Source organism: Papaver somniferum, chromosome 9 (genome assembly GCF_003573695.1).
Source record: "Papaver somniferum cultivar HN1 chromosome 9, ASM357369v1, whole genome shotgun sequence".
Lineage (NCBI taxonomy): Eukaryota > Viridiplantae > Streptophyta > Magnoliopsida > Ranunculales > Papaveraceae > Papaver > Papaver somniferum.
This window is the reverse complement of record NC_039366.1, coordinates 55,908,276-55,980,364: the sequence shown is the minus strand read 5'-3', so window position 1 is coordinate 55,980,364 and position 72,089 is coordinate 55,908,276. Positions and strand designations below refer to the sequence as shown.

General features: G+C 37.0%; 1 protein-coding gene and 1 long non-coding RNA gene across 5 annotated transcripts; both read left to right on the top strand.

The window, feature by feature from the left end:
• The first annotated feature begins 41,161 nt into the window (after window positions 1-41,161).
• On the top strand, window positions 41,162-46,905 carry LOC113314172 (DNA replication complex GINS protein PSF2-like). Of its 4 annotated transcripts, XM_026562934.1 has the most exons (11): window positions 41,162-41,382; window positions 41,487-41,538; window positions 42,319-42,374; window positions 43,994-44,117; window positions 44,254-44,328; window positions 44,423-44,537; window positions 45,554-45,653; window positions 45,771-45,801; window positions 45,885-45,977; window positions 46,162-46,311; window positions 46,507-46,905. In XM_026562934.1, exons 4-11 carry the CDS (start codon window positions 44,070-44,072, stop codon window positions 46,525-46,527), a joined length of 633 nt encoding a protein of 210 aa, XP_026418719.1. In that variant the 5' UTR covers window positions 41,162-41,382; window positions 41,487-41,538; window positions 42,319-42,374; window positions 43,994-44,069; the 3' UTR covers window positions 46,528-46,905. The 4 variants fall into 4 exon arrangements, with proteins under 4 accessions (XP_026418719.1, XP_026418718.1, XP_026418717.1 ...); XM_026562933.1 differs by lacking the exon at window positions 41,487-41,538; XM_026562932.1 differs by having other exon boundaries at window positions 41,162-41,538.
• A 9,692-nt stretch (window positions 46,906-56,597) lies between these two features.
• LOC113308711 lies at window positions 56,598-57,203 on the top strand. The gene is made up of 2 exons (XR_003339996.1): window positions 56,598-56,766; window positions 56,872-57,203. It is a non-coding gene; the product is annotated as an uncharacterized LOC113308711 (long non-coding RNA).
• The last annotated feature ends 14,886 nt before the right edge of the window (window positions 57,204-72,089 follow it).

The window sequence follows — 72,089 nt, the reverse complement described above, 5'->3', positions numbered from 1 at the left end:
GGCGACCACAGTGGAAGATCATTATCTCGGTTGCAATCTCACAATTCCACAAGATGGTTGATCTCAGGTCAGGTTCCGTTACGAATCCTAACACAAACCGTGCTAGAACTAGCAACAACAATAATCAGAATATCCCGGAGACAATTCCGACCTCCAACACTGATGGTGGTGACATTACTCCTCCTCACGTCGAAGGTCATCCACTGTCCGGACGACACCCTGAAGAAGTTAGAGGAGATCCACCACCTACCATTGCTGATCTTATCAAAGCGCAGGAGACTCTTGCAAATAATCAGACTGACATGGCTGCTGCACATAAGGAGATGTGTAATTATCTCAAAAATCTTATTGACAAGATGTCAGAGAAAAATCAAGAGAAGGGAAAGGAGAAGGAGAAATCCTCAGACGACGATCCTGAAGTAATTCCAATCCATACAGTAGAGGACGACGAAGTCCGCAAAACTGATGCAGACAACTCATCAGCGAAGGGATCATTGAACTTCATTACTTGCGAGGATCTGGAGCACCTCTTCGAGAACCGTGGAAAAGACAATACATCGCATGACCATCGTCATCAACCTCCTTATCCTGCCACTACGCAGAGGATTCCACTCCCTAAAGGTTACGTTTCTCCAACTTTTACCTTGTACGATGGAACTGGCAATGCTCTGGAACATGTCTCTTGTTTTCTCGAAACCCTGGGAGAACATGAACATAATCATGTCGTTCATCTCAAGTAATTCTCAAAGTCTCTGAAAGGCAGAGCATACACCTGATATAAAAACATCGCACCCGGGACTATCAACAATTGGGGAGAAATGGTTAACGCATTCTACAGGAAATACTTCTTCGTTTCAGAACAAGTCACCCTCTCCGACCTTGGAAGAATGTTTCATAGGGTCAGTAAAAACCCCAATGATTATGTGAAAAGGTTCAGAGTCCAAGCCATGGATTGTCATGGCCCAAACGTCACGGAGCAACAACTGGTGGACTTGTGCATCAATGGTATGCTCCCGGTCTACAGGGCCTTGCTGGAGAACCTTCGATTCCAGACTTTCTCAGAGCTTCACGAAGCTGCAAAAAGGTCGGAAACCACTGCACCCGCTCTTTTGGAAAGAGCAAAGTCGACAAAGACTGAGGATTCAAAAGACACTCGAGGAAGCAGGCGTTTGATCAACAAGCAGTACAACCTGCAACCTTCAACAAATGCTGTCGCAGAAGGGAGTAAGCAAAAAGCAGAACCACAACACAAGCAGACTTCCTCCACCCCTTCAAAGGCACACAAGAAGGAGAATTCGAAAGTCCCTCCTCAGCATACGGAAGATCCAGAAGCACCTGATTTTCCATGTTCAATGGAAGAAGTTAATGAACTACTCGATGCCTGGATCCAAGATGGTGCAATCAAATTGCCTTATGTCAAGAAGGAACCAACTGAAGAAGCCATGGAAAATCCTCGGTAATGCCGCTTCCATAGATACGTCAGCCATCCCACAAGTGATTGCAAAATTTTGAAGCGCATATTCAAAGAAAAGGTCGAATCAGGAGAGCTCAACCTGGGGACTGAGGGAGTACACAAAAAACCCCTCCCAGTCCGAACTTTTACCATCTCTGAACCTCCTGTCAAGGAAGCGGTCCAATCTCTGATCGAACATGTCTGCGAGTTGTTGTATCTTTCGAAAGCTCAAAGGAAAGACATGTTTTCTGCACTGAACCACATCGTGTCCGGAAAACGCCTGCTGATCCAAGAGACCACCATCGGACCTTCAGCCACCGACACAGAAATGTATGACTGGGGACTGCTCACCAAAGTGCACATTAAAGGAAATGAGTTCAAGAGGGCGTTCATAGATGTCGGTACCGCCGTCAACATCATCCCTTTGAAAACTCTCACAGCTGCTGGTATTACTCGACAGGAAGCCACCCACGCTCCCACAACAATCAGAGACCACGAAGGAATCTCCAGAGACGCATACAGCTTCATCACTCTCAAAGTTACGGAAAGATTGATCTGCACTGAGGCCAAGTTTTTCATAATCCAGGAAGACCCTGGATATGACATGGTCCTTGTAAGAACTTGGATTCATGCTGGAAGGATAACGATGCCTTCAACACATCCTGTCATCGACAAGGATTCCGAGTCAGAAGACGAAGCATAGAACGCACCACCGTTTGAGCATCTGGAAGAAGTAAAAACTCTGATGGGACTTACGCAGGAACTTGGAGATGATCCGTATACCTTTGTCAGAAGGGTTCGAGCTCAGGCAAGTCTTATTCCTCCTCATGCTCCAATATTACCAATATTCAGATATGTTACTATGGTCTAGAGACTTCTCCCCATGAACAATTTAGCAGTCATCAAAAGCTACGAGTGGGTAACTTTACCGCAACAATATTACACCCAATGGTTGGGTTCAAAACTTCTTCAAATCGGTCACTCCATCGAGAGGTTTATTGTTGAAGATCTGGCTAAGCATGATCAACACTATGATGGATAATCGCTTCCGCGCGAGTGTCCATATGTGCCACAATCGTGGAATTCCCTCAAACAGGGAATTCCGAATCAGCGGAAGATATTCAAGGCACGATCGACCAAGCCTAACAAGTTTCATGAAGGAGACCTGGTTCTCAAAGCAGTTCAGCGCGGTCTTCATTCTACAAGGAACTCCAATTGGGAAGGACCATTCATGGTTTCTAAGTCCGTGGTCGGAGGATACTACAAGTTGATCAACACAGATGACAGAACCCTGCCAGTAATTCACGAAAATTGGCTCAAGGCGTTTATCTTAAATTATTGGACATTTGAGGTATTGGGTGTTCAAAGCATTCATGGCGTTTGGATTTAACATTTAGGATTTTCTTTCATTTGTATTTCAATTCCTCCAAAACGTTTGCAATACTTGCAATTAGTATTTGAATTCAGCAATTTATCAAAATTCAGTTCATATTTCTTAAAAGAAAATCTTTATCAAATCTATAAGAAAATCCTTAACCATCAATCAATCCAAAACCATCTAAATATCAAAACCCAAGTATAAACCTCACATCTCTCAGAAGTTCAGAAGTTCAAGAGATAATCAAAGGAAATCAGCAAGAAAAGGCTTTCGCTCATCAACATCCTTCAAGATTTGCAAAGTCGCCCTCTCCTTGTTCAACTCCTCGGCCAGCTTGGAAATCTTGTGCTCCTTCTCCTTCACAGCATCATTGGGAAAGGGTATGTTCTTCTCACATGAATCCTTGATAACGTTTATTTGCTTGCGAAGCCATTTCACGTTGAGGCCAAGTCTCTCTGAATTCTCTAAGTTAAACTCCCAATCAAAGAGTATATCTGGAGTCACAGTATTCCTAGGTCTGGCACACATATCACTCACGACACGCAAGATAACGCCTACTTGCATGGTTAAAGCATAATCACGCCCAGGATTCCTGTCAACGATCATGTGGCCAAACTTCTTCCATATTGTCTCGTACAAGCGTGCATATCCAATGGGAACGTTGAATCCACCGATCAGTTCATGATGTGGGAGTGAAGTGCCAAATGGAGGATCGAAAGCAACTCCTGCAGTTGGATATTCATACACTATTATATCGTTCTCGGTCACTGGAGCGGCTTCCACAACCAAAGCAATAATTCCTTCGGTATTCTCCCCTGCTGTCTCGGTTTCTTCTATCACTGAGGCAACAACCATCTAGGTTTCCATAGCATCAATAGCTACCTTCTCATGGCCTTTAAGTGCAAGTATGGTTGTCTCTTCATCAATAACTCCAGAATGGTTAGATTTATCATCGTTGGCTCCAGTATCCTCAACTTCGGTATTTAGCACCTAATACGAAGATTACATGAGGTTAGAGTCACGAATCCAAAGGAGATTATGAAACACAGTATACCAGCAAGGAAACATCATCAAGGTTCATCATAATACATTCAAGGCACGAGCAAATAACATAAAAGTCATGAAAACACGTTTTACGATGAGTCCGTCTGAAGAAACTGAACTCTGCTCTGTACTAAGAGACGAACTGGGAGACATCTACAAGGAATTTGAGGATTGTACATATACCATTCTATTTGTATGGATGTCCTCTACGACATGTCAAAATTTCATGACAATCCGATGAACGAGCAATTAGATGTGGCAAAAATATCAAGTGATGCGCAATCTGAAAAGTCCTGGAAGTCTCATGGAAGTTTACTATTTCGCCTTTTCAGGCTCTGAACGTGCTCAAAACTTAAAAATCTTCTGTGTTAAAGCTTGGAAATTTTCCGGGCTTGAATTTGCACATGCAGATCATCAAAATCCGATTCCGGAAGAAGATTCTACGGCATTTTTACTAAAAAGCTGGGTTCCGAATTTTCTGACGACGGAATTTGACTAAGTTTTCATATACGCACATGGATTCACATTCATTCATTCAAAAATCAGAACTTTTATACTTCTATGGAGAAGGTACAGGGTATATGCTTACTTGAGAGGTATCCAAAGCGTTCAAGGAGTTGGGATTGTCCGTGTCAACGATGGGAGGATCATTACTTTCATTCGGATCCAAATCCTTGGCACTGCCTGTGTCTCTATTATCAAACGACGGTCGAGTAGCAGTACTCTCCATTTACATAACGACATCCTCCTGGACATATTCTCAAACAATTAGCGTTTCATCAATAAAGCATCATAATCGAACATGTGAAGAGATACTTACAGCTTCTTCTTCATCGCTCAAGTCAGGAATTGCTTGCTCAAAGGCGGAGAACCGAAGACCATCAATACTTGATGGAGCAAAACTCTGCAACGGAATAACAATATTGGTTTCAGGATCCTAATAATAGGGGCGAGAAAGAGTCACAACAAATAAAATACTGGAAACTCACCAAAGCACCAACTGGGGACTTTACGGTATTGGGTAACAACTTATAACCTTTATGCATGCCTTCTCCGCCATGAATAACCGCCTCAGTCTCTGAGAAATCTACATCGATTCGAGGTCGTATATTACGACCGTCCTGTGGTGAAATCCAGTAATATAATCAGAATACAGTTTTTATAATTTCGTGAAGATTATATGAAGAAACATACCTGAGAGCATCCTGGAGACGACTTTCGTTTATCACCAGAAAGATACTTCAATCTTGGTCGACTGGAAATCATCTCAGCCGAAGGAAGATCCTTGAATGGAGGTCTGGGAAATATTAAAAAGCCACACAAACGCCCAAGTTGTTGATCCCAGAATTCTACATAACCTGGGGTTACATAGGCGAATCTATCAGAACCAGGAAACCAGTAGCTACTCCCTTCCACGTGAGTATGATCCAAATGAGTCCTGAGTTTCTCAACTGATGGCTTCCTTCTCCGTATGGTTGGAACACACTAATCCATACCCATTTGTCGAGCTGCTCTATCAATATTATACTCCTCCACTGAAAGCTCTCCAAACGTGGATGATAGCAAATGACCAGGGGTGCAACTCAACATGAAAGATCTTTCGCCATCACTCAGATGCGCACCAGACGTCAAACTCGTGCTTTCTCCAGTATTGAAAGTCATCGGCTGAGAAACATAATCAGGGACTGACACCCACAGGCGAAAATTGAACCAGATTATTCATCTAACACATCAATAAAGCGTATTTTAGAACGAGGCTGATTTGTGGACCAACGCATGATCCTAGCATTATCTTTCTCAGGGAAAGTATGGCTCGCATCAGTATTCGGTCCTTGCAGAACATTACGTGGAGTAGGTGCATAATTCTTAAAGTGCTCCCACATCAAAGCTTGAAAAAACATCGTGTTGGCATAACACTCAATCTTCATGGATCCGTTCGACATACTGGAGTCTATAATCAAGGAGTCCGGGTTGTAATACAAGAAGCCTAAGAATAGACTACCTATCGGAAGTTGCTCACATTGAGCCATCTTAATAGCAAAGGGAATCACAAAAGGCTTCAACAAGTTTCCACTGTCTTCAAAAACGTCTCTGGACAACCATAAACATAAGAAAGCAGCAATGGGTAACATACCGTCGATGGGATTATCAGAAACATCGTCTTTGGGCCACCAGTGTGTCAACCAGGAAGCATAGAATCCTTTACTACCAACCTTATTCGCTTTATCCATTGCAGCTGTCAAGACATGAGAAACGACGGTCTCCTCATCTGAAAGATCCCCAGGAAGATTTCCCGTGATTGGGAGATGCATCAGAGCCGCCACGTCCTCCAAGGTAATGGTAAACTCTCCCCATATAAATATAAAAGTGTGAGTGGGAATGCACCAGCGAGAAAACAGAGCCACAATACCACTTGCGTCATGATAAATTAACAACTCTCCAGAAGCTTGAATAGCTCTCGTCACCTGCGCCTGGTCGAGCATAGTCCTCACATGAGGAAAACCCAACATATGCCTCGCCCAACCGGAAAATTTCTCCAAAGGTCGTCGAGAAAGCTTAAACTCTATGATTGATGAGGTGAAGATCCCTCGTTCAAGACAAAATCGAATCACTGTCTTAGGATTCACCAATTTCTTCTGAGTAACAGTTCTGAGATTTATCAAAAGACGATACACTGGGGATTTCAAATGTTGCTCAGCTCCTGGAATATCTTTTTCAAAGAATGCATCATCTATGTTCGGGACATTCTTAATCCCAGGGATTTCTTCTTCGTCTCCCCCAACGGAAGTTTCATCCATGCATGTCTCATCTCTGGAGATACCATCATCAACGCACATCTCTTCCCTCGAGGCGTCGTCAGCTTGGGAATTGGTCATCTTTGCTGAGTAGCTGAAAAGGTTCACACTACATTCTACTTCAGTATGTCGTCCAGATATAAACCAAGGAAATACAAGCAAAAATGGTAACTCTGAACTCTTACCTCTTTACAATTCTACTAATGGTAGTAGTTATGCCGTAAGAGTTAACACCTCAAAATCGTTCGCCTCTTCGAAAACTGCAAAAACGAACGAAACTTTATTTAATTTCCGAGACTGATTTTCATGAAATCGCGAACACAATTTTCATAATGTGAACATTCACACAACTGACCTATGAAGTTTATAACAATAAAATGTTTCATCGTAAATATATTGTCTATCTTTGAAGGTTCCTCAAAACACACGTTTTGATTCTTTTTCAAAAAACAGCAATTAATGCAACTTGCATATATAAATTCTCAAGGATTTTTATCTAATGAAACAAATTCATGAAAATAAAATATACCATCATATTATGCACAATATATGTCACGGCTGCATATATAAAAAAAAACTATTTTTTCTTCGTATCGTCGTTATTTGTCTATAAAATGAAGGTTTATTTCAAAATACTGTAAAATCTCACATCTCATACATATGATAAAGTTTTGTATTTACATGAAATCTCATAAGCAATTTTTATCACTGGACACAAGTTCATCATATGAATTTCCCTTCGAGTCGTCGTAATTTTGCCTTTAAAACGAAGGATTATTTCGATTTCGTGAAAAATTACTCCTTTTATGATAAAACCGTGGTACACATGAAAGCTCATACACTAAGTTTTATCACTGTACCTAGGTTCATATACTAAAAAAAAATCTCTCTCCTAAATCAGGGATTATAGTTAGTTTTCAAAACTAACGATCGAACGAACATACGTTTTCAAAAACAAGGGTTTTTTCATAAAACTCACACTAATATACACACATGTATATGGTTCCATCATGATGAAAACATGAACAACTCATGAAGGTCACAACATCAGCACAAAAAAAAAAAAAAACTCACGCACCTGGCGGCGACGATCAGGTGGCGGCGGAACTTCAAGCTGCTGGCGTGAAGGAGGAGAGGTGATGGAGAGCTGGACGTGAAAAAATTTTAAAAAAAAGTATTAATTCCTTTTATACAATTTTTTATTTCTAAAACCTAATTTTCCAAGGATTTCCTTATTGGGCCCGACCTGCAAATCCTAAACGACCAAGGTTCCATCGTCCAAACCAGCGGTTCACACCAATTTATGCTCATCAAATGATGCTCTAATCATGACACTGAAGCCTTCATCAAGTCATGGTTTGCTCATATTCTCGAAATTCGGTAATGTCCTAACTTACGACTAAGTTCAATTACTTGTATAATTTATGGACGGAAAATCACCATTTAATGCTGACTGGGGAACATGGCTTTCCTCAGTAAGCAGGGTACTTAATATAGATGGTGGATTTTCGACAAGGGATAAAATCGTGAACTCATAATTATACGAAGCTTTGATCCAGCAATCAGACGTGAGTATTGAGACATGGGTCTCTCATCGAATTCTCAATGGAGAGTACTTTCTCTCAGAGTACATGTAGATATGTAGTCTCATGACTGGAAAACGGCATATCTCATGAACACTGAACACTTTCAGTGATTATTTCTATATAGTATCAGGAGATGGACGGCTCCTAGACAGCTTGCTCTTCTAGTGTAGAGCGATAACGTCTTCAGGAACAAACAATGAGTTTACCCTGACTATATAAAGGATATGACTTACCAACAAGCTCATATCGGGATAATTAATGCTCCTAAACAGCTTGCTCTGCTAGTATAGAGCCACAAAGTTAATTATTCCTAATTAAGATTAATTCTGTCGTGACATTCACTACTGAATTCCCAGAATAATCTATTATTGCTCCTATTCCATGGTCGAATCCACGACTGATCCCATGGAATGGCAATAATAATTGCTCCTATTCCATGGTTGAATCTACGACTGGTCCCATGGAATGGCAATAAACAATTGTTCTGATTCTATGATCGAATCCACGACTTGATCTCATAGAATAGAAATAACTATATTATCTCATTACTCCAATTTCATGATCGAATCCACAACTGGTCTCATAAATAGTAATAGATAAAACTTAATTACTCTGATTCTATGGTCGAATTTACGATCCCATGGAATGATAATGCTCACTTTATTATTCTGAATTCGCAGTCGAATCCTCGGCTGATCCTATGAATTAATATTAAACATCTTATTACTCAATTTTGTGAATTATTCTCCACTGAATTCCACAATTAGTAATAAATAATCAACAACCGGGCGTCTGAGCTACCTCTAATTAAGCCCCGGTTTATATGGTGAAACTGTATTCAACGACAATGCACTGACAGTCACCGCACGAATGAGTATTTCAAAATACAACGAAACGATGAACCTATGAAAAATAGGGAAGAAAATAATAAATAATTAAAAATATTGATCAGGGTGCTGGGAGCACGGACACACGACCAACCGACCATGTCGTGGTCATTCCCACGCCAGTTTTATATTTTTAATGCATTTTTATTATTTTCCGTGATTTTATGAAAATTCTCTCGTTTTATCAAATCTCCTTCGTCTCGAGGAAACTCCTCGGCTTCATGGTGTTTTCATAAACCCATGAAAATAACATAAAATTAAGGAAAAATAGTGTGGGGCGTGACCATTGACCAACTGGCCATGCCTTGGTCCCAGCCGGCCCCACACCTCATGGTTACTCATTATTTTATTATTATTATTATTTCTCTAATTTCATGAAAAAACTTCTTGATTTCATGGTATTTTGCAAAAATTAGGAAATAAATAATATAAAATTATGAAAAACTTGTGGGATCAGGCCCTAGCCGGCCCGCCATGCCCTAGCCGGTCCCACACGCCCCTTTATTTTATTATTATTTATTTTATCTTCCTTGAATTTATCAAATTCCTTGATTTCATGGTACTTCTCTCAAATTAGGAAAATTTCCCTCAAATCATGAAAAATACATTAACAAAATATATAAAATTATGAAAACTTGTGGGACCGGGCCCTAGCCAGCCGCCATGCCTCCCACGGCCCCACACACCCTTGTTTTTATTATTTTAATATTTTTGCTTCCTTGAACTCATGAAAACTCCTTAACTTCAGGGAAACTCCCTAAATTCATCAAAACTCTTTAAATTCATGATTTTTTCATAAAATCATCAAAATATTATAAAATTAAGGAAAATGCACCACGGGACCGTGGCCACGGCCGACCGACCATGCCTTAGCCTCGGCGGTCCCACGCCTCTTTATTCCTTATTTTATAATTATTTTCCATCATCTCATGGTGTTTTCCTCAGTTTCGTCGAAACCCTAATTTTGGCATATTTTCTCGAATGGATGCTCAATTGCACGCCAGAAAATACCAAAATTCTCATGACTAAGACACGAATGCCTAAGGGACACGAGCACGCTATCTTGACCGACCAAGATTGGCTCTTTGGCTTACAGAAGCCGGTCCCATCAAGTTTCACAGTTTTGACCTAATTTGCACAATTGCATGTATTAGGTCCAAGACTCTTCCAAACACTTTGGATTTTCATGAAGTGATCATCAGGCGGTCACGTGACTACCCAGGGCCAGTTTCATGACCCCATGTTCGGTCCCTCAGTCCGTCATAATTAATTAGATTTTCTCACCTAAGGCTCAAACGAGCATTTTCGAATAAATGATTAAACCAGCATTTGATCATTCTTTCACCAACAAATCGTCAACTCTTCAGGAGTTCTTTGTATTTGTTCACGTGAGCATATGGACACTACATGGTTGATCCACGGTCCCATGTAGTCGCTCCCTCCTTCTTCCCATGGTTAAACTTCTGACGAACCATGAATTGATCATCAATTGATCAAATTAGGGTTTCTGAATCCAAGGATCATCATTCCAGATCCCAACCTTAATAATTTTACGACGACCTCATGGTCATTAATTTTATTAATTATGCTCGATTCAAGGACCAATATTCAAATTAATATTTTTGGTACGCTGCCAATAATCCATCAGATGAGCAACACATGCTCAGACGATAAAATATTTAACAATTCATCACATGAGAAACACTTGCTTAGATGATAAATATTTGCTCAAACCAAGGAATATTGGTTTAACAATCAATATTCAACGATCCACCAAATGAGCCATACTTGCTCACTTCGTCGTAAGAACTATACCTCTGTCTCATGACATGTTCAATTCATGAGTTTCAGAACATCATGTTCAACTCAGCAACTACATGGACTCATCGTCGCATCAAACCACGAAGTCATCAATTGACTAACATACCACGAGACGTCAATCGTGTCACTTTGGGGGGATATCACTTAGGGTTTTGGTATGGCGGTCTACGGCACGTGTGTTCAAACACACGATGGAATGTGAGCAAGTCGTGCAATCAGTTGAAGGAATTCACGAGGTAGTGGGTGGAAAATATACCAAGTCTCCACACGTTGAGCAACTGGTTTCAAACACGATCTCCACTTCCCCACTCCTTGATTCCATCAACTGTCACACTTCATGGGATCATGGTGTCTAAAATTCCAGCAATATAAATAAGTCTCTGAATCATGAATGAATCATCAACATCAACAGTATCATCAATCTCACGTCTCATCGACAACACGAGATCATCAACTCATCAATTGAGCAACTACTCTCAATTGAGCAATTTCAATCGTCCAGAGCTTATCTTATTCAGAATACATAACACACCCATAATCTTCGATTACCATTGATTCCACACATTCCCAGCTTCCCTCCTACAGATCAACCCATCCTCTCTTGTGACCGAATTTACTCTGGAACGGTCATTGTCTTGATTTAGGCCAGAGTACTACAGATTGATCTCTCGAATCTAAAGAACCCCATTTGCAGCGGTGCATCTGTGTGAGGTTTAACATTTCACTCGGTTCGAGGAGTCTCCTCCGTACGGTCGTCTCTTAAATTCCTTAAAAACCAGCAAATCGTTTTTCCCCATCTACATCGCCGAGTAACATCTTACATGGTTTGTGTGATACAGTCATTTGGTGTAGACTTTGAATGTTTCGTTATGATTATTTCAATAACTTGAAAATTGCTTTGATGCTAATAGTTCGTGAAAACAGCTATTGTCATCCTCTAAGAAAGTTTCAATGATTGGAATAGAGTTTAGAACATTTAACCATCATTGGATTATAAACATAGTATGCGTTCTTGCATGTATATGATCCATGACCGGAACTATAGTATGCATACCCGTGTGCGAACCTATTAGTTGTGAAATTCCGAGTACCTAAGTACACATACCCGTACGCGTACTGGCGAAGAGTTTGGGTCCGAAAATTTCTGTTGTGTTGTATGCGTACCCGTTTGCATACTGGCGAACCCAAATTCAGAACTGCTACTTTAAGTATGTGTACCCGTTTGCATACTTGAGTGGCTAAAGTTCTAAAATCGGTTTGTTCATGAACTAATACATTTATATAATAAGGAATGCATTCTTTGCAAACCGTAGCTATAATTTTCATGAATTGATTCGAGTGAATCAAACCGATTTTGCTTCAATTGTGTTCTTGTATACTTCTATGAGAATATAACAATTGAAAAACTCTATAATTAGTTTCATTTGAGTCATTTGAACTAGTTGTGTTTAAGATGAATAAGGTTGATATGAGAGTGTTCATATATCTAACTTCGGTTAACTACTGTTGAGCCAACATAATGTACACGTTTAGGTACGGTTACTCAAACCTAAATGAAGGTCCATTTTGAAAAAGTGGGGGTCTAACAACCTCACCTAATATTTCGCTTAGAAATCTGTATGGACTAACTCCAATATACTTTTAAGAGAATCAACTAGACAGCCAGACTCAATCTTAATAAAAAAGTATATCAAAGAGTTATATCTCAATTTCTCGATTCAATCCCAACCCAAACAAATATAAATCTGCGAGTCTGATTGGATACAAGAGAAATAACTTGAATGGTACCAAAGACCAATGTTCAAGGATGAATCAATTTCAATCAATAACCAAAGGTTGGATTTACCAATTGATCGATTCAACGCACAACCTGTGATATTTCAATTATATAACAAAATATAATACGGAAAAGAAATAACACAGACACCAGAAGTTTTGTTAACGAGAAAACCGCAAATGCAGAAAAACCCCGGGACCTAGTCCAGATTGAACACACCTTGTATTAAGCCGCTACAGACACTATCCTGCTACAAACTAACTTGGTCTGGACTGTAGTTGAACCCCAATCAATCTCACACTAATCCAAGGTATAGTTGCGCTCCTTACGTCTCTGATCCCAGCAGGATACTACGCACTTGATTCCCTTAGCTGATCTTACCCACAACTAAGAGTTTCTACGACCCAAAGTCGAAGACTTTAATAAAAAAATCTTTATCACACAGAAAAGTCTACATGAATAGATAAATCTGTATCCCACAGAAATACCTACCTGTTTTGTGTTGTCTTTTGATAAATCAAGGTGAACAGGAACCAATTGATATACCAGACTTATATTCCCGAAGAACATCCTAGAAATATCAATCACCTCGCAATAATCTTAATCTACTAGCGAAACAAGATATTGTGGAATCACAAACAATGAGACGAAGAAGTTTGTGACTACTTTTCTATCTTGCCTATCGGAAAAATTAATCTCAAGCCAATCTTACGACTGCACTCAATCACGATAGAAACAGCAAGATCAGATCACTCAACTACAGAGAAAATATTTGGGTCTGGCTTCACAATCCCAATGAAGTCTTTAAGTCGTTAACCTACAGGGTCTCGGTAGAAACCTAAGGTTAAAGGAGAATCAACTCTATCTTACACAACTAGTATCACACAGGAGGTGTGGTAATTAGGTTTCCCAGTTGCTAGAATTCTCCTTTATATAGTATCCAAATCAGGGTTTGCAATCTTAGTTACCTTGGTAACAAAGCATTCAATATTCACCGTTAGATGAAAACCTGATTAGATTCAAGTTAATATCTTTCAACCGTTAGATCGAACTTAGCTTGTTATACACAAATGAAATGTGACTTCATTTAGGTTTGAGTAACCGTACCTAAACGTGTACACTTAGTTGGTTCAACAATAGTTAACCAATGGTTAGCCATATGAGCACTTTCATATCAACCTTATTCATCTTCACCATAACTAGTTCAAATGACTCAAAAGAACTAGTTATAGAGTTGTTCAATTGCTTAGATTTCATATAAGTATATAAGATACAATCGAAACAAAAACGATTTTGATTCACTCGAATCGATTCATGAACATTATATCCACGGTTTGCAAAGATTGCTTTCCTTAGTTTATATATGTTTTAGTTCACGAATAAACCGTTTTTAGAAAATAACCCACTCAAGTATGCATACCGGTACACATACTTAAGTACCCGGTTTGAGTTTGTTTTCAGTTCACAAACTCCAGCAGAAATTCACGGGATGTGAACTTCCGGCAGTACGCATACGGGTACGCGGACTTAGTTTCCGGACATCCTGAATCAGTAAAGTATGCATACTTTAGTTCAAGGATTTTGGACTTACACAAGTATGAGTTCACATATAATGTTTATATCCATTCAAGGTTATATATTTTAAACTCTCATTTCAATCATTGAAACATTCTTAGAGGATGTTAAATAGAGGTTAGTCACACACTATTTTTCATCAAAGCGATTTTCAAGATATTGAAAAAAATCAACATGACTTTCGTCACCTGTAAATATGAACTTGGCCAAGGCGAAAGCTTACCAACACATATTTCGAGAAATAGATAAGCGAGATGAACTCGGCTCGAAATAGCAAATGTGTATAATCGAAGTCTATATAGCAATATGATTTTTGTCTCAAGATAGGAGATAGAGTAGACATCTTTGAGTGATAGATAAGTTCAATTCTCCACATACCTTTTAGTCGATGAAGTTCCAGCAGTTCCTTGAGTAGTTCTTTGTCTTTGCATGATGAACGTCGTGGAGTCTAGAGCTCAACTACACTTTCTATCCTAGTCCGAGACTTAGCTATAAGTAGACTAGAAATCAAGACTTATAGTTTTGACAACTAAACTTGACAAACAAGCTTGAAATAACAACACTTGCGAGTTCGACCGAGCAGTGCTCTAACAATCTCCCCCTTTGTCAATTTTAGTGACAAAACTATCAATACATATGGAATACAAAATAAATAAACTTTGCAGCTTATCTTCCACATGCATGATTTCCTTGGTTCTTCAACATTACTCGAAATCTTCGTCACTTCCAAGTACTCCAATGATTCCAAAGATATTCAATGCAGCGGCATCGTTGTTGAAGATCCATAGCCATAACAATGAGAAAACAAAAGCTCTCAATCATTGTTACACAGTGTCGAAGTATTATTACATATCATTAAAGTTCAATTGTATCACAACTTTGACAACTAATACTATGGTGATATGTATCACTCCCCCTTAGTCAATACTTCATGTCACATGAAAACCACTCCCCCTTACATAATGATCTGAAAACCATATGTATTTGTAGTGTGAACTACACATCAATTCTCCCCCTTTTTGTCAATAAAATTGGCAAAGGTACGAAAACTAGTGGGATCCTAATGAAATTTCCATAGAGACACTTCAAGACCAAAAGAAAGCACATATCAACTTTTTAGATGCAATCATATATGTAGGATTAGAATCTCGCAATGACAATGTTTCAGCGAAATTATCGGTGACACAATACAACAGCGTCGCAGAACAATTTCAGAAATGATAAAATAAATGACGTCAGCTAAGATCACGAGAAAGATATGATAATCCTGCGAAAATTAGAGAGTTTGCGAAATTAACATCTGTAAGGTTGCGAGAATGTCGCGAACCATACCCGAAAATAAGGGACAGATTAGCTGTCAACCACTATGTATTTCCTTATAAATAGTCGTTCGAGTGGTACAGAGGGGAGAGATCTTTTTTGAGTAAGAAACAAGTAAATAGGAGAGAGAAAGTTTAGAGCAGAGATCATTCTTGAGTACTTTATCTTTTCTTGTAAGAACATCCAAAGATTAATCAATAAAATTAAGAATATAAACCTAAAATGAGTTGATTAATAATGAAATCACATGAAGAGTGTAGTGTAGGATTTCCTGCAACTACATAATGGCGCTAGAAACAGGGAGGAGTTGAAGATTATTCTAGAAAAAGCTAAAGATTGATATTGAGATTTGTGAAAATTTAAAGTGATTGATTAAGAATTTTTCATAATTTCTTGCAATATTGTTAACAATGAAGAAATGGCTAGAAGAAGAAATACATTCGAACAACCGACTACTATTAGAAGAAGCAAAAGAATTGCTGGAAGAGAAAGAAGTGAAATGGGAGAATCTACTAGAATGAGAAATAATAGAGAAAATCAAATTCAACCGCCAATTCAACAAACACTAGTTCAAGAGAGGAATACAGATTATGACAGGGTGAGCATATACACTTGGCGATCAAATTCAACAGAAGAAATAAAAGAAGATCAACAAAACAGAAATTATAGACAAGAAGAGAGAAATCAAGAAGCAGATGAAGGAATAATTCATGGAGGTGAGGAAATTGGAGCGTTAGAAACATTGAGACGAAGAATAATGAAGAAAGAAGAGCTGAAGCAGAAGAGCGTGCAAATTTAACAAGGAAAAATCACGAATTAAGGATGGACAATATAAGACTACAGAATAGAATATCGAGAAGTGTTACAAAATCATATTCAAGATCGACTAGAAGAGAAATGAGGCGAAATTCACCCACAATCAATGATGGAAACAATATTCAAGAAGAAATATCAAATCCTAATGAAGAATATCGCGAAAATAGAGAAAGAATTGATGATCGTTACGTTCCACAAAATGAAACTTTTGATGAGGAGCAAATTGGAGGAAATCAAGAGAACGGGCAAAATCAGGGACAAAATAACCAAGATGGCGAAGGAAATCAAGAGGAAGGAAGAAGAATTTTACATGTAAGAGAAACTCAAAGAAATCAACAGACAATTGAAGAAGAAATTGAAAGACATTATGCTGAACAAGCACGTTTAATCTGCGAATGTGAAAGATTGAGAGCGGAAATGGAAGAACAAGAGTTTCAGGAGAAAATTCGCCAGAACAATCATGACAATCGAGAAAGAAGGAGTACACAAAACCGGAATAACGATAATCTCAATGAGGAGTATGACAGAGCAAAAATAATGGCTGAAAGACAGCGAATTGAATTGATAAGAAATGAACAAAATTATGGATGGGAAAATGAAAGACATCATCATTTGCCAATTCAAGATAGAGATGAGGAAGAGAATCGCAGAAGAAGACGAGATGAGGATAATGAAGAAGAAATGCAAAATTTCGCAAGATAAGATAGACGTGAACGCAGAAGAAGAGAAGCAAAATTAAAGAGACCAATGGATCAAGATTCAGGTGTAAATAAACAAATCTTGAAAGAATTAGAAGAAATGAGAGGAATGCTAAATAACAGAGGAGAAGTAGGTAGAAGACAATTGGATGAAGCAATAGAAGAAGCTGCGAAAACTCCATTTACAAGAGAAGTACAATTAGGAGGAATACCACCGAAATGTAATTTGCCCGCATTAACCAGCATTTTTTATGGAACAACTTGTGCAATTCAGCACATTAAAGCCTATGTGAGGTGCATGTTACAACGGGAAAATCATGATGCGGTATTGTACAAATATTTCGCATCCATCTTAACAGGAAAAGCATTAAAATGGTTTGAAGGTTTACCAAAGAATACAATAACCTCCTTCAATCATTTGCAGACTACATTCTTGGGAGCATATATAAGTAATAATTCCTCACGACCTGGTATAGAAGATGTGTTTGGATTAAAACAAAGGATCGACGAAAGTTTGAAACACTTGACTAAAAGATGGAGAACTATGTGTAGCGAAATGGCTGGCCATGTATATGAGAGATATCTCATATTATCATTTATCAATGCTATGTTTGCAACAAACCTATTGTATGTCCAAATTTTCAGAGTCAAGAATACGATTACAATGACTGAATTGCGAGAACTTGAAGAAGAATACATTGCTCTAAAGGAAAGGCAAAATGAAATGGAATCATATCCAGTTGCGAACACCATCTCACAAACAACGAATGCAAGCTTATTACCCAAGCTAATAAACACAATGGCGAATACTTCGCAAGTACAACAAGAGAAGGTGACAAGTAACAATCAGCAGAAATTGGTAGCTATGGGGAGCCGAGATCAAGAAGAGTATGAAAGAGAAAGAAATTTCTACAATCATGGAGGAAATAACAAGATTCAACGGCTCGATTAACCGCAAGAAACTTATGGAGGTCAAAGACAAAACTATAATAAAGGACAAGGAAGTCACAAGGTAATATGGGAAGAAATCAAGATGCCACCTCTAAATGCAAGTGTGGAGAAGATATGGGAAGCTATAATCTTGATGGAAAATATACCAACATCGTGGAACATGGGAACGGAACCACCTCCAAACCACAGAAGTCATGAATTTTGTTCTTATCATCATTTTCATGGACATACCACAAATGATTGCAGAAATGTAAAAAGAATTATTTTGAGAATGATAGATCAAGGAAAATTAAACGACTTTCTGGTAGGGCATCCGCAATCTCAACCATTACCACCACCACCAGAACATCACAAAGTGAATACGATGAAAAAGAAAGAAACATTCTTCATAGAAGTCGGTGCAAAAGCAAAAAAGCTATTCTGTCACTCTATCGTACATTCATATAAGACAATTGAAGATTTTCATGATAATGTTTTGAGTAGAGTGTTCGCAAGAGATAATGATGGAAGAGAAATTATGAATATTGTGAAAATCTCGCCACTAGAGGAATGTAAGAAACAGATCATTTCTTTTACTACAGAAGAAATTCCCGAAGGAGAAGAGGTGCATGACAATCCATTGGTAATAAAATTATAAATTAATCCAAAACCGAAGAAGATGAGGATGATGAAGCTGAAGATTCATGGGAAATCAATAGAATTCTAGTCAATACTGGAAGCTCTGTGAACATCTTATTTTATCATACTTATAAAACCATGGGTGGAAGAGATGATGATCTTATACCATCAACATATAAGATATATGGTTTTAATGGTACTGCTAACAAGCCTAAAGGGGAGGTTACTATGCGAATTCCATTGAAGGGAATATCTTCTGAAATCTCATTCTGTGCCGTTGATGTAGAATCACCTTACAATGCGTTAATTGGTCGACCTTGGCTACATGGGATTCTAGGTGTAGCTTCAACTTTCCACCAGTGCATCAAATTCCCTCACCCCAATGGTGTAGGAATCATAAAGGGAGACTGGGTCGAAGGAAAGAGATGTTACGAAACTGAGATAGAATCTTGCGAAGGAAGAGCAAACAAGAAGGAAAACAGGCGACACAAAATCAAAGATGTACAAAGAAGTGAGAGGTTGATGGTGGATACAATCGAAAGGAAAGGAGAAGAGATGTTGCGAAATTAATGCTAGCTCAGAATAAAAATGATGAATATACCACTACCAAGGAAGCAGTAGCAGAAAATAATAAAGAAGCAGAGGATGGCAAAGGTAATAAAAACAAGAAATGTATGAATGATTAAGTTGTTGCGATACTCTCGCAATAAGTAAAATTCTCAAAAATACATTTGATTGAACAACAAAATTGAGATTGCGAAATTCAAATACAATATAATGATTTGCGATACTCTCGCAGAGATAATGAATTTTATAGAAAATAATCAGAGAAGAATGACAAAAGAGAAAGAGGCGAACCTTTATGGCGTACACCCTAGTTCGCAAATACAATTTTGCAAGAGGCAAATGTAAGACTTAAAGTATGTCATATAAGGAGGTACCTGTTGCATGGCTCAGGGAAAGGCTACACCACCCCCGGAACCTGAGTCATGGAGATTTGGGGTCAATGAAGCCCATCCGGGAGAGGCACCTTGGATTCTCAGCTTAAGCATATGACTTGGGTTGGGCGACTAAGGTAATAAGGACTCTCCCAAGGAGTACAAATCTGATCAAGGCGCCGAGGTACACGGTTGAGTCAAGAGTTCTAGCGACGTTTGAAGCGTACCTTGCCATTCTTGACAAGTCTTGGCTTATATTGCACTCGGCCTGAAGAAAACCCCACTTAGGGTGCAGTCTCGTAACCATAAGCCATATAGGTAAAAGGGATAAGAGGCTTCGAAAACAACTGGTTGTTGTTAAGACTGCATGGGAGGAGCTAACCTTGTATGGTAGAAGTACGCCTCCTTGAAAGGGCAACCAGGGGGAAGATAAGGGCGGCATCCTCCATTAGGGAGCTGATAAGTGTCTTAAGACGCAAATGTCATGAGGCTTTTTATTCGCAAGGGTATTAAGACTTGTCATATTTTTGCAACAATCCTGAAGAGGAAATAATACAAAAGAAAAAGATAAGATGAGATCAATGGGTTTTCGCATGAAAGTGCGAAGACGTCCTGCGATTTCGTCGCAAGACGGCAATGTCATGGGGCTTTATTTTCGCAAGAATATTTAGGCCTGTCATATTATCGCAACATTCCTGAAGAGGCCATAATACAAACGAGAAAGTTAAGGCAAGATCAATGGGTTTTTGCATGAACGTGCAAAGACGTCCTCCGATTTTGTCGCAATGACAAGAGGTGGCATAATAAGACCTTTAATTAGGAAGGTAAAATAAGACCACACATGAATGAGATTTTGAAAAGAAACAAAATTTACTTCGCACAAGATTGCGAAGTTATACAATAAGAATTTTTTTTATGAAATCTCTCATTTGGATTCAAATAACAGAGGCAAGTATGGGAATATATGAAATTAGAAAATCTTATTTGCTTCCATATGATAGATTTACTCAAAGATTCAAGAATTAATGATTATATTGATTAACTGTATTGCAAAGAAGAATTGTTTTAATGCGGGTCAAAATGAAAGAAACACAAATATACATAAAGAAGAAATAAATGTACAAGTATTACAAAGAATCAAAGAAAGAAATAAAGACTACTTCTTGGTTAATCCTTCATTATCTTCATTAGACTTATTCCCTTCTTCGTCTGCGTCAGAATCTTCATCACCATCAGAACTTCCATCACTATCATATTCTTCATCGTCAGCTTCGCTATCAGAGATAATCAAATTGGGAGTATTCTGTGGGATTTCTTCCAAAAGACAAGGATAATCAGAATGTGGGATGATCATCACAAACCATTTGGATAGTTTGATTGCGAAAATGCATAACATCATTCTTAAAATTCGCAACAGTGATCTTGATTTGATTCTTTAATCTAGAATACTTGTCGTTGCGAGAAGAAAAATTCTTTGCGAGTTCCTCCTTTTCAGCTTCGAGTTCCTCAATCTTTTCACGATATCTATTTTCAGGATCTGCGAGCAAAGAAAATCAATTATTAACTTTATGAGAATTCATAAGAAACAAAAAATTAGTAAAGAAGAGCAGTTAGTAACCTTCTCTGTCAGAAATCATATCTCTAATCAAGGTTGTATGCGCAACTTGAAGACTAACATTTATACCTAAGTCTTTTCTAGCATCATCTAAGATTTTTGCAGCCCAAACAAATCATCCTCACTACTTATAAGAAGACGAGAACGAATTTGATTTTCCCTTTCACAGAGTTCGATATTCTTGCGGTTAACTTCATCTCGTTCAAGTTGAACTTCAAGAAGAGCCTCTTGTAACCTCGCCAAAGCCTTGGCACCTTGATCAGAGATGCGATCCTTATCATATATGAGACCACTAATTTTGGTTCTTAACTCATTGTTTTTCTCTTTAGAATCAAGAAGGAGACGCTTAAATCGATTGGCTAAGCCTAAACTAGATCTATGATCAATTTCTAAGAGGAGAAATTTAGATCTAAGCTCATTTAGAGAAAGAGAAGAAATTCTATCATTTGAGAAGCTATTTAAGGAATTGTTAAGACGCTCAAGAAGGGTATTATTATCCAAGGCATTAGGAAATGAACGAAGAAGGGTAGCTTCATCAGAAAGACCATAAATGTTTGCAAAAAGTATCGTTTAAATAAGATAAAACAACAGGATGAATGAATAAAGAGAAAAGTAACATATCGTAAAGCTGATTATTAGCTTGCTGAAGACTAGAAATTTTGTTCTTATACGAGGAAGAATCAATTTCTAATTGTCTATTTTTCTCGCGAAGACCTTTAACTTCAGCTTCCAATTCTTCATTCTTTTTGCGAAATTAAAGATTCTTCTTTTCAAGATTTTCACGTCTTCTCTCTAGATCTGAGGCAACAGCAAAAGAAGCTTTTCCAGCCTGCGAAAAATATAAAAAATATTAATATAGAAAGAAATTTTGAATTATAACAATGAAGAAGTAAAAGGATAAAAATATACCAGACTATTGAGAGAATGCAAAAAATCGGGAGTCACTGATCTAGAAACTCCACGAAGAGAGCTATCACCATCCAGTAAAGGAACATCGCAAAGGGTAGCGAGAGCTTTGCAGGTATCTGCGAATTGGCTATCTCCCATTCCTTGTAGAGAATCAGAAAAGAGGCCAGATAACTTAGCCATAGAAGATTCAGGTGGAGAATCTTCACTTGCAGCAATATCATCGTTGTCCTCATCACCCTTATCACTTTCAGAATTTTCGTGAGGAGGAATATTTGAAGGGGAAGAAGAACGAAATTTCCTTTTCTTTGGAGGAGGACCAGTTGATTTTTCCTTGCGAAGAGCACCTTTCCCTTTATCACCAATCTTCGCAACATCAGCAGATTCTTCTACTTCAGCAATAATCTTCACACACATATAGAAATAAGAAATGGAAGCATGGAAGTAACAGTACTATTTAAAATCATAAGAGAAAATTTCTTACCTCATCTGTGTATGAGCGAAGAGATAACAGAGTACTAGATTTCTCAGTCCTGTTATAACTATCTTTCAGTTTTTGGATCTGCGGAATGTTGCAAGAGTTAGCGAACAGAATAGAAAAAATCAATAAAAAAATATAAAATGAGTTAAAGGGGAAAACATACCTCTTTTTCCTTCTCAGGCCAAGAGAAAACCCAAGGTTGATAAGCAGCGAGATTCGCAGGAAGAATATTTGACCCAGCAATGTAGGGTCCTTTTAGCATTAAAGGAAAAACACACCATTTATCATCTTTGGATTGGCGAGGAGTTGTGTTTTTACCAGAATGCCAATCAATATCTTGCATAAGAATTTTGGCTTCATCAATGTTATCTTTCCTTTTTAAGCGAATACCCCAGCGAGTATTCTCTTTCTTCATGGAGATAAGTTCATAGTTCTCAAAGAAATTCGCCACTGTATATTTCTCAGCAACTATCTCTAGGCTTTCGAATTTAGGATCCCTAAGTTCTTTGGAGTACATAGATCCTCTATCAGCACCACGATTAGCGAACTCTAGCATCAGACGGATGCAATCCCCACTCAGTTGGAAGATGGCTCGCGAAAATCCCGAATGAGCGAGAATTTCATAAAATAAAGGAAGATCTGGGTTATAAAGAGGAATAGGGAGACCTGCGAGAATCTGACCTAGCGAAATTATGATTGATTGATCATCACAATATTGATCAGAGAAAAGCTTGACAGAAAGAATTGATTTGGCATTCTCACCAGGAATGGTGGAGAGTGTGAAACCTTTATCAGTTCTCATATCTATATGACCACTTGGAGCCATGTTTGAATATAGAGTATGGGAATGTATGTAAAGTAAAAGGATTGAAGGAAGAAAAAATTACAGCAGCAAAATTTGCAGAAGGGTAACAGAGTTGCAAGATGAGAGAATAAAAATAGAAGAGAAAGTAAAAAGAAAAGTGGAAAAAGGGGGTAAGAAGAGTATATAAAAAAGATTTTTTACTCGAAGAAATAAACACCATTAAGACGAAAAGACGTGAGCGGTTGAAAGCAGCGGTTACAGAAGACGTGTCAAGAAATAAATGGAAGAGAGAGTACGTGTGATAAATGTAGAATATGAAAAGATGAACTGCTACGGCATTTCTCACATCATTCTATACTTTGTAGACAAGATATGAGAAGAGGCAAGATGTAGGATCAGAATCTTGCAATGACAATGTTTCAGCGAAATTATCAGTGACACAATACAACAGCGTCGCAGAACAATTTCAGAAATGATAAAATAAATGACGTCAGCTAAGATCACGAGAAAGATATGATAATCCTGCGAAAATTAGAGAGTTTGCGAAATTAACATCTGTAAGGTTGCGAGAATGTCGCAAACCATACCCGAAAATAAGGGACAGATTAGCTGTCAACCACTATGTATTTCCTTATAAATAGTCGTTCGAGTGGTAAAGAGAGGGGACAGAACTTTTTTGAGCAAGAAACAAGTAAATAGGAGAGAGAAAGTTTAGAGCAGAGATCATTCTTGAGTTCTTTATCTTTTCTTGTAAGAACATCCAAAGATTAATCAATAGATTTAAGAATATAAACCTAAAATGAGTTGATTAATAATGAAATCACATGAAGAGTGTAGTGTAGGATTTCCTGCAACTACAATATAGCCGAAACTAAATGCATTCATCAAGGAGTTTATAAAGATACAAGATAACCCCTACAATGCTCCACAACCGCACTCCCCACAAAGATTTGGCAATTAAGCACAAGTTCAATTAAGAACTCTCCCCCATTAAATGTCATTCCCGAAAGAACAACAAGAGCGACCTTACTTTCACAAGAAAAGAAGGATTTCTTTGGACATTAAAAAATCATATAAGAATATGAATTTGTATCCAAAAGTCTCAATTAAATTAACCACAAGACAACCCTTGATTAATTCAATCGGAAATGCTCCCATAAGAAACTTACGGATCCGCACAGTATTTACACAAAGATGTGGATCGGGGAAAGACCAATACTGTGGAATATTCAAAGATTCATTCTATTTTTCATCATTATTTGCATAGAGACATATAATAGACTTAATATTTGTAAACAAAAGTTCATCCTATCTTCCATCAATAGCATAATGACATAATAGGCTTAACTTTTGTAGTCAAAAGTTCATTCTATCTTTTATCAATATTTTCATACCGACATACAATAGAGTTAACTTTTGAGCATATATGGGACAATCATAGTTCACGGACGCAAACATACATATCCCATAACAGGTTGTAATATATAAAATCATAAAGATTAATACTGCAAAAACAATCTTTGTCCTTAGAAGCTAGAATCAATCTTTTTCCCACGGATTTACACCAAGAATAGCTAACATAGGCGTATAAAAATATTTTCTTAATAAAGAAGAACATACAAAGTCAATAAAGACCATGCATCATAGTTCACATAAGATGATTGTGCACATCCCATAGTAATGCGTACTAATGCATATTATTGAACTTCCTTCTTTGTGATTCATCAACATTATTGTAAGACCTACAAATGAGCTTAGAAGAATAGTACTCCAAGAATCCAAGTGCCCAAGTCCAAGAGAAGTGGAACAAGTGCGACGAAACGGAGCACAACACTCAAAACCAATAGACGGGACAAATACCAATCTTAACTCATCCAAATTCAAGAATTCTCATCTCCATTTTAAAGGGAATTCAAAAAGGAAGATAATGCAAAAATAATGAGGTAATTCTGAGTTCGGACGAAGAAGTTACGGCCAAACAAGTTTACCGAATATCGACGTCTACGGTCAAGTATGCATATCGGTTTGCAAATGAATTTTTTATGACCTGGAGCAGTATGCAAACGGGTATGCGTACTAAAATACCTGGATTTTTTATTTTAAATGATGGTATGCATACCTGGTATGTGTACCATGAAGTCCAAACATCCCGTACTACTATTTTCAAACCTAAACATTTAAGAACCTTAAACACAGATCAAGTTAGGTAGAAATGAACGATAAGCAAGGTACATGGATCATTATAGGTACTCTAAGAAAATAATAAAAACATAAATCTTGCTCAAGTTTATAGACATACCTTTTTAGAGGAATTCAATCGAATTCTACAGTCTTACCAAACATAATTTGTGCGCCTCAATTCTCGTGCTTCCCTCACCGTATATATAACAGGGCATTCCTTGGTGAGGATGCACTTACAAAACAATCAAGTTGTGTTGAGGTGAACAATGTCTTGCTCACCACAAGTGACTTTTGGATTATCATGAAAAAGATATCTTTTAGAACATTTCACATCCAAATCCATCTTTCCAAAGAAATTTTTAAGTTCCAACATCATGGATACTGCCTTCTCCGTAGTCATGGAATTTTCTGAGAGATCATTCCTTTTCACACTCAAAACATCATTGACTTTCTTTGGTATACACTTTTGAGTGCCTTTAGGAACAAACGGAACCTTCTTACCATTACTCTCTTCTAGATTTCTCGAAAGAGAATTGGATTGACTATTCTTTTGCAAGTTAGTCTTTCTTGAATTGGGAGCATCAGATCTTGTCTTCGTCTTTACGAAGTTATCCTTTTGATAACCATTACGATTGTGAAAAGGCTTCGTATGACGTTTATAGGCAAATCTAGGTTTATCACAGCACTGATTCCTTTGCCTAAAGGTTGAGCAGTCACAACCTGTAACGTTAATGAGATTAGTCTTAACATATGATATTGGTTTCATAACCTCTTGAGATGCCCAAACAAGAACATCATGAAGTTTCTCATTCCTTATACGGAAACGACATCTTCTTCCAGGTGACCTTGATTTCCGCAATAGTGACACACATAGGGAATGTTCTTACCTCGATCTGTGTGTACTGACTTTGAAGTTTTATATACTTTGGTCTTTTGAACCTTAACTGTCGGTGAAGGTATTTCACTTTTGCCATCAGTGGAAACCTTTTGTTGAGAAGAATCACTAGCCTTGACAAATTTTACCTCTTTGCTAGTTTTTGGAGCATCTATTCCCTTATAGCTTAATCCTCGTGTATCACGATGATTTTTACTTTCTCCTAGCATAGTGGTTAATTTGCTTGAACTAGTATTGAACTTTTTCAAGTCATCTCCCAACATCTTGATTTTATCAAGAACAACAGCTAAAATCAGCCTCAAGGCGTTTTTCTCGAGCGAGATACGCGCCTTTTCTGTCATCAAAACTTGCTTGCTGGGAGTTAATCCTTGCTTCAATTTTTGCAAGTTTCTCTTCTAACAAGAAGTATTTTTGATAAACACGATCACGTTCAAGTGACTTTCTACTCAGGTTTTCCTCGGTATCTTTGAGGATCGATTCGCAAGAGCGATTCCAACCATAAAGACCTCCGTAAATCCTTTTCAACTTCTTGTTTTCTCGACATAGAGGAGTTAGAATGGGTGTGACATGAGAAGTTGTAATCTTCTTCATTTTCAATGAATTCAAAAACTTAACATACTATGAGACTTCCTCATCAACATCTCTATCAATATCTGAATCACCTTCATCAGAAAGTTCATCCAACTGTTCTTCTAGGCGTGTTTCCCAATCAACAGTTTCTACATTCAGAGAATATTTAGATATTGACTTAGATGTGACAGTTCTCTTAGGTGAATTCAAGCTTTGAAAATCATCTGGTAATTTCTGACATGGTACGTTATTAGAGATAGACTCGTCCATAATATTCAAATTGCTACAAACACAGAACTATAAAGTCTTTAACGTGTTTTCCTGCTCTGATACCAATTGAAAAAGTGGGTATCTAACAACCTCGCCCAATATTTCGCTTCGCAGTCTGTATGGACTAACTCCAATATACTTTTAAGAGAATCAACTAGACAGACAGACTCAATCTTAATAAAAAGTATATCAAAGAGTTATATCTCAATTTCTCGATTCAATCCCAACTCAAACAAATGGAAATCTGCGAGTCTGATTGAATACAAGAGAAATAACTTAAACGGTACCAAAGACCAATGTTCAAGGATCAATCAATTGGTTGGATTTACCAATTGATCGATTCAATGCTCAACCTGTGATATATCAATTATATAACAAAATTTATAACGTGGAAAAGAAATAACATAGACACCAGAAGTTTTGTTAACGAGGAAACCGCAAATGCAGAGAAACCCCGGGACCTAGTCCAGATTGAACACACACTGTATTAAGCCACTACATACACTATCCTAGTACAAACTAACTTCGGTCTGGACTGTAGTTGAAACCCTATCAATCTCACACTGATCCAAGGTACAGTTGCGCTCCTTATGTCTCTGATCCCAGCAGGATACTACGCACTTGATTCCCTTAGTTGATCTCACCCACAACTAAGAGTCGCTACGACCCAAAGTCGAAGACTTTAATAAACAAATATGTATCACACAGAAAGGTCTCCAGGAATAGATAAATTTGTCTCCCACATAAATACCTACTAGTTTTGTTCCGTCTTTTGATAAATCAAGGTGAACAAGAACCAATTGATATACAAGACTTATATTCCCGAAGAACATCCTAGAAATATCTGAAAAAGTGGGGGTCTAACAACCACACCCGATATTTCGATTAACAATCTGTGTGGACTAACTCCAATATATTTTTAAGAGAATCAACTAGACAGTCAGACTTAATCTTAATAAAAGTATATGAAAGAGTTAAATCTGTCTCCCACAGAAATACCTACGAGTTTTGTTTCGTATTTTGATAAATCAAGGTGAACATGAACCAATTGATATATCGGACTTATATTCTCGAAGAACAACCTAGAAATATCTGAAAAAGTGGGGGTCTAACAACCACACCCAATATTTCGATTAACAATCTGACTAACTCCAATATACTTTTAAGAGAATAACCTAGACAGTCAGACTCAATCTTAATAAAAGTATATGAAAGAGTTATATATCTCTTTCTCGATTCAATACTTTACTCAAGCAAATAAAAATCTGCGAGTCTAATTGAATACAAGAGAAATCACTTGAACGGCACCAAAGACTAATGTCCAAGGATCAATCAATTTCAATCAACAACCAAAGGTTGGATTTCCCAATTGATCAATTCAACGCACAACCTGTGATATTTCAATTATATAACAAAATATAATGCGGAAAAGAAATAACACAGATACCAGAAGTTTTCTTAACGAGGAAACCGCAAATGTAGAAAAACCCCGGGACCTAGTCCAGATTGAACACACTGTATTAAGCCGCTACAGACACTAGCCTACTACAAACTAACTTCGGTCTGGACTGTAGTTGAACCCCAATCAATCTCACACTGATCCAAGGTACAGTTATGCTCCTACGTCTCTGATCCCATCAGGATACTACGCACTTGATTACCTTAGCTGATCTCACCCACAACTAAGAGTTGCTACGACCCAAAGTCGAAGACTTTAATAAACAAATCTGTATCACACAGAAAAGTCTACGGTAATAGATAAATCCGTCACCCACGAATATACCTACGAGTTTTGTTCCGTCTTTTGATAAATCAAGGTGAACATGAACCAATTGATAAACCAGACTTATATTCCCGAAGAACAACCTAGTATTATCAATCACCTATCGGAGATGTTTGTGACTACTTTTATATCTTGCCTATCGGAGATATAAATCTCGAGCCAATTATTACAATTGTACTCAATACGATAGAAACAACAAGATCAGATCACACAACTACAAGAAAGTAGTATAGGTCTGGCTTCACAATCCCAATGAAGTCTTCAAGTCGTTAACCTACAAAGTCTTGGTAGAAACCTAAGGTTAAAGGAGAATCGACTTTAGCTAATACAAATAGTATCACACAGGAGGTGTGGGGATTAGGTTTCCCAGTTGGTAGAGTTCTCCCTTATATAGTCTTTCAAATAAGGGTTTGCAATCAATGTTAGCTTAATAACAAAGCATTCAATATTCACCGTTAGATGAAAACCTGATTAGATTTAAGCTAATATCTTTCAACCGTTAGATCAAAAACTTAGCTTGTTACACACAAATGAAATGCACGATTTTAGGTTTGTGTAACCGTACCCAAACATGTACATTTGTTGGTTCAACAATAGTTAACCAAATAGTTATCCATATGAGCACTTTCATATTAACCATATTCTTCTTCACCATAACTAGTTCAAATGACTCAAATAAACTAGTTAGAGAGTTTCTCAATTGCTTAGGTCTTATAGAAGTATACAAGATACAATCGAAGCAAAAACGATTTGATTCACTCGAATCGATTCATGAACTTTATAGCCACGATTTGCAAACTTGTATTCCTTAATTAATATAAGTATAAGTTCACGAATAATCGTTTTTAGATATAACCAACCTAAGTACGCGGACTTTAAGTACCCGGAATAAGCTTGTAACAAGTTTACAAACTCCAGTAGAATTTTCTCGGGAAGAGTATTAGAGCATGGCTCGGTTGAACCCACCAAGCGTTGGTATGTCAAGTTTGGTTGTCATATTTTAGTGAACCAAAACTCATGTTAAGAGTCGCTTGATTATGTACTAGAGTTAAACTTCGTATATGTTAGCTTGAAAGTATTAGGATATGAGACATTACAAGTATTGCGAAGACTTGAAGATGTGAAGAAGCAAGGAGCTACAACGACAACAATCATCTTTCCACTTGAGGTTAGTGATATTTGAATAGAACGGTTTCATTCCCTAACGTATCTTTCAAGTCGTGCATATTGAAAACATAACTGCAAAGCATATTTGAACTCTAGATAGACATAGTATTAAGGAATACAATACGAGGTTTATTGCTTAACCATTAAACTTTGTATATAAGACATCTCCATAATCATTTGAATGCTATTGTGATTATATATGGGTATGAGGTGAGGATTTCATCATAGGGAACAATGTTTACATGTGTTCTAAGGAAGTAACTTCATAAACTTGTTTGTAAACCGAAAAAGAAATTACCAGGTGTTATTGGTTTTGTTATTCATTGCATATCTTATGAACAACCAATATGTGTGATAGAGTATAACCACTCACAACTTGTTGTGTTCTTGGTAGAACTATTCACAAAGGCCTGACTTTTGTATTGGTATAACTTTTATTAGTAAAACCAATCTTAAGTAATCACTTGTGGTATGATCGGATTATGCCTGCCTTGGGAAAAGGGAACCGATCCTTGTAAGGGAAAGGGAACCGATCCTTGTAAGGGGTGCAGTACATCAAGGGGAACCGATCCTTGTATGGGGTGCAGCAAGGTTTATAGCAGAAAGGGGAACCGATCCTATGAACATGTGCAACACATATAAGTTAGATACCATATATATGTGGGGAACCGATCCTAGTACCTAGTCAACCGAATCTTTTGGGAAGCTAGTGTGACTATGCGTAGTACTCACATGGAGGTAGAACCGAAACTTGTTTTGGTAGAATCCTAAACCCATGATTGTGATTGAATGTTGGTTTGATCAATCACATAGTTCTTGAAACTCAGATGAACCAATTCTAAACTTGTTTGGAAGTGTGGAAAATCGGTTTCAATGTTGTAAGTGTGAAAGAGAACTTACAAAGTTAAGATGTCGACAAACTTTGAACACGTGTTGAGAATGTTTATTTCTATAATTGTTCAAAGATATTCCTTAACGGCTAAGGGAAGAGAATCCCAGGATTGAAACATAAATAAGTTAAGATTCTTTTAATTAAGATTATTAATTTCATTTTGTAGGGAAATTCCAGAATTAGTAATGTGCATTTACTAATTATATTTTCCGAGAGATTTCGATCGTTATTTTTGGGCAGAGCATTTCCAGGAATTATGAAAACCGAATCCGTGCTTTTATGAATATCTTGAGAATATTTTCGGTTTTGGAAATTCCTTGGTGTCCAAACTTCCTTGTCTATAAATACACGAAGTTTGCCTTTCCAGCAAACTAATCCTTCGTAACAACAGACTTCCTCTTTTGTCTTTGTTAAGCCTGTTAAGAAAAACTATTGTTATCTTTCTTTATTGTGTGATATCAATCGTTTAGGATTACAAAATGTTGGTACAATTGATGTTTGTGTGATTCAATTGGTTCCGGTTAAGAAAAACTATTGTTACCTTGCTTTTGTATGGTATCAATCGTTTAGGCTTACAAAATTACGGTGAAATTACGGTGCTTATAATGTCTATTGTTGTTTCAATTGCTTCCGGTTGAGGTGAATAATTATGCAAGTATATTTATTTTGGTTTGTATGAATTATTTATGGCTTAACGAAATAATATATGTACGGGATGAGTTGTTTAGTTCAATTCGATTCCGGATAAGAAACTAAGTTAATTCTGATCTTAGTTTGTCTTATCAAAGTGAGGTTTCGGTTATTCAAGTCTAATCGATTTCCTAAACAAGGAAATGCTAGTTAACTAACCTAGTATTTGGTTTGTTTAAAATTGAAAGGTCTAAGGTTATGGATAATTAGAACCTGATGAGAAAAATGGAGTTTATTCTTTATTTTGGTATTATCGAATTAAGCGGTTGTTTTTGAACAATCGGTTTAGCAAAGGAACTAATGTGATTAGTTGTTTTTGGTTTGCTAAACGAAATTGGAAAAATTGTTTCGGAAAATTGTTTCCTTGGTAACATATCAAAATAAGACTACTTGTAGTTTCGGTTTTGATATTGGTTATCAGAACGTGATGTGTGGAACCCTCGTGCCTAACTCTACAGGTTTGCAAGTCTATCTGAGATTTGTAAGATTCTTTTCGTGTTGTCCTTTATTTTTTCGTTTTTTTGTCATTTTTGTGACAAAAAGGGGGAGAAATATATGGAGTAAACAAGTGATACTGGCATTGATTTATATTAATTGGTATCACTAAGGAAAAGTACATTGGTACTTGAATGTTTTATCTAACGAAAGAGTGAAAGCACAGACTAAGGGCGAGTAACATGTCATATAGATTGGTATAACAAAGACGTGCGGATTAAATATCTACCTATATTCCTTAGGGGGAGTATTTTCTGAGTTATTATAATGTCAACAACGGCATTTTCAAGGATTGAATGTAAGCAGTTTCACTGTAATGTTGAATCAGGAATCAAGCGGATTGTAATGAATTATTGTAATTTGTTTATCCATATGATGTAAGAGTTTTGTCACTAAAATTGACAAAGGGAGAGATTGTTAGAGCATGGCTCGGTTGAACCCACCAAGCGTTGGTATGTCAAGTTTGGTTGTCATATTTTACTGAACCAAAACTCATGTTAAGAGTCGCTTGATTATGTACTAGAGTTAAACTTCGTATAAGTTAGCTTGAAAGTATTAGGATATGATACATTAGAAGTATTGTGAAGACTTGAAGATGTGAAGAAGCAAGGAGCTACAACGACAACAATCATCCTTCCACTTGAGGTTAGTGATACTTGACTTGAACTGTTTCATTCCCTAACGTATCTTTCAAGTCGTGCATATTGAAAACATAACTGCGAAGCATCTTTGAACTCTAGATAGACATAGTATTAAGGAATACAATACGAGGTTTATTGCTTAACCATTAAACTTTGTAGATAAGACATCGCCATAATCATTTGAATGCTATTGTGATTATGTATGGGTATGAGGTGAGGATTTCATCCTAGGGAACAATGTTTACATGTGTTCTAAGGAAGTAAGTTCATAAACTTGTTTGTGAACCGAAAAGGAAATTACCAGGTGTTATTGGTTTTGTTATTCATTGCATATCTTATGAACAACCAATATGTGTGATAGAGTATAACCGCTCACAACTTGTTGTGTTCTTGGTAGAACTATTCACAAAGGCCTGACTTTTGTATTGGTATAACTTTTATTAGTAAAACCAATCTTAAGTAATCACCTGTGGTATGATCGGATTATGTCTGCCTTAGGGAAAGAGAACCGATCCTTGTAAGGAAAAGGTAACCGATCCTAGTAAGGTAAAGGGAACCGATCCTTGTAAGGGGTGCAACACATCAAGGGGAACTGATCCTTGTGTGGGGTGCAACAAGGTTTATAGCAGAAAGGGGAATCGATCCTATTAACATGTACAACACATATAAGTTAGATACCATATATATGTGGGAACCGATCCTAGTACCTATTTAACCAAATCTTTTGGGAATCTAGTGTGACTATGCGTAGTACTCACGTGAAGGTAGAATCGAAACTTGTTTTGATAGAACCGTAAACCCATGATTGTGATTGAATGTTGGTTTGATCAATCACATAGTTCTTGAAAGTTAGATGAACCAATTCTAAACTTGTTTGGAAGTGTGGAAAATCGGTTTCAAGGTTGTAAGTGTGAAAGAGAACTTACAAAGTTAAGATGTCGACAAACTTTGAACACGTGATGAGAATGTTTATTTCTATAATTGTTCAAATATATTCCTAAACAGCAAAGGGAAGAGACACCCAGGATCGAAACATAAATAAGTTAAGAATCTTTTAATTAAGGTTATTAATTTCATTTTGTAGGGAAATTCCAGAATTAGTAATGTGCATTTACTAATTATATTTTCCGAGAGATTTCGATCGTTATTTTTGGACAGAGCATTTCCAGGAATTATGAAAACCGAATCCGTGCTTTTATGAATATCTTGAGAATATTTTCGGTTTTGGAAATTCCTTGGTGTCCAAACTTCCTTGTCTATAAATACACGAAGTTTGCATTTCCAGCAAACTAATCCTTCGTAACAACAGACTTCCTCTTTTGTCTTTGTTACTGGTGTAGCCGCCTATCGGAGAGGAGAGTAATCTATCTAGGTGAAATCTCTTACGGCCGCTCGTTTTAAAGTCTTCTTTGGGATTGAGAAGCTCTAGCACGACCCGTTGGTGGGAAACTAGATAATTGCGGTTTATCTTTGTTTTTGATTGATTTGATTGACTAACGGTGGTTGAAATATGATTTCGCCTAGTTTGTATATTCTTGAGAATCTTTTCTTCTGATATAAGATTCACTCAAACTATTTCAGAGTTTCGACAGGGATCTTTAGACTGTTGTTAGTTCTAAAGACGATCTTGTGATAATTCATTGTTAACAGACTCTGTTTTGTGCGTGATTGATCACAAGAGATTCGAGTGATTTTCTGCAGGTTTTTACTGAAGATTTAAGAAGAATTGAAGACAAAGAAGATATTGAAGATATGACTTGGGTTTTATAATCTTTGGTGTGCACAATACTTGTTTCGGTAATAGAGGATCCAATTAATAATCGGTTTATCCTTGTGGTAGATTGGATTGATTAATTGAGTAGATCGACATCAACACGGTTCTTCGGATTAAAGGTGTTGTTGGCTTAATCTTAAACGATTATCTTAGGGTGATTGAACATAAGATAGATCTAGACCCGACGAAGGAGTTTATGTTAAGATAAACGGAAGAGCCTTTGTCCGACTCATATCACTTGGTTGAATAGAGTTGATACCAAACAGATTTTTTGTTCCTTTACTGTTTGGAATACGAACCAAAGGGATTGTTCCATGTACGTGACTTATTCATAAGTCGGAGGCGTGGGAATACAGACGGAACTAAGTGAACTATAGGGTTAGTTACTTGGTCTCAACTATACGAAGTTAGGTGTAATTTTGTGTAGCGCCTTAATCCTGAGAGTATTCAATTCTGGACTAGGTCCCGGGGTTTTTCTGCATTTGCGGTTTCCTCGTTAACAAAATCTTGTTGTGTCATTTACTTTTATTTTCCGCATTATAATTGTTTTATTATAATTAAAGTAAATCACACAAATGTTAATTCCTATTTACTTAATAAGCAATCCTATTGTGTTTGGTTAAGTCCGAACCTTTGTATCAAGTAAACATACTTCGTTGTTGTATTGTCTCGATCTCGTATCCATAGATGATCACACGAAGTGTGAACCGATTAGTTGTATTGCCTCGACTCAGTCCATAGAGAATCACTTTCGGAGAAAGGACTCATAGGTAGGAAAAGTTTTAGCTTGAGGTATATTTGGGTACCCTCGCCTTTTCAATTGGTATCAGAGCAGGCAAACACGAAAAGATCTAGCAATCTGTGTTTGATGCGATCCAACCTATAAGACATGAGTCAAAGTAGAGTTAAGCGAGAGCGAAAACTAAAGAAAGACTCAGTTAACGTATCGCAAGACGTTGAAAGTTTTGATTTTAAGAAATGCTTAAAAGGAGCTTCTTCATCAAGTTCTACTTGCTCTTCTGAGAATAAGTCTGAAGGTTCTCTAGAGGAGATTAAGTTAAGCCCTGTATTCGAAATCAATGATTCAGATTCTGAAAAATGTCTGTTTGGTAACGAGAATCTTTTGAGTTTTATGCTTGAGATTTCTGATGAAAGATCAAGTGTAAAAACATTTGAACTAAAGGAATTGAGCAAATAATTTCTTAGTTGTTCTAATGAACTTCTTTCAACACCTGAAAGAGAACGAGATTTAATTTTAAAATTTGAAAATCTCAATGAAGAGCATAACTTGTTGAAATAAGAATACTCACAACAATTGCTTATTTACAAGAAGGTATTTGAGAAAAATCAGGATGTTTTAAAGCATTTAAAATTGAAAGTGAAAGGGTGAATCAAAATCACAAGAAGTTTAGGGAGGATACTTCTCAACAAATACAGGGTCTTGAAGAAAAAATTGTTGAATCTGATGCAAGGATTAACTCTCAACAAAAGAGTTTCGAAGAGAAAGAAGGTGTATATCTCTCACGAGAAAAACGCCTTGAGGCTGATCTAGCCGGTGCTCTTGATAAAATCAAGATGTTGGAAGAAGAAAATTTGGACCTTAAAAAGTTCAATGCTAGCTCAAACAATTTAACCTCAATGTTAGAAGCAAGTAGAAATCATCGTGATACACGAGGATTGGGCTATAAAGGAATAGATGCTTCAAATATTAGCAAAGAGGTAAAATTTGTTAAAGCTACAAATTCTTCTCAATCAGAGGCTTCCACTGATGACAAAGATGCTCATATTTCTTGTAAAGAAGAGAAGTTTGTCAAGAAGGAAACAACGCTGAACAAGGATAAGAAGAAGAAGAAGAAGAAGAAGAAAAGAAAAAAAAACTCGTCAAGCTCCAATGCAAGAGGATCCACAAAAAGGTAACATTAAAACTCATACTTCGTATATTTATACTAATCATTGTTATTATTGTGGTAATATAGGACACTTGCAATGGGGATGCAAAGCTCTTAAGATGCAAGATACATTTTCCTTTGTATCAAATGAATTGGTTAAGTTTGCTCCTCATAAGAATTCAGATCGTTATTGTCCTAAGTTTGGGCAAAAGAATTATTATAATAATAGTTCAAATTTTGCATATCACTGACAAGGTCATCTCATAAAATACCTAATTATCGAAAGAGAGATGACGTTTCAAATGCAAAGACAAGATCTGATGTTCCAAATTGGAGAAAGGTTGTTTCGCAAAATATTCAAAAGGGCGATGATCCTAATGGTATTGTGAAGGAGAAAGCTGCTCCTGCGAAACCCAACTCTAAATGGGTCCCTATGTCCTCCATATCCAAGTAGGGACCAAAAGTTAGTCACAAGAATGATTCTCAGTTGTTAATTGTTAATGACAATAATTAAAAGAGTCTTATTGAAAGGCTAAGGAAAGACATTATGTCTGAAATCTCTTGTACTAGTAAAGGTTGTGATAATGACACTCTACATCACAAGTCAAAGAAGAAAAACAAGATATGGAACAAGAGAAAACAAACCAAGCAAGAGGTCAAGAATGATGATTCCGTTTTAGTCACTCGTAACGAACAAGACAAGGATCAACTCAACACAACCTAGTTGTGTTAGAATGTGCATGCTCACCATTAGTGCTCAATATTTTTAAAAGGTGAGGAAGCACATGAAAAACTGAGCACATGATCTCTCGGTTATTATATGACTAATTAACATCTTTAAGAGATTTATTTTCTTCTATACTCATACTCTCTCTATTTCTATTTGATGTTTTGATAGAATCATTAATTGTGAGTTTATTATGTTGATATCTACTGATCATATTTGTGTAGCTCTTGTTTTTACGGTTAAAACGAGCCAAAAATTACTGAATTCGGACATCGTATGCAAAAGTTATGTCGAAAACAGTGGTGAGTACTTAACATTAACATTGTCAATTTTTATACGATTCATTAACATTTTATGTGCTTTGCCTCTCCCCGTCGCTAAGCAGTTTTACATGTAAATGTTGATTAAATGAACTTCCTTTAGTCGACAACCTGACACAATGTGTGCAAACAACATTGCCAAGTACTTCAAAAATTGGTGTTTTGGTTCGGGCATATTGAAAAATCTTATAGAGTCCTGAGTACCTGATAGACTCCCAGTGTGTGTTTAAACCCCGCATCACAGTGTACAAAGTAATACTCTCATGTTCTGATGAACTTTTCGTCATTCTAGTGCAATAATTTCCATGAAAGTCCATAATTATGAACACGATATGATACTAAGAGTCTAAGACCAACTGGAAGGTATAATGGGCTTTAGTGCAGATAAGAACCGAAATATTACAAATACTAATACAACAAAATTATTCCTCCAACGAATTAGAGCTTCATAATAATGAAATCCGATATTTTCAATGTGCTCCACACTGCATTTGAAAGTTTTTAACACATATAATCCGCAACCGCAAGGGAATAAGAAAAATATCTTTCTTCTACCGACTAACTTGCAAACTTTGCATTTAAAATTTGGACGGACAATGGCTATCACCAGTAGGAAACATCTGCATCATAAAAAAGAAGAAGCAAAATTAACCTTTGTAAAATTTATGTAATAGGGAATAACGAAAACTAATGGGAGCCTTATAATTAACGTTTGTCTGATGTGTAAGAATCATAACGAATTTCTCACATCTTTATTAATTGCACATCAGAAATTTCTACAATATCCATTTTGGTTGTGAGGATATACTATATTACTGTTGATTTCTAAACCATTCCAAGTCACCTTCTCTGCAAATTATTCAATTTCAGCAAAAATACAAATCTCCTAACAAATCAAACACTTATACACATTACCATTCAGTCTTAGGTACTACATGAAGGAAGGTAATTGCAAAGGTTTTTGGGTGATGGATTACAAAGCAGGATAAAAGAATACAATGAATAAGACAATGGTTATTCACCTACAAACCAATAAACCTTTCATACTGCTCATATTCTTCTGTCATATGAACATCTCCAATCCAGTAACAGCTGTATCTCTAGTGTATTCATTTTGGGGGTGTTAGCGTGCATAAGCACTTAGCTCGTGCTGCATATAAACTTATTTTCTGTAGTCATTGTTTCTGCCTCGTGCACCCGGGTAAGAGTTTGAGCCTTTACTGTAAGCATCACAAAAAATGATAGGATTACAGAAGACTAAAGGCAATAGTGTGATACACTATGATTCAAAGAGATTGTCTTATAAACACACCAAGTCAAACAGGAATACTTGTAAGCGTATCAGAACGTTTAACACAAAATATGCTAGATATCATAGATGCATATATAACATACCAAAATATCCAACTTCCAGTTTATGTTACAATAACTTTTGTCTTTCTGAAGTCCTGTCCTAAATCCATAAATTAACAAAAATTTGTTCTAATATACAATCAAACTTAGATATTATTATTACAGTGCTCATCCGATCTAACTTAGCATTTAGATGCCCACTACAAAAGTATCTCCTCTTACCGGCACTTTAGGACTATATAAACCTGATGGAAATTTTGGTGGTCCAGTTACTACCGTCACAACCATCTTTACCACTTTTGCTTTCTTCTCTATCAGAAATCTTCTCCCTGCTTTTCGCAGTAGTAATAACAGCGTAAGCATAAATTTTAGCAAAACATAAAAATATATATTACCATAACATACAATGATCTCCAATGAAACAAAAAGAGACTAAAAATGATTAAAACCTGTACAGGTTCGTGGAAATCATGTACAAACACCAGCTACGACCCTGCTTGAGATGTTTCCTGGCCTATTAAACTTTTAAGGCTGCTTGGACCAAATGTACAACATTTAAAAAATAGTGGTAGTGATCCATATTAACACTTTTCAATATAAAAGTATCATTATATTTTTTATTAGTCTGATGAACAGTCAAAATTATCACCTTAAACTTTACAATGCAACACATTAATCTGTTACTCAATCAAGTTGCGGAATTCAAACTTATATATAATAACAAACGACGCCAAAACTTATGAAGGAAAATTCCGTACCTTAGGCCCTATTGTGACTTTCACTTCATTAGCAACCTGTGCAAAATCCTGAAAGCAGCAGCATCTCTGCCAGAGCATCAACCAAAATTATTGTCATGTGAAGCATAATATTCAAAGTAATTGTTGAAAACTACAATTTTGATTGATTTTTCCCAAAATCAAACAAAATTTAACCAATAAGAGCTACTGAATAGTGGTTTGACTTACCAAATTTGGGTTTTGTTCCCTTGGGTTTTGAAAAAAGGTTTTTTAACTTTTGTTTCCTTGAAAGCCATTTTCATAGATTATTGTAAATGAAGCAACACCAGTGACCACCAAACACAAAAAACTAAGACTCGAACCCATTAAAGTTCAAGAAAATCAGTAGTCTTACCTTGATAGATTCCATGGTTTTATTTTCTTCCATCTTGGACCCTAAGATTATCCATGACCAGTATCTGCAAGTAAACTAAAGTTAAACCAAAATCCTGAAAGTCAAAATAGAGAGAATGAGATAATGGAGTTAGGGTATGGAGAAAAGAGACTGCGGAAGTGGTTTTAGGTATTCAGTTTAGGGTTTATTTTGAGATAACTAAACACAAAACTAAGCAGAGTCTGTAATAAGATTAAAAGAAATCAATTGAGAGAACGCAGAAGAAAGAATGAAAAAAACATGGTTTTAGAAGAAAACCATTAGAAAGGTTTGTTTGAAGCCTGGACGATCTCATCTGCACATAGAATGCTTTCTTCAAATGAAAACCTAGGTTTGTAGAGAAGAAAACCCAGAGAAGAAAACCTAGGTTTGTTCCTAGCGTTTTTTTGTTTTGTTTCGGGGATGATAAATATAAAAAGTACTTCTTTTTAACAAAAAAACGCCTTGTTTTTCTCTCCTTTGAGGAAAAATGAAAAGAAACAATTTTGTAAGTGGGTGAGGGTCACCGTTCAACGTGGAACCTTATGAGCTTAGGATTTTAAAGGAGTTAGATATAGTGGATGTCTGAAATTTAGGCGTGGTTAAATACTGGCTCTGTGTGAGGCGTACGTATTGTGGACGCCCGGTGTAGGGCGTCCGTATAATGCTATGAGACGTTGATGAAATTAACGTCCAATGAATATATTAAGTTCGTCTGGCCGAGTGGCATTATATACTGTAGTGTAGGTACCAACCGCACTTATAATATCAAGCCCACTAATAACGAACGGTTCGTCTGGCAGACTTTATATCAACGCCCCCACTCAGACGCTGTTTGACGCTCGCTCATTATACTCACGCCTAGTCCTTAACGCTCATTATACTCACGCCTACCCTAAAATGCTCACTATACCTACGCCTCAGTTACAGTCTCGGCCGGTTATCAAATTTAGTCTCAAACCCTGGAAATCCAGACCAAATACCTTTTAGTCAGTTCCACTGTGCTTCCATTTCGGACCTAATTTTGGTATAGTCCCCGATTATGGTCGTGATTGTGGATGCTCCAAAGAAGTTCATAATTACAACACCTGCAGTAAAGAGAGAGACAAGCAAAACAATGAGGTGAGTACCAAAATTATCGTGAACCCTATGCTAGATATTTGATTTCAATTAATATGAATGGAAGTGAAGACTATGAATGTCTATATTGACTGATTTTCACGAAGGTTAGAGAGTAGATTAAAAGGATTTTGTGTTCTTCTTGATTGAGGATTAGAGGTATGATTTCAAACCTGTATTTTCCTATTTCAACTGATTGAGTTTGATATAATAGCTTATTCCAACGACTCAGCAACATCTGCTGTTATCTGTACTTGTTAATTTGTATATGAACAACTTAGGGTTTCATTTGAAACCATTTTGATCTCTCATACTGTTGATGCATGAACCCAAATAGAGTTTGAATTTATATATGTTCAGAATCTATAATTCACCATGCATTCTAGGTTTAGAAGAACTTAGTAAAATTGAAGTAAACATGTTCGGTGTAGATTTTCATATGCTGTCAGGTACATTTCGACCTGATTTAGATTATTTCTTTTTATATATTGAACTGGGTTAGGATATCTTCTTGTGAAATAAACATGTTTGGTTTAGATTTTCATTTGCTGTCAGGTACATTTCGACCTGATTTTAGATTTTTTTTTTTGATATATTGAACTGCGTTAGGATATCTTCTTGAGAAATATAGCTCTCTGAACGGCAATTCCAACGAGATATTAAGTGTCCCGTTCCAATTTGTATGTTCTGAGATATGCCGGTTTCAGTACAACACTTCTAGCAGTTCCTTTGTCAGCGCATCTGACATAAATACATCTTGAATTAGCATTATGTTTCAACTGATAACTTTAGATCTTTCTCCAACGATTCTAGATTGATATTAAGTGCTAAAATCCGGTAATAGGCAGAGAATTATGACTATTTCAGGTTGCAGTATTTCATATACGTCAATTTTGGTGAAATCGTTCAATTTTCTAACTCAACTTCTATATGATTAAGGTATATTTGAGTTCGATAGACGGACTACAGAGCTTAAGGTTTGATTGCGGATTGAGGTGGGAACTCACATGAACTCTCTTGTGACCATTGATGTCTTTTCGAAATTCTATGCTTATATTTTCTTTTAACAAATTCATGCATTGGTTGCTATCTATAATCTACCGTCGTCTGCGAAGTACTGATTTGCTATTAACCTAATTCTTAAAGTTTCCTAAGTACTCATAGTATGAATGGGGTGTATGTAGTTGATTTAGTTGATGTGTGCTAATAGGTAAGTAACAGCTATTTTGTTGAAACAATGATTCTTCTGTTATTGAGGTTATGGGAAGGGTACATTTAAAACTCGTAAATAGGCAACAGTATTGTTTTAGATTCCTAGAGTTATTTTTTTCTTTTTTCACTCTTTCCATGGATTGGGAAGCATCTGTAATGTTCTCTTGGTCACTGCTAATATGATGGGAACGAATAAGTTCCCGACTTTGGTGTACATAATGGGTTCTCTCACACTTTCTTTTATACCTATATTTATGTTTAATAGGGGCGGAATTGCAGCTGATAGCATAAATAGGGGGGGAATTGCATCTAATATTATCATCAAAAGAGGGAGCATCTTCTGTATGCATGGATGTTTATTTCCGTAGAGTAACAATTTCTTTTATATAAAGTTTTAACTTATAATTTGGCGTTTTAGATTATAATTCTTAGGAATCCTAAAGTGGATAGTGATGTTCTGAAGTATTGGGGGTGTGGGCTCGTCATGATAAGCGTTTCTATCACTAATAGGTGTTTCTATTTGTTCTTCTCTTAAATGCTTGTATGTAGAGGTTGCATAGGAATGAGGTACTAGTAAGGTACAAATCTTATGAGTGAAGCCGAAAACTTCAAGGGTGCTTTAATGATCATTTGAGGAATCCGAGAGAATCAAGCCTTGCTACTCCAAGGAATTATGCTTCTCGCATATATGTGCTTGTTGGATGAATGAAATTTACTTTTATAGTATGTTGAATGTTTTCTGAATGTATGTTGATTTAAATGATTATGTTTCTTTAATGAATTATCTGTGTTTTTTTGGAAAACAAACTTGCGCTGCTTTAATTCAACTTTGATGATTGCTCTTGAGTAGTGTAAGTTTCTTCTGGGCTTGTTTAGCTCACTATTATATCGAGTTTTATGCGTAGGGTTGACTGAGAGTTAAACTTGCGTGTCGGGAGATCGTTGTTGGTCTCATTTTGGTATTGCTAGTCTCTGTAGTTTTTTTGAAATTGTTGTGTTATGTTTATAAGTCCTTTGTGTATATTTATGTATCACAAACACACTTGGGTATATTATATCATCTTTTGGGTTGAGTGGTATGTTCTGATGTCTAACTAGAATGAATGGTTCATTTTAAGTTTCTGTTACCTGGCAACATGCACTGTAGTCAGGGTGAAATCTAGTGCATAGATCTTTTTATTTAGTGGAAACTCTTGCGAATTTTCCTTTGAACCAAATAACTGGTGTAGTATATGGTTATTGTTTTAGGCTAATTATTGCCTTAAGCTTTGGAGTTAAAGTTTTAAATATTGATCAAGGAAAATGGGGTGCTACACACACCCCCTCTCTAATTTCTCTCTGTATATATTTTGTTTAGTGAAATTAGAATATAATCAGATGACTAATTTGTTAATCAATGTAGGTTTTCTGAGTTTTCTGTTTTCCTTTGGGACCTGTTGAAGTGATGTTGTAAACCCTAGATTCGTCAAATCAAAGAAATGGCTGGACAATCTGACCCTCATCTATCAATCTTCTCTGCTGCTGAGGTTTCTGCTTGTCTCCTACCTTTCCCAAATCAAAGAAATGGCTGAACAATTCGACCCACATCTATGGATCTTGTTTTTATGTGTTTTTCTTTTGGACATTTCATGATTTTACTTTTGTCTATCTTAAATTTTGCAGGTTGAGTTTCTCGCTGAAGATGAATTGGTGGAAATTATTCCTAACATGAGCATGGATTCTCTGAATTTTATCTGTGTAATAAATCTCTGCTTATATTTGTTTAATTGTGTTTATAATTGATTTCTTCTTGAAGTGGGATCAATTGATGTTAAAAATCTTTCAATTATAGGGTGATTTTGGTCCTTTTTACCCGCATATTCCGACTGAAGTACCAATTTGGCTGGCTATGGCTTTAAAAAAGAGGGGAAAATGCGCGATTCGGCCACCAAGTTGGATGTCGCTTGGTGAGTTTTATTTGTCCTGAGAATTTATAAGTTGGGCCTATTAAATGTGGCAAAAGGATGTTAAATGAAAGGGCATTATATGGTTTCTTGTTACCTTAGATGATCTTTCTTGCAATGTATAAGCGAATAGAAGGCGTTATACATAAGAAGTGTTGTTAGGATGTTAACCTCTTGAATAGATTTATAAACTATGCGGTGTAGGTATAGTGTTTCCATTTGGCACTATGGAGCACTCTAGCAACCATAGATAGCTGACAGAAATATACTCTTGAGTTGTTTAGTGTCAGATATTTTAACTAAGCTGGGAAAAGATGCCGTTTCCCATGAAAACATGCTGCAAAGTTTTTAGCATGTAAATTCCTTTTCTTGATAATTTTGTGACTACATCAAACACCGTATTTGACATTGTGCTGTTGTATTAAAGGACACACTTTTAATTTCTTCACTTCATTCCTATCAATATACTAGTGATATGTGGAATTTGAGGTCTTCAGTTTGCTGTTTAGTGAGTTTTTAAACTACATTATTTGCTATTTATAGAACTATATTATTTGCTTAAATTTTCAGAATTTCGGTACTGTTATATTTTATCATCTAACCATTTAGGCACCGTTAGTCATCATTTGTTTTGTTAGTTTATTTATTTCAAACTCGTGCACGGAGAGAGGGACGTCAAGTAAAAGATTTGAACCCTATTCGACCCTTCTCTATACCATCTTAACGGCATTCTAAATTGCTAAAGTAGTGAGACTTCTTTAATTTATTACAACTTTGTAAATTAGGCTGTCACATTTTAGACTGCCTGAGCATCTACTTATTTGTACATAAAATGTCATTTACTTTTTTACTTGTGATTGGATGAATTTGGAATCTTGTAATTGCATTACAGTTGTCCTCATGAAAGAAAAAGGAAAAAACGACCTAAAAATTGAATGAACCTGATAGCTCAATAACCCAAATAGCAATTAGATGCCAACCTTCTATAATTCCTCTGTTGTTTCTGCTTCATGGTGCAGAAAATCTGACGCAGGTTTTGGAATTAGAACGTGACTCCCCAAGAGAATTTCAACCGCTCCCATTTCATTATGTGGAAATCTCGAGGCTTCTTTTCGACCAGTATGTAGTGAATTTTCTTTTATATACTTGGTACTCTTTTTTTCTTTAATCAATGTTGGTTGACGTCAATTATATATATATATATATATATATATATATATATTTGTTTTCCAACAGTGCTCGTGAAGACATCCCAGACGTACACATGGTAATTGTTGCAATTGTTTGCCCTGATTTCCCACCACGTCTTGCTTTCCAGAAGCTTGTGCTTGATATAGAGCATTTTAACAGGTGAGAACTCTGGTTGAGGACATTAGGGATGTAAGGTTTCATAAAGTAGAGTCTGGCTTCGAGACAATTGGTTCTCGTACACATGCAGTCAAGGTATTGCAATTTTCCTGAGTTACCACTTATAGTCCCGATTCTTTAAAATGCATTCTCAAGTACATTTTTAGCGTACACTATGCATAACTAATTACCTCTATGATGTTGGGTATCTAATAATCAGTTATCTTAATCCATGATATTTCTATTTCTCTATTCTCTAATTTTTCATCTGTTATTGCAGCTAAAAAATCTATCTGCAATGGAAGTAAATATTGTGCGTCCATTCTTTGTGAGAGCCCTGCAAGCTTTCTACAAGCATGATAGTCCACAGATGATACCTCAGCCAGATACTGCTAGTAGACGGACAGACACCGGAGATCGTGGACCAAGAGTAAGCTTTTATTTCTATTTCCCCAATTACTTTATTATATTGTTGACTATGGTGAAAATGAAGGTGCAGTGTAAGAAGAATTTGGGCATGACAAAAAATATCCAGTTTGTTGGAGTTCCCTCACTATCATAACATATTTTCCATGCCCCTTCTCCCCTTAACTGATAGTTTTTCTTTCTTTATGTGTTTTTTCAGCGGGATCTGAGACCTCGATAGACATATTACTGTAACTCAATGACATGAAACGTTCCCAGAAAAGTAAAGCTTGGCGATTGAAACTGTGCAAAAACCTCAAGGTCATTTACTAACCAGTCTGAACCATGTTCCAGTAAGAATCACACTTGATCGAAACCATGTTACAAGTTCATGGGTTGCACTTAACTTTACATGTCAACTTTCTATCTTGTTACAAAAGTTTAATACAACACCTAGAGGCATGTTTTCGAACAATATTCTTTTATCAAAGGTCATTATAAGACTCGCTACATGATTTGGACATACAATAGAGGAAAAATAGCTTACGTAATTCTTGAGCTACTGGCAACTGTATGAGACTCATTAGTGGAAACATCTTAATTTCAAAACGGACTTAAAAGTTTGGCTTTTTCAAACAGGTGAAGAATTACAGAACCAAAAACATTTTATTTGACAATCAACAAATCTGATTTACTGTCTGCGGTAACAAGGAAATGGAGTCCCCCTTCCGTAATGGGATAATATATATCTCCAATCTGTACAGAAAAATCCTTGGACACGAACCTCTTGAACAGATCCATGGCACAACTTCAAGAGTAAGAACATCTAAAGAATTCCAAGAAAAGAAACTATGATATGTAACTCTCGGTGGAAAGATGATACCGTAGGCCTGAAAACGGTGAGTGCAAAGGCAAATCCATGCAGATAAAAAAGGACGTCACTTCAAGGAATTCAAGTGCAAATACTTAAGGCTTGTTGCGTCTCGCTAGAACAATCAACTTGGATGCATCTACAAGTGAAAAGTTGTCAGAACACTATGATAACATACCTTTAATTGCCCCTAACAGGATTGAACAGATTGTGTTGGAAAACTGTGAAGCTTGCTCTAAAGAACATGCGCTTGAATCCTTCCAAGAGAACTGCAAGCATGTGTACTAGACAATTAGAACATCAATCAGGATAAAAGTAACTCTGATTCAATTGAATCAGCCTCAGGTTTTAATTATCAATATTCATTAGTTCTTAGAAACTCAGGGAAGACCAATAAATACATCATTGGATCCAAATCAACCACTACACAAGCAGCCGAATGACTAATTAGCTAATCAACCACTACACAAGCAGCCGAATGACTAATTAGCTAACGAAATCTAAGGTAGCCGTTGAGTACTAACGGACACTTACTGATAAGGCAGACAAGGGAGTTAATAAGGGCTACCAGGATAGAATAGAGAATAGGCCACCCAAAGGAGTATGACATTACCCCCTCCTTTCAGACATCTTGTACTCAAGGATAAAAAATCTGGAAAGTGAGCTCGAATAGTAGACAAGTCTTCCCAAGTAGCATTTTCTGAAGAGGAGCTGGTCCAATGGATCAATAACTGTTGGATCTCAGTGCCATTTCTGGTGATAACTCTTGAGTCCAACTGAGAATGTGGAACCGCCACCACTTGGCCTTCATGATCCACAACAGGAAGAGTTGGAAAAGGAACTGCATACTGACCAATCTTCAGCTTCAACTGAGATACATGGGAAACAAGACGAATTCTAGCTTCAGGAGGAAGTGCGATTCTGTAAGCCACTTGACCAATCCTCTGTAATACCTTGAAAGGCCTATAATACTTGGCAGAGAGTTTAAAGTTCTTCCTCAAGGCAATGGAGACTTGCCTGTAAGGCTGAAGCTTCAAATGTACCAAGTATCCAATGTCAAATTGCCTATCAACTCTTTTCTTGTCAGCATATAGTTTCATCATTTCTTGAGCTTTTAATAAATTATCTTTAAGAATCTCCAACACAACATCTCTCTGCTTTAAATAGGTCTCAACTGCAGCAACTGAAGTAGTAATAGCAGAAAGAAAAGATAAATGGGGAGGGTTATAACCATACAAGGCCTTGAATGGTGACATTTTTAAGCTAGTATGGTAACTTGTATTATACCACCATTCAGCTAATGGTAACCAGTAGTGCCACTTCTTTGGATGTTGACTAGTCATACACCCGAGATAAGTTTCTAAGCAAGAGTTCACCCTCTCAGTATGGCCATCAGTTTGAGGGTGATAGGTTGTGCTTAGATTAAGGCTGGTACCCAATGTTGTGAACAAATCTTGCCAGAAATTGCTTGTGAAAACTTTATCCTTGTCAGATACAACAGAGGCTAGAAACCCATGCAAACTGAAGATGTTATCCAAAAAGACTTTAGCAACTAATGCAGCAGTGTATCGATGAGAAAGGCCTATGAAGTGACTGTACTTTGCCACCATATCTACCACAACTAAGATAACATCTTTTCTCTCACTCAAAGGAATCCCTTCAATGAAATCATTGAGATATGTTGCCAAGCTTGCTCACGGATTGCCAAAGGCTGTAATAACCATGTTGGAAAGGTGTGAGAGTGTTTGTTCCTCTAACAAACATCACAATTGCTGACAAATGAGAGAACTACTTTCTTCATGCTAGGCCAATGAAAGTAAATTTTTGCTATGATGTGAGTTGCCTAAATTCCAGAATTCCCTCCAACAGCTGAAGAATGAATAGAAGCAAGAATAGTGTGTCTCATATCATTGGCAGTTCCTACATATAGTTTGTTCTTGTGCCTCAAGATGCCTTCCTGATAAGTGAAATCATGTACTGCATTGGGGTCAACCAAGAGTTGAGGAATTAAGTGCTGAGCCTTAGAGTCATCAGTGTAGTTAAGAATCAAATCTTGTGCGCACTTGGGTGTAGTAATAGTAATCGGAGAGCAAGCTGTAGTGTCATGTGATCTCCTGGAAAGAGCATCAACCACCTTATTTTCCACACCACTCTTATATTTGATCTCATAATCAAAACCCAATAATTTCATTAACCATTTTTGTTGAAAAGTAGTGGTAATCTTCCGATCCAAAAAATGTTTAATAATATGGTGATCAGTTTGAATGAGAAATTTGTGATCCTGTAAATAATATCTCCACTTCTTCACAGGTTTTACAATTGCTAGTAATTCCTTCTCATAAGTAGATAAGGCTAGAGCTTTAGGACCTAGTAGTTTAATGAAAAAACAGATTGCTCTGCCCTCTTGCATTAACATAGTACCTACACCACTAGCATCAGTATCTAGCATAAATTGCTTGGAAAAATCTGACAAGGCCAAAACAAGGGCATTGACCATTGCAACTTTAAGATGAATGAAAGCTTGAGTGGCTGCTGGAGACCATGAGAAATAATTCTTCTTCAGTAAATCTGTCAGAGGTTTGTTAATAGACCCATAATGCTTCACAAACTTCTTGTAATACCCTGTGAGGCCTAAGAATCCTCTCAACTCCTTCAATGTGGTTGGTTAAGGCCATGAAGTCATGCTAGCAACTTTAGATGGATCAACAACTACCCCTTGAGCAGTTACAATGTGACCCAGATACTCTAGTTCAGTCTGAGCAAAACATCATTTAGAAAATCTAACATCGAGTTTATGCTTTCTAAGTAATTGTAAGGTGATCTCCAGGTGTTGAACATGAGTAGACAAATCTGGGTTGTAAACCAAAATATCATCAAAAAACACCAAAATGAATTTTTGAATATAAGGTTGAAAGACTTCATTTATCAAGGCTTGAAATGTTGTTGAGGCATTAGTGAGTCCAAATGGCATCACCTTGAATTCATAGTGTCCATGATGGTTTTTGAAGGCTGTTTTAAAAATATCAGAAGGATGAACCAGAATTTGGTGATAACCTGATTTCGTATCAATTTTGGTAAAGACACTAGACCCAAATAATTCATCCAACAATTCATCAATAATAGTAGGAAATCTGTCCTTAATGGTGATGTTGTTCAATTTCCTGTAATCCACACAAAATCTCCAGGAGTTATCTTTTTCTTTACCAAGAGAATTGGAGATGCATATGGACTATGACTGGGTTGAATAATACCGGTATCAAGCATATTTCTCACTAATTGTTCAACCACAAATTTTTGTTATAGGCCCTCTGGTTTGGAGGAATATAAATTGGCTTGAGTGGAATGGTGTGGTCCAAATTTCTGGTTGGTGGCAAGTCAGTGGATTCTTGAAAAACATCCTCATAAGAGTGTAACAATTGAGATATTTCAGGAGGAATAGGTTGGTAAGTAGTGGTAGGAGTGACAGAGAATAATTGACCCAACAACCCATGAGTGTTTTTCTTGAAAAAATCTTGAACAACTTGACTACTCATCATCATAATAGAAGAAGAATTTTTGACACCAGCTAAGGTATTTGTCTCACCTTGATGTTTGAATGAAATGCTTAGGTTGGAAAATTTAAACATAACATTACCTAACCTTCTCATCCAATCATCTCCCAAAACTATATCACAGCCACCCAAGGGAAGAAGTGCCAAATCCCCACTGAATTGGTAATCTTGCATAGACCTTTGGACCTGAGGGAAAACCCCAGTACTGACTGTCCTCTCTCCATTATCCACAATAACCAGCAAGTCTGCAGTAGGCTTGATCTCATAATTGCAACTTGGTAGCTAGAGCAGAATCAATGAAGCTATGTGTACTCCCTGTATCAATAAGTATAGAAATTTTGTGCTTCTTGATAAATCATGAATTCTAATTGTATCCCCAGAGATGTTTCCAGTGAGAGCATGTAAGGAGATTTCCATATCAGATTCTACTGGTGTGTCAACTGCTTCTTCAAATATCTCTCCCTCCACTGTTTCACTCTACCCTTCAGAAGCTTCAACACTAAGCATGAATAACTGTTGTCTTTTACACCAATGACCTTGTTTGTAAGGTTCATCACAATTGTAACACAAGCCTTTAGCCCTCCTGGCTTGCATTTACTCCTGGGTTAATCTTTTAATTGGGGGAAAGGTTGAAGTATTAGAGGAATTAGTAGTATGAGAAGGTTTGGAAGTGGATTGTGGTGACTTAGGTGTAATGGGAGTGGTGACAATGGGTTTTGGAGGAAATTGATTATGTGAAAATGTCCGGTTGGTAGAAAAAGAATTGGTGAAGGTTTTTGAAAAAAAATTAGTGGGTTTGTTATAAAGAGAGCATTTATGTTCCTCCAAACGAGCTAAGGAAAAAGCATGCATGAGAGATTGTGGATGGAACATTAAAACAAAACCACGTATGTCTTCAGACTACTAAAGAAACTCAATATGAAATAATCTTACGTAAGATATTGACTCTTGCTCAACATAAGAGCCTTAAGAGTTTCAAATTGTTCTAAATACTCTTCAACAGAAGTAATCTACATCAGCTTATTAAAACCTCCAACATAGTTATCATTAAAAGGGTTTTCAAAACGAGTACAGATACCAACACATAAGTCATTCCAAGTAATGATAAATTTACCAATCTGAAATTTGAGAAACCACCGATCACCTCGACCATCAAAATAAGGAGAATCAATACTTACTCGTTGACCATCATCAATTTTATGGATCTGAAAATAACGCTCACATTTCTGAATCCATCCTCTCGGATTTTCACCATCGAAATGAGGGAAGTCGATATTTTGGCAGACAATGAAGATGATGGTTATCCCTTTGAGAAATTAAATACCCAAAATGAATTTCACCCTGAGGACCATTAGATCCAAAAGTTCTATTCGGGTCACCTTCAAAGGAAGGCACGAGAATATGATGTTTAACCAGAAGTACTAGTTCAGATAGCTGAGAATTCATCTGAGTAATTAGAAGACCATTAGTTGTAACCTTCTCTTTAATCTGAACAGAATTTTCCTCCAAATACCGGTCTAACTTAACCAATTTGTCATTGATAGTAGCAAATTTCTCCGTAGTTGTTTCAGATAATTCACGCACAGTATAAATGCCCATCTTAAGATCAGAAAGGCTCTGATGCCAATTGTATTAGACTGAGTACAATTAGAACATCAATCAGGATACATAAAAGTAACGCTGATTCAATTGAATCAGCCTCAGGTTTTAATTATCAATATTCATTAGTTCTTACAAGCTCAGGTAAGACCAATAAATACATCATTTGCAAACCAACCACTACATAAGCAGCACGTGGAAAAGACGGCTAACTAATTAGCTAACGGAATCTAAGGTAGTCGTTGATAACTAATGTACACTTACTGATAAGGAAGACAAGGGAGTTGATAGGGGATACCAGGATAGAATAGAGGCCACCTAAAGGAGTATGACATCATGGAGTCTGACACCATTGCGCATTACATGGTGAAAAACAACAACATTGACTGAGAAATTCAATCAGATGCATGAAACATGTCCAACATTCGGTAATTATAAAAGAAAAGCATAACATGGTGCATAAATATTAGGTTAACAAAGTGAAGATAACCAATATAAAACCATAAATTAGTCGAAGGGCAATGTGATGCTAAAGACACTCACACGGCAGCATACCCTAATACTTCCTCCATTTCAAAAAATAGGCTTGTTTGCTTTCCACATAAATTAAAAAAACTAATCATTATAGCTACTTTTTCATATTTTTTCGTGGCTTGTCTCGGTCTCATTCTTTTGATATTAAAGAAAAAAAAGAGAAGTGGTCCCTCCATGGGAAGAGTAGTAAATTCATAACACTTGACTTTCCGTCAAATAACGAAACCACCCTATTTTTTCAGAAACTGAGGAGAATTTCCTCACCTTCTTAGATTCACAATATCTCACACCTTGGGTGATATTTTTCTCAATAAAACTTAAACCGTAGGATATTTGAAGATGATATTTTGGGAATATATGCTCATCCAACAAAGATCTACATACATGTAGTTACCTAAAATCGGTGAGAGGCTAGAGATGGGATTCTAGGGTTTTGAAAGTAAGTTTCGAGAGGTTGAGCACGAACAGTCTTCACCTAAACCACGCACAGTGGTCGTTCAAAAGCTGCTTCAGTCACAGGGATGGAGGTTTAGGGCTGGTCTTAGAGAGGGAAGCAGATGAAGAGTGAGATCAGAGAATAAGTTATTGCTCTTAGAGGTTATGAGAAAGATGATCGTAGCTTGGAAAATAGATGACCTATTTATAACTGAATTCTCTAATCTCAAGTAGGTGAAGATAAGGATTTCTTTCCGTGCCGTGCGGAACAATTCTCCCGTCTCTTCAGGAATAGGGATAAACTAGGTTGAGTTTATCTCATTATTCCAGCGCTTTTACTCTCTTCTGCGGTGAGAAATAAGGTGGGCATTTCTCACACGTGTCGTAGACCGCCAGACCAAAACCATAATTGTTATCCCCCCCATTTGTGTGAAGCTGAGTCAGCCTTTGTGATGATGTGTGTTGAGAGAGAAGTATTCTCTTTACCAGAGTTGTCCAAGATAGAGTGATATTCCCTGATTTGTGAGAATGACTAGGATGAGTCACGTGAAAAGGTACGAAATTCCTCAGAAATCGTGTGCAGAGTGTGAGAGGAGCTGAGGCTGATCCCCATATCTCCACGGTTGGTCACATATGTCATATGAAGACCATATTATGTTTGTGGGTCCCTTTGCTGAGCGTGCGGATCTCAAGAGAGCTTATCCACGTTTTTGGATAAACATGTACAGTTCATGCTCAATTTACTAGCCGTGAGTGTGTTTGAGAGGATGAGAAATATGCTTGAGCCCTAGGTAAGGCGTGTGCCGCCCAAGATTTTGAGGAGAGATTTGAATCTCTCCGAGATTTTGCGAAGAGATTTGAATCTCTCCGAGATTTTGCAGAGAGATTTGAATCTCTCCGAGATTTTGCAGACGGATCAAAATCTCTCCATGATTTTGCAGAGAGGTAGCGAGATTTGAATCTCTCCGAGATTTTGCAGATGGCTCAAAATCTCTCCGTGATTTTGCAGAGAGATTTGAATCTCTCTGAGATTTTGCAGACGGATCAAAATCTCTCTGAAGATTTTCTTAACGGATCTGAATCTCTCTATGGTCAGCTGGGACTCGTCCCGGAGAGAGAGAAAAGTTTTTGTACGCCCAATTAATGCCTCTGTGAGACTTTGGCTCACTTGTATTTGACCAGCGTATCTTGCAGAGATGTGCTAGGAATCATATGTGTGTCCATATGATGGGCCAACAAGACCAGTGTATCCCGAAAGGATGTTCTAGGAGTCTGTCGAAAGGGCCCGGAGGCAGAATAACCAGCGTATCTCGCGTGGATGTCATAGGAGTTATTCGGAAACCTCAGTAAGTCGAGTCAGAGCCTAGAGTAGACAGGACCAGTGTATATCGCGATGATGTACTAGGAATCAATCCTTGATATCAAATAGGGTGAGTCGTGCTTACATAAGATACACAAATCTCCGCTCTGGGTCATAAGTCCGTCGGGGACGTATTTACGCATCTACAGAGCCTACATGACCAACAACATCTCGTTGAAAATGTATACTAGGAATCATGGAATCACAATCAGCTGCGTCTCGCGAAGACATGCTGGAATTGTGGCAGTTCTGGTTCATAAGTCTGTCGGGGACGTTTTGCGCTCTACAGAACCTACCTGACCAGCAATATCTCGTCGAGGATGTGCACTAGGACTCACGACATCACGACCAGCAGTGTCTCGCGGGGACGTATATTAGAAATCGTGGCTAAGGATGCCTTGAGGGCCAAGGGCTTAATTTCTCCTGTATGAGTTGAATTCTGTCTATAGGGTTGAAATGACACTTTTGCCCCTTATCCAAATTTCACCATCTACAATACCCACAAGAAAAGCTCACACTACGAAATACTAAACCTCACCATCTACCGATCTTAATTTAAGCGTTGAAAGTTCATTGATTTTCGATGGTTGGTTTTCAAAGTAGTAGTTGGTCGAGTTATAAGTTTCAGAATGTGTTCATTTTTTGTGGGTATGTAGAGCTTTGTAAGACAAACATTTTCCTGAAATATTAGCTTAGAATACGCCATCGTTTGGTTTTTGTAAACAAAATATCTTCGAAAGTATGAGATAGTGTGAATCTAAGAGAGTGAGGGGATCCTCCCTCATAGTAATAATCAGAAGAAATGTATCTATTAAAGTATTCAAAACAAAATCCAAAATACTTGATATATGTATAAACATTTACAACAACGATAGACACCAAGGGAGTATTTACATGTAAATCTGGGAAGTCCCTTCAAATAATGAAGCAACTATAACTGAGATGCAGTGGCGGAGTCAGATTTTAGTATTAGGGGGACTATATTAATTTTTTTCATAAATTCGGTGGACTAAATTATAAAAATCGGAGGATTGCACATAAAATTTTAAGAAAATTGTAACTGCAGAAAACCTTATAGCCACAATCAATTAAATCTAAATGTATGATGCATATAACAAGACTGGTACGTGACGATGGATTGTATACTAAGAAAACAAAACAATATAAGTAACAGGAGCGCAAAAGGTTTATGTGGTTCGGTTGTTAATGAAACATACACCCACGGAGATTATAATATGAATATTTGAATGATTACATGAGATGATATTGATATGATAATTATATGAGCTTACTATCATTTGGATCTCCTAGTTAATAATTTTTTTCTCCCTCTAATAAACAGATGGCCTCTATTGATAGCACATACATGGTCTCGCATACCACATTTATCGAGTAATGATTTCCACGTACATATCGGGTACAGATCCGATCTTACTAGCTTGCCAACCCGAGCAAGCCTATCTAGTGTTGACACGTTATCTAGATACTCGGTCATTTCATATAGCTGTATACTTTGTCCCAACATTAGATGCTCTCTTCGATCGTTATCGTCTATTTCAATCTTAATTTGACACGTGTGGCCTTTCCTTTTTTCTCGTAGATTTCTCGATAGAAGCACGCACGTGGGTGGTATGATCCCATACTTCTCCACTCACGTATTATCCTTCATCTCCAATATCAGATGTGCTCCACGTATGCATCAGATATTTAGCCCTCACATTTTTCCTCTTTTATTCTCATCAAACAAGGTTAATATGAGAAGAAAACTCAATTGACTGTTGTGACTCATCACATCTCCAGAAATCTCTTTGCATGCGCGTCTCTACGTCATTGGTTATTCCACTTTCTCCACTTTATTTATCGATTACTCCCCACGTCTGTTGGGTTTCCCAAGATTTCTCTATATTTAAGAAGATCCCTACCTCGTAATTTCATTTGTTTTTATTCCATTTTTAAATTTATTCTTCCTTTTTGTTTTCTTCTTCTGCAGTCCCTTTGTCTTCCGGTGTTCTTCTGCAACTCTTTTTTCTTCATTCTTTTGCTTTCATCATCAAAGTTAACTTCTTTGTTTCTATCATTACTTTAGTATGATATCATACCTTCAAAAGTTCAAACGAAAAAAACGAAAAGGTAAAGTTCTCTTTTTGTCTTCTATTTTAAAAAAATAATCATATTTCCTATTAATTGGTGATTTGTGCTTTTGTATTGATATTCTTTCTGCTATCTCTTCAATAGTTTGTCCAAATCAGATGGAAAAAGAGTTAGCACTTCCGTTTCCCCTCCTTCTGTGGCTGGTGATGCTACACCCGTACAAACTCGTCCCATGACTCATAGAGATATTGTCAACGAGTTTAATCTTGGTAGATTTCAAGTTATGTTCCCAAGCGGTGTTGGTGGTGAAAAGACAAGGTACCCAAAAATACACCACAATCTTTTAAATATCAACCTATAAGTCTGATATCTTAAGTGATGTCTAAGTCTTATTGTAACAACATTACTCGGTCGAACTCACAAGTATTGTTATATCAAGCTTGTTGTCAAATTTAGTTGTCAAAATTATATCTTGATTTCTAGTCTCCAATTAGTTAAGTTTCGGTCTAGGATAGAGGTAGTTGAGAAACGAGTCAGTCATCATTTGCGTTCTACCGTTTGAAGGCGAAGATCAACCGAAGATTTTGGAGAACTTCATAAACAAAAGGTAAGTGAAGACTGAACCACCTATTTTTCAAGTTATATTCACTTTTCTATCCTTGAGACGATTGTCGCATAACTAATTAGACTAGCTTGCATAGACAAGAATTTCGAGTACAGAACTAAACTATTTAGTTTACGAATTTCTCGAAATTTAATGACTAAGCTCAATGAACATTTATTCAGACTTGATCAAATTTCAGTGGAGAACAATTTATTGTTCGGAACCAAATCATGATTCAAGTTTAATCATTCGAAAATAGCCTGGAACAGTGATATGTGTCATTGATGTTATTCAGGAATGTTTCAAATTGATTTTAATAAAAAATAAAACTACTATATCCGGAATACAAGACAATGTTATCAGTCATACAAACTGAGAAAACTGTTATATGTCTGAAGCCGTATTACATGTATTTATACACGTAGCAGAGTAGCTATATATCGACTTTCAGATTTGTGTGATATGCATATTCGTATGTACATCATGGGAAAACCTGTTTGATTCGTGGTCCGGAAAGGATTGCATATTCGTATGAAAACTATTTTGGAACTGTAATAAGGGAACCGGGTTAAAATAATCAAACCGATATGCGAGCCAAAATAGTTCTAGAACCACTTTAGTACCCAAACCAGTACATGAACTGAAAAAGTTCTGTGAACTCCAGAACCGGTCAAAAGTCTGAAGTTTGCAAACTGGTACGTGAAGTGCAAAAATTCTGTCAACTCCGGAACTTTGAGTTGCACCTAAGTTTGCAAACCGATACGTAAGCTGCCAAATTTTTGTCAACTCCAGAACTCGGTAATTGCATATAAGTTTGCAAACCGGTTCGCGTACCTGTGACTCAACCGATTCAAGAACGATTCAAGTAAATATACTTTGTACATTTACCAACTATGTCGATTATGATTCAAGTGTAATTAAATTATTTCTATGAAGTGATTTGCATTTGATCAATTCTCTAATTAACACTAGACTCATTTGATCACATGATTGTGACTCAATAACAATGTCTTAGTGAACATGAAAATGAGTGTTAAGCTTTTCAAGTTCAAATTGGCTAGTTTCGTCTAACCATGTTGGAATAGTCTTTATACATGGTTCGATTACGTTTCTACCTAGCCAGAGTGTATATCTTTTATATGTGATTAAGATTCAAAGCTTTCATCTGACGGTGAATATTGTTTGCTTGGTTCCAAAGCTATCTTAGCTTAAACCTAAAGCAACCTAGGATTTGAAGTATATATAAGGGAAACTCTTGGCAACTGGGATCTTTGAATCCTGACACTACTTTTTGGCGTGTCCTAGTTGTATCTAGAGTTGTCCTCTCCAGAAACCCTTTTAGGGTTTAGTGACTACAAATACTTCATTGGGATTCGTGAAGCCAGGTCCAGTTATCTTTTATGTTGATAACTCGAGTATCCTGATCTTGATTATTTGTAGAGCCTTGCTCCAACTATCAAGATAGATAGTAATCAACAAAGTCTCTTCGTCTCAAACTTTGTTGATTCTGCAATTTTTATACTTCTGAGATGAATAATTATCTAGGATGCACTTCGGGTTGCATAAGTCCGGATTTTGAGGATAGCCAGACTTTTATCAAGTTGCTATCGATTTTCATCACCTGGATCTTTCGTTTGATCTGATCATCCGTTTAGATCGTAAATCAGGAAATCAATCATAGGCTTAATCTGTGGGATGAAGATTTGGTTTAATATTTTCAGTTGAGTTGAATCAACTCTTAGTTGGTGTGAGACCGTCTAAGGGAATTAATTGCGCGGAGTCCTGATGGGATTCAATGGGCTTAAGGAGCGCGACTGTACCTGAATCAGTGGGAGACTGAGTTCGGGCTCAACTACATTTCAGACCGAAGTTAATTGGTTGTAGGCTAGTGTCTGTAGCGGCTTAATACTATTTGGAGTTCAATATATACTAGGTCCCGGGGTTTTTATGCATTTGCAGTTTCCTTGTTAACAACATTTCTGGTGTCTGCGTTATTTCTTTTTCCACATTATATTGTTTATCTTTATAATTGAAATATCACAGGTTGTGCTTTGATCAATCACAATAGCTAGGACAACCTTGTTTGTTGGATAAGACTTGATTGATCCTTCGATATTGGTCTCTGGTACTGTCCAAGAACTCTCTTTGTTGTTAGGTTCACGGATTCAGTTCTGCAGACGTTCTAACAACAAGAGAGAGAGAGAGATAACTCTAGACACTTTCCTTGATTTAGTTTTTACTCTCGGAGTTGTGTTGAGTTTGTCCATACAGATTTCCTACGAAAAAGTTGGTGGTGTATTTTGGTACCCCCAGTGTTTTCTGTTGGTATCAGAGCAGGCAAACACGTTAAGACCTAATAAGTGTATGTTTGAAGTAGTCTGACTATATCGACAGAGAAGAAATCTCTAATGAACGTTGCACCAGTATAAAAGAAATTATTTCTATGGATCCTGTAAAAGAGTATGATTTTTCAAACTCTCCTAGAGACTAATATTGTGGTTCCATATATGATGCCTTTGAGATCGCATTATTATTATTACCATATATGGTTCCATATACAAAGTCAATACTCTCATTACTATTATTTCTAAATACGATTCGAAAACAAGGATGTCTCTCGTATATGATGCCTTTGAGATCGCTCAACAAACAAGTAAGAATACTGCTCTAAGTTGCGATAGTGAATCCAAAGAAACTACCATGAAATTATGTTCATGATTTATTAACAATATCGTTATCAGAAACTAACAATCGAAGTACTATTTTGATAATATACGATCAGTTGAAATTCTCTGACCAAGATAAAACTATTTCTCCAAGGAGGAAAAGCTCTTTACATAACAAAATTGTCAAGACTACCCATTTTAATTTCCTTGAAACACAGAAAGTGTGCTTCTATTGCAACATTAAAGAACATGTTCAAAGAAAGTGTAAACTGAGGTTGGAAAAATTTCAGTTTGACCGCCTTCAAAACACCTTGGATTTAATTCTAAAAGGTGTCACTGATATTCAGATGTCTAAACCTCTTTAGGTGATATCACATGCAAGCAAATCTGCTTCTGGGAATGTCAACACTTCATGGTACACGAACATTCGAACAAACCAAAAAGGTAGTAGGAAAAATCTGTTTAAAAAGAACTTTGTGAAACCGTTACAAGTATGGGTTCGAAAGAATACATATATACCTCCTAAAAGGGTGGAAACTTTTGAAACAACTCAACAAGCTAACCTGAATTTGATCGTTACAGGATACAAGGATCTTATTGACAAACTATTCGCTTCAAGACAAGGAACTTCATGTAAGAGTTCTAATCATATCTCTTATTTTGATGACAGTAATTTCTATAATCATTTTCCACGTTTCAAAAGAAATAGCAAAAGAAAACAACAACATTTTTCTAATGGCGAGTATTGAACTCACCCTTGTGCAAATTAGGCACAGGCCATGGAACCTTATCCATAAAAAGCCTGCTGGATAAGGATTATTGCGAAACATGTATACTATTTTTCTGAAGTAGTACTTGTTTATGATGAGCAACAATCATTTCTTATTGTAATTCCTTCATGTTAAGTCAAATCAGTTTAGAATGTTTGAGCATTTTCTGGTCAAAATCTTCTCATTAATGTTGATTCTCTTGTGCTCTAAACTTACGTTTGTTGAGCTAAGAATACCTTAATATTCAAGGAAGAATATATGTCATTAAGGATGGTTGCAGTATTGATAAATCGGTTCAGTTCAAAAGGTACAGATACCTTTTTTACTTGTACCATGCAAAACCCTAATTTCTAAGTCGGGTCATGAACCATCGTACATCCCAGGGAATATCTTGTCTGAAAAAGTGGGGGTACAACAACCACACCCAATATTTCGTTTAGCAATCTGTATGGACAAACTCCAATATACTTTCTAGAGAATCAACTAGACAGTCAGACTCAATCTAGATAAAAAGTATATCAAAGAGTTTATATCTCAATCTCTCAATTTGATATATACTCAAGCAAAAAGAAATCTGCGAGTCTTTATCAAATACTAGAGAGATAACTTGGATGGTACCAAAAACCAATATCCAAGTGTCAATCAATTTAAATCAACAACCAAAAGGTCGGATATTCTAATCGATTGAACAACGCACAACCTGTGATATTTCAATTATATAACAAAATATAATGCGGAAAAGAAATAACACAGACACCAGAATTTTATTAATGAGGAAACCGCAAATGCAAAAAAAACCCGGGACCTAGTCCAGATTGAACACACACTGTATTAAGCCGCTACAGACACTAGCCTACTCCAAATTAACTTCGATCTGGACTGTAGTTGAACCTCAATCAATCTCACACTGATCCAAGGTACAGTTATGCTCCTACGTCTCTGATACCAGCAGGACACTATGTACTTGATTCCCTTAGCTGATCTCACCCACAACTAAGAGTTGCTACGACCCAAAGTCGAAGACTTTAATAAACAAATCTATATCACACAGAAAAGTCTACGGTAATAGAGAAATCCGTCTCCCACGAATATACCTACAAGTTTTGCTCCGTATTTTGATAAATCAAGGTGAACAGGAACCAATTGATAAATCAGACTTATATTCCCGAAGAACATCCTAGTATTATCAATCACCTCACAATAATCTTAATCGACGTAGTGAAAAAGATATTGCGAAATCAAAACGATGAGACGAAGTGTTTGTGATTACTTTTATATCTTGCCTATCGGAGATATCAATCTCAAGCCAATTATTACAATCGTACTCGTACGATAGAAACAACAAGATCAGATCACACAACTACAAGAAAGTAGTATCGGTCTGGCTTCACAATCCCAATGAAGTCTTTAAGTCGTTAACCTGGTTTAGAAGAAGAAACCAAAGGTTAAAGGAGAATCGACTCTAGCTTAGCACAACTAGCATCACACAGAAGGTGTGGGGATTAGGTTTCCCAGTTGCTAGAGTTCTCCCTTATATAGTCTTTCAAATCAGGGTTTGCAATCAATGTTAGCTTGGTAACAAAGCATTCAATATTCAAAGTTATATGAAAACCTTGATTAGAGTCAAGCAAATATCTTTCAACCGTTAGATCGAAAACTAGATTGTTACACACAAATGAAATGCGCGTTTCTAGGCTTGTGTAACCGTACCCAAACTTGTACATTTGTTGGTTCAACAATAGTCAACCAAATGGTTAGCCATATGATCACATTCATATCAACCATATTATTTTTCATCATAACTAGTTCAAGTGACTCAAATGAACTAGTTAGAGAGTTGTTCAATTGCAAGGAAATATTATGTAACTACACAAGATACAATTGAAGCAAAAACGATTTGATTCACTCGAATTGGTTCATGAACTATATAGCCACGGTTTGCAATTTTCATTCTTTAGTTTATATAAGAATAAGTTCACAAACATCGTTTTTAGATATAACCTACTCAAGTTCGCGGACTGGGTTCGCGGACTTAAGTTCCCGTACGGAGTTCACAAACTCCAGCAGAATTTCTCGGGTCGAGAACTTCCGCCAGTTCGCGGACTTGGCTCACGCCACTATTCTGGTTCTCTTGATCAACAAAGTTCGCAAACTTCGGTTAAAGGAATAAGGACTTATACATATATGTGTTTCCACAACAATGCTTATATCTCCAATGGTTATATAATCTAAACTCTCATTTCAATCATTGAAACATTGTTAGAGGACGTTGATATTCTATAGTTGTTATTCACAAACTATTTTTCGTCAAAGTAAGCAATTTTCAAAGTGATTGAAACTTGTCATGACTTTCGTCACTAGGTAAAGATGAACTTGGCTAAAGCGAAAGCTTACCAACACATATTTCGATAAATAGATAGGCGAGATAAAATCGGCTCGAAATAGCAAATGTGTATAATCCAAGTCTATATAGCAAAACGACTTTTGTCTCAAGATAGGAGATAAATAGACTTCTGAGTGATAGATAAGTTCAAGTATCCACATACCTTTTAGTCGATGAAGATCCACTGTTTCCTTGAGTAGTCCTTTGTCTTGTATGATGATTTTCATGTAGTTCTTGAGCTCAACTACACTTTCTATCCTAGTTCGAGACCTTAGCTATAGTAGACTAGAAATCAAGGCTTATAGTTTTGATCACTAACATTGACAAACATGCTTGAGATAGCAAAACATGTGAGTTCGACCGACCAATGCTCTAACAATCTCCCCCTTTGTCAATTTTAGTGACAAAACTATCAATACATATGGAATACAAAAAATAAATAAATTAACTTTTGTAGCAATTATTCCACATGTCTAATCTTCAACATTACTCGAAATATTCGTCACTTCCAAGTACTCCAATGATCCCAAAGGTTGTAAGTTCAGCATCATCGTTGTTGAAAATCCGTAGCTATACCAACGAGAAAACAATAGTTCTCAATCACTGTGATACAGTGTCATAGTATCATTACACAGCGTCAAAGTTCAATTGTATCACAACTTCAACAACAATAATATGGTGATATGTATCACCCCCCCTTAGTCAATACTCCATCTCACATGGAAACCACTCCCCCTTACATAATGATCCGAAAACCATATGTATTTGTAGTGTGAACTACACATTAATTCTCCCCCTTTTTTTCAATAAAATTGGCAAAGGTACAAGAACGGGATCCTAATGAAATTTCCAAAAGAGATATTTCTTGACCAAAAGAAAGCAAAACATCAACTTATTTAGATGCAATCATAAATCCGAAGCTAAATGCATTCATCAAGGAGTTTATAAAGATACAAGATAACCCCTATAATATTTCACAGCCGCACTCCCCTACAAAGATTTGGCAATTAAGCACAAGTTCAATTAAGAAATCTCCCCCATAAAATGTCATTCCCGAAAGAACAACAAGAGCGACCTTAGTTTCGAAAGAAAAGAAGGATTTCTTTGGACATAACAAATCACACACAAGTATGAATTTGAATCCAAAATACTCAATTAAATTAACCACAAGAGAACCATGATTAATTTAATCGAAAAATGCTCAACATAAGTGAACTTATGGAGACTCAAAAATATACAATTAGATTAATCACAAGAGAACCCATAATTAATCTAATTGAAATACACAACCAAACTGATCACAAAAGTAATGAATTTAATTGGTCATGCTCATCATAAGAAAACTTACGGAGCAACAACTAAATAACCAAACAAGATGATTAATTTAGTTGAATATGCTCGACATAAAGTACTGGTAGGCTAGGAAAGATGTATGAAATAAGAGTATAAGAGAAGCCTACATGTTATAACCGCAAGTGCACGGTGTCGGTTGTAGCTTGTGCAAATACGGGTCGAATCCACAGGGACTAGGGTGTGAGTTGAAGTTTCCTAAGCTAATTCTCTGAGCAGTGAACTAATGAAGCAAAGAGTGACAGTGGCAAATGACAGTTACAATGGCAATGAGCCAAAGGCAGTGAAGTATAGAATTTAGAAGCAAACAATGAAGCAAGAATTTGGAAACAAATGTAAACAAAATACCAAGGTCTTTGAATCCACCTCTAACTCACACTGATTATTCATCACTGACAGTAACTTTGTTTTTCTATAACCACTAGCAAGAGGGATGTCAATCCTCCATATAGCAAGGGTCATTTTGATATGAAATCTCCTATCACAACTAAGGTACTCCTCCTAAGAATTAACTGCCTAGTTAAAGCACAATTAATCAAAAGAACAATATATAAAATTAAGCATGAGTTGCAGTTCAGCAACACTAGATGATTCTAACTACAATGGATGCCTGGCATCCAATGTGAAAGGCTAGTGTTGAAGCCCTAAGACTGAGTCTCAATTTAAACATTTAAGCACAACAAGATTAATGCCATTAGCATGAATAATAAGTAACAAACTAGAGCTTCATCTAAACCCTAGCAGATGGAATTAAAACATCATGAACATAATTGACAGTGCAAAACAATTGAAAATAACACAGTTGAGGCACTGGCTAGTCCAGTCCTCTTGGGTGAAGCTCTGGCTAGCCCAGGCATGCCCAAAACATTACACCCTCACTTCCTATTTATAATCAGAACACCCAATTAGGGTTTTTACAACAAACCCCCAAATTTAACAAAATTAGGGTTTATAGGAATTTGGGGAAAACTCACCATACCCTCTGAATTTGATGTCCCCTCTGCAATTGAGCGCTGACCCATGCTTAAACTTGCTTCTGCTACTCGAACGCTGCTCCAATTTCCTTCTTCTCTCCACTGTGAAACTCTAGTTCCATCTCTGTCTTGGATGTAGCACCTAAGAATGGTGGGTGCTAAGAACAAGAAGGAGAGTAACTAGGGTATGGTTGTTCTGATGATGGTCGGGCTGGGGAGGTGATGGTGGCGATGGGTGAGGTGAGGTCTGCAACTGTCGGGGGAGGAAGAGGTTTTTGGGGAAATGGAATTTTGGGGAAGAAGAAGGTGGGTGTTTTTTTTGGGTCGATGGGTTTGATGCTTAGGTGTTGAGCGGGCGCATCCACTTTGATGATTTGCGAAGCTCAGCGTAGGATGATGAGATGATGAAATGAATCGGAAGGCAAGATGAGAACAAGCTTTGACCGACCGTTGGATGATGAATACATTAAAAATGACGGCTGAGATTAGAATTAGGTGTTGTGGTGTTTGACAGGATCTTCAAGTTTGATGTCCAGCAAAGATGCGTCGTAGGATGAAGAGATGATGACTCGAATCTGACGGCTTGGAGCTTAGGCGGGTATGGATATTGTAAATGGGTTTGGGTAAGGGTTTTGGACCTTGGGTATGCCAAGCCCATATCTTCTTTAAGAACAATTTTTCCTCTTCAAGCCCACTTCTAGTTGATCTGGCTCTTGCAAACATCATTCTTCGCTTCCTTTCTGCGGGAGTCTTTGCCGTTCCTTTACTCTTTTCGCTCGACAATTCATCCAAGGTTTATTTAGGACCTAAAAATGCAAAATTAATTAAGAAAAGTATTTATTCTTGAAAACAACGAAAACACAGAATATGGGATAAAATGGAGCGTTGGCGCACAAAAGATGAGTTAAATGCCAATAAAAAGGTGCAAATATATAAAATATTTGGCACTCATCAAATACCCCCAAACCTGAATTTTACTTGTCCTCAAGTAAAACAAAACTAAGGAAATCCTACCTATACCATTGTCGCTGGTCTCTCGATTGCATTTAGCGAATGCAATAAGCCTTTTAAACCACTAAGTGTCCCTAGTGGACGAGTTGAAGTCTCGTGAAGGTTTGCTTAGAACGTACCTACAAAGTTCTAGGACAAAATATAAGCTCAGATTCCATCAAATGTGACATGTGCAAGACAGTATAAGCTCACAGCAAAATGGAGATGTCAATCTAGCTATCAAAGGCACAATCCTAGCACTGATAACAAATAAAGACATGTGATAAGAGTGTAAAGTGTATCTACACATGTGTAAAGAAAGATCGGACGTTATGACTACTAATCACCAAGAGATAGTTTCTCAGGCTAAGAACCGAGGTCGAAATCTAGCTAGCTGTCCGGACTTTACGAGAATTGTGAATGAGTTGAAGGTATTTCACAATTACTCGCGTTGTACATCAATGGCATACACCCTTCCTTGCTTATAACACAAAAACACAAAAGATGACTCTTTACATGACTCTTATTTACATTGACTACTCTCTTTTATTTTTGGAACAAGAGAGGATGGAATTGATAAATACTTGATTATTTTTTTTTTAACAAACTAGAAAGAGTTCTATTTTTCGATTATAGCATGTTATCAAAGTATCTACTTTTCACCCCCAAACCTAAACTAAACATTGTCCTCAATGTTTCAAAAGATGAACAAAAATTTAATACAACATACGAAGAGGATCATGCTGAGTAGAGAAAAAGGAAAGAGATTACCCAATTTGACGGCGAAAGCAAGATTAGAACTCCGTTATTCAAGGCTAGAATCCAACATTTTTTAGCCGAGATCATATTGGATTAGCACAATATATACAAAAGAAACAAAAGATTTATCTAGAATATTATCTACTGGATTATATACAAGAAAATTCACCATACACTAAAAATCTAAAGAGTTGAGGATCAACCCAAAAGACGAAGTGTAGACATTTCAACAGCTTCACACAATAATAATATGATAGACATGCAAGTGAAGCTGTGAAACAAAATGAGCTACCCCCAAACCTGGATTTTTCAACAGATAAAATTTTGGATACAAAATCTCGCAGTTTTGGGGGTTCATCATGTATGAGGTCTAACTCAAAGTGAACTGTGCTAGGGACGGGTACACATGCTAATTCCAACTGTGGTTCCTCAAAAGTATTATACTTAGATGCAAAGTAGTCCAAGAGGACTTGGGAAGCACATAGTTCCAACCCTAGATTAGGTATTTTCAGAAAAATTGGTTTGACAATATGGGTACAAACCAAATCTAGGTTGGGTGGAAGGCCATTAGATTGTGACTCAGGCAGGACGATAGGCACATCATTATTAATCAAATCAATATCTCCTAAGTCTTCTACAAGTGTCACAACATGCTCACATTCATCAAATAAGTTAGAAAGTCCACAATCAGAATCAACATCATCAACAGATTTATTCTCATGCATCGGCAAATTAGGAGAAATATCACAATGTGACCTAGGTAGAGAATCAGACACATCAAATATATTTTCATGCATATTAACATTAGTGTCTACAGAAGATTCAACTATTCCTATGTCATGCTCATCTTAGAAGAACAATTGTACGAGTACCATATCAATATCAAAATCATATGATTTGCTATGAGTATTAGAAGAAACAACATTCATGAAGGTCGAGGGCGAGAAGCCATATGTTATTGCACCAAAAGGTTCCACAATATTTTCATGTTCTTCTAACATAACATCATTATCATCATAATCTTCATAATCATCATCATGGTAACATGCATATTGGTCCTCATTAACAGTGGTGGTGTCATTAGTCGATTCATGTTCCTCTAAATTAGGTTCATATTCAACATCATTTACATGAATGGGACTAGACACTTCATTAGGGACAACATACATTTCCTCATGAATTTCCTCCTTTTGTAGGTGAAGCAAAATCTGATCTAAATATGCCTGAATTCGTGATGTAGATCTAGCAAAGTTTTGCTCACTGAGTCTGAAAGCTTCTGTGGTGGAGTCTAAATTCATGGGAGTACAAAATTCTTCATGTTCAAATTGTGGTGAATGGTACATGTGTGCATGGTCATTAGGGTTTATAAAAGATTGATCGCAACCCTCAAAGGATTGATTATGGTCCCAATGACTACCAGCCTCACAATTTATAGGCATTTCATACCTTGGATTTTCTCTAGATTGCCTAAAATTATGCAAAATATGACAATTCTCAACAGGGTGGTCTAAACTACCACATGCGGGACATGCATAGATTTCAGGTTGCCTAAGAAAATTAGATGTGACAGATTCCTCATGTGATTGCATTTCTAAAGCTGCGATTCGAGCTTCTAATTGATCCACAAGAGATGATTGTGTGAGTGAGGCATTAGCAAAATGTTCATTTTCACGTTGTGGTGAATGATGCATGTGTGAATAGTCATTAGGGTTCATGTATTGAGGCTCAGGACTTTGAAAATGTCCATAATAATTCCTATGATTATTGACATCATGGTCTATGGGAGGTTCATAACGTGAAGTATGTCCATACGCAAGTTCTCTAAGGGATTTGTTCGAATCCCCAGTTGAAGACCAAAAGCCTGACATGATCTAAGTAGAAATATTACAAAGCCCACTCTTTGGTTTTAATGGGTTTGGATTTTTGGGAAAAATTTGGTTTTGGTGGGAAACATTTGGTTTTATTAGGTTTAACAAAGAAATTTGGTTTTTAATGGGTTTTGAAAACAAACCTTTTGGTTTTAAAATGGGAGCAAAATTTTTGGTTTAATTGGGAGCAAAAAAAGAAAAATTTGGTTTTTAATATTGGGAGCAAGCCCACATTGGTGGGAGAATTGTGCAGCCCAAAAGGAAGTTTTGAACAGGCTTAAATGTTGGGTTGGAAGTTGGTTTGAAAATTTTTTACTTTTGAAGCTTGAGCCGAGCCCAGCAGTTTGATTTTTTTATGAAGCCCGCGAAATGTTCAAATCAGGCCCACCAGGAAAGTTTGGGAACGAAGCAAGCCCAGCAGGATGGTTTTCAAATTTGGGTCAGTTACTCAGTTGGGTTTTATTGAATCAAGTTTATTTGCAGGCCCAGTTGGGCTTTGAAACTATTTTAGGAAGTTTGTTGTTGGGGTTTTGAAACCCAAAATTTCAGTTTTAAAAGTCCACAATCCAGTTTAGTTACAACAGTTAAACTAAATTCAAGCCCACAATAAATTAAAAACAGTAAGCCCAATGTAAAATAAATTACAAGCCCAGAAGAAAAATGGAAGCTCACAGTTTGGGTTCTCTTAATGGGTTTAGGCTTACTTGTTTAAGCACAGCCCAGCTGCTCGGTTTGGTTGCACAGCCCAGTTGGGCTTGGTTCTCAGCAACAAGCTCAGACCAGCAACTCAACAACAGCAGAAGGAAAACAGCAGCAGCACCAGAGGCTGGATGTAGCAATGGCCCAAGCACCAGCAGCAGCAGGAAGAAGAAGAAAGTAGCAGCAAGTGGCAGGCCCAGCTGCAACTCAACAGCAGCAACAACAAGGGTTCAGCCAAGGGAGAAGAAGGTTAGGCACAACACAATGGCAAGATTGCAATGAGTATGCAATGCAAAGATGAATATGCAGTAATGAATGCAAGTTATGATGAGCTAAATGCTTACACTAAATGATTACACTATATGCAAGATATGCAAACTAAGATGCAATATGCAAGATGCTAATGCAAGTTACACTAAGATGCAGTTAACTAAGATGCAATGCAAAACAGTAAGATGCACATCAAGTTATGCAGAGATTATGTGAATGCAGGAGGCAGTAAGATTAATTGAAAGATGCAAGTTATGATGCAGAACAGTATGCAAAGATAAATGCAAGAACAATATGCAGTGAAGATGCAAAATGAAAATGCTACTAGAGCAGAGAAGATGCAGATGTAGTGATGATGCAAATGAACAGCAAGAGAAAAAGCTAAAATATAAATGCAAGTACAACTAAGAAAGTGCAAGAATAGCTAAGATACAAGCCAAGAAACTTCAACACACAACGCCATGTCCCCGGCAGCGGCGCCAAAAACTTGGTAGGCTAGGAAAGATGTATGAAATAAGAGTATAAGAGAAGCCTACATGGTTATACCGCAAGTGCACGGTGTCGGTTGTAGCTTGTGAAAATACGGGTCGAATTCACAGGGACTAGGGTGTGAGTTGAAGTTTCCTAAGCTAATTCTCTGAGCAGTGAACTAATGACGCAAAGAGTGACAGTGTCAAATGACAGTTACAATGGCAATGAGCCAAAGGAAGTGAAGTATAGAATTTAGAAGCAAACAGTGAAGCAAGAATTTGGAAACAAATGTAAACAAAATACCAAGGTCTTTGAATCCACCTCTAACTCACACTGATTATTCATCACTGACAGTAACTTTGTTTTTCTATAACCACTAGCAAGAGGGATGTCAATCCTCTATATAGCAAGGGTCATTTTGATATGAAATCTCCTATCACAACTAAAGTACTCCTCCTAAGCATTAAATGTCTAGCTAAAGCACAATTAATCAAAAGAACAATATATAAAATTAAGCATGAGTTGCAGTTCAGCAACACTAGATGATTCTAACTACAATGGATGCCTGACATCCAATGTGAAAGGCTAGTGTTGAAGCCCTAAGATGGAGTTTCACTATGAGCATTTAAACACATCATGGCTACTGACAAGAGCATGAATAACAAATGTTAAGCTAGGGTTTCATCTAAACCCTGGCAAATTAAACTAGAACATGTTTAACACATTAAATAACTGGAATTGAAACATTGAACATAAACATAGCATTGATAGAACAAATCAAAACAGCACAGTTGAGGCACTGGCTAGTCCAGTCCTCTTGGGTGAAGCTCTGGCTAGCCCAGGCATGCCCAAAACATTACACCCTCACTTCCTATTTATAATCAGAACACCCAATTAGGGTTTTTGCACCAAACCCCCAAATTTAACAAAATTAGGGTTCATAGGAATTTGGGGAAAACTCACCATACCCTCTGAATTTGCTGTCCCCTGAGCGCTGACCCATGCTCCGAATTTCTTCTGCTACTCGAACGTTGCTCCAATTTTCTTCTTCTCTCCACTGTGAAACCCTAGTTCCATCTCTGTCTTGGATGTAGCACCTAAGAGTTGTGGGTGTTAAGAACAAGAAGGAGAGTAACTAGGGTATGGTTGTTCTGATGATGGTCGGGTTGGGGAGGTGATGGTGGCGATGGGTGAGGGGATGGAGTTGCAGACTGTTGTCGGGGGAAGAAGAAAGAAATTTGGGGAAGAGAAGATCGATGGGAAGAAGGGAAGGGAGTGTTTGGGTGAAGGGTATAGGTTCCGATGCTAGGGTGTGAAGCGGGGATAGTGAACTTTGATGCACAGCGAGTAAAGAGCGTTGGATGATCCCATATAGATTGAATCGAACGGCTACGATGGAGAGGTATGTAGCGACCGTTGGATTATGAGATACAACAAAACTGACGGCTTCAGATGGAGTTAGGTACTATGGTGTTTGACAGGAGCTTCGGATTTTGATGCACAATGATGAGGCGGTCGTTGGATGATGAGATGGATCCAATCTGACAGCTCTCATTGA

Excerpts from the sequence above, each read along its gene's own strand:
- LOC113314172 (XM_026562935.1), top strand. The coding sequence starts at position 44,070 with ATGGCTGGACAATCTGACCCTCATCTATCAATCTTCTCTGCTGCTGAG. Across the intron at positions 44,329-44,422 it reads ATTCTCTGAATTTTATCTGT|GGTGATTTTGGTCCTTTTTA; the intron begins GTAATAAATCTC and ends TTTCAATTATAG. Across the intron at positions 46,312-46,506 it reads CCGGAGATCGTGGACCAAGA|CGGGATCTGAGACCTCGATA; the intron begins GTAAGCTTTTAT and ends GTGTTTTTTCAG.